At 50.5% G+C, this 72,089-nt stretch overlaps 1 protein-coding gene and 1 pseudogene across 1 annotated transcript; both read right to left on the minus strand.

Moving 5' to 3' along the window:
- Nucleotides 1–11,724: 11,724 nt before the first annotated feature.
- LOC103633848 (protein MIZU-KUSSEI 1-like) lies at nucleotides 11,725–32,537 on the minus strand (annotated as a pseudogene).
- Nucleotides 32,538–50,841: 18,304 nt separating this feature from the next.
- LOC100273730 (uncharacterized) lies at nucleotides 50,842–53,641 on the minus strand. Its single transcript, NM_001347697.1, has 3 exons — nucleotides 53,185–53,641; nucleotides 51,930–52,081; nucleotides 50,842–51,158 (listed from the first exon to the last, which is right to left on the minus strand). The coding sequence occupies exons 1-3, from the start codon at nucleotides 53,380–53,382 to the stop codon at nucleotides 51,020–51,022; spliced, it is 489 nt and encodes a 162-aa protein (NP_001334626.1). The 5' UTR covers nucleotides 53,383–53,641; the 3' UTR covers nucleotides 50,842–51,019.
- Between the last annotated feature and the right edge of the window lie 18,448 nt (nucleotides 53,642–72,089).

Consider the following 72,089-nt stretch of genomic DNA (forward strand, 5'->3'; position numbering starts at 1 on the left):
CTCGGCCGCCGAGGGTGAGGCCCTGCGCGTCGAGATAGAGCAGAACGGGGTCACACCAAACCTAAACTGACAGACCCCGTACCTGGAATATCTCCTCCGAGAGGAGCTGCCCCTCGACAAGGCCGAAGCTCGGCGACTGGCTCGGCGTGCCAAGTCGTTCGTTTTACTGGGTGATGAAAAAGAGCTGTATCACCGTAGCCCCTCGGACATTCTCCAACGATGCATATCCGTCGCCCAAGGACAAGAGCTGCTACAAGAAATACACTCGGGGGCTTGCGGTCACCATGCAGCACCTCGGGCCCTCGTGGGAAACGCTTTCCGACAAGGTTTCTACTGGCCGACGCCACTAGGATTGTACGCTCCCGCCGAGGGTGTCAATTCTACGCAAGACAGACGCACCTGCCCGCTCAGGCCCTCCAGACGATACCTATCACTTGGTCGTTCGTCGTGTGGGGCCTGGACCTCGTCGGTCCCTTGCAGAAGGCACCCGGGGGCTTCACGCACCTGCTGGTCGCCATCGACAAATTCTTGAAGTGGATCGAGGTCTGACCCTTAACCAGCATCGGGTCCGAGCAGGCGGTGACGTTCTTCACAAATATCATCCACCGATTTGGGGTCCCAAACTCCATCATCACCGACAATGGCACACAGTTCACTGGGAAAAAGTTCCTAGACTTCTGCGAAGGCCACCACATCCGAGTGGACTGGGCCGCCGTAGCTCACCCGATGACAAACGGGCAGGTGGAGCGCGCCAATGGCATGATTTTGCAGGGACTAAAGCCGAGGATCTACAACGACCTCAACAAGTTTGGCAAGCGGTGGATAAAAGAACTGCTCTTGGTGGTTTGGAGTCTGAGGACGACGCCGAGCCGGGCCACGGGCTTCTCGTCGTTTTTCCTAGTCTATGGGGCCGAGGCCATCTTACCCGCGGACTTGGAATACGGTTCCCCGAGGACAAAGGCTTACGACGACCGAAGCAACCAGGCCAGCCAAGAAGATTCACTGGACCAGCTGGAAGACGCTCGTGACGTAGCCTTACTACACTCAGCGCGGTATCAGCAGTCTCTACGACGCTACCACGCCTGAAGGATTCGGCCCTGAGGCTTCCAAGTGGGAGATTTGGTGCTTCGACTACGACAAGACGCCCGAGGGCGCCACAAGCTTACTCCTCCCTGGGAAGGGCCGTTCGTCATCGCCAAAGTTTTGAAGCCCGGGACATACAAGCTGGCCAACGATCAAGGCGAGGTCTACAACAACGCTTGGAACATCGAACAACTACATCGCTTTTACCCTTAAAGTGTTTCAAGTCGTTCATGTACGTCGATCCCTTTACATGCATAAATAAAAAGTTTAACCTTCAAGGGAGGATCGGCCTTGCCTCAGCAAAAACCGAACCTCCCTCGGGGGCTAGAAGGGGGGAACCCCCTCTGCGTCAAAAACTTTCCTCGGAAAAGTTTTCCACCAAAACGACTTTCGTGCCTTTCGACTATGTCGATAACGGAGTCCTAAAAATGAGCTAGAGAAACCTTGAACGACAAGGCCGACCGAGCCGAGGGACTCCTACGCCTCCAGGATACGAATACCTCACTCATCACCTTCCGTGAAAAGTAACTCATGCTCGGATAAGCGATTCTGCTACCGAACAAGTCCTAACGCTCAAAACAAGAGGAAAGAAAACGCAGCTTTATACTCTGACACTAAAAATGTTTAGGCCTCAGCGGCCGCAAGAAACATTCACATACTTAAAACAAACTTTTCCCCACAGGCTCAGGTGTTGGCAAGGGGAGGAGCAGCACCCTCGGCATCATCCCCGCCCTCGGCGGAATCTGGCCCGGCCTCGGACTGCAACACAGGCGGAAGGACCTCCACCTCGAAGAAGGAAGCCAACGCCGCGCTTAGGCCCTCAGCAGCCGCGTCAAGCCTTTGGACCTCGGATAGGGCGGCCTCCTCTTCGTCGGGTAAGCAATACCCCTCGCTGACCCACTCCAAACCCACGTCGTAGTGGGAAGCAAGGACGGCGAATGCCCGCCTAACGCTGAGGTGCAGCGCCCCGCGGAGTCTGCTGCGCACGTGGCCGCCCAAGGCCCACAGGTGACTCTGGGGGGAGCTGCCCGAGGGAACATCATCGAGGCTGAAGGTTCGGCAGAAGGCCGAGATAGCCTCGAACATGGCCACGCGGTCGACCTCCTTCTGCTCAGCCGCCTGGGCAAGCACCTCGCAGTTCTTGACGGACTCGTTAAGAGCCGTCTCGAACCCTGAAGATAGCCGAACAATATCCTTCAGACGTGAGGAGGAGAATGAAGACAAAAACAAAATCACAAAGCAGACAAAACATACCTTCGACCCGGGCACACTGCTGTGAGGTCATGGCTTGGGTGGACCGGCCAGACCCGATGGTCACGGCCAGGCCCTCCGCAAGGGTCCCGGCCCAAGCGGTCGCCTCGGGTCTAGAAGGGGAGGGAACTCCCTTTGTGTCAAAACTTTCCTCGGAAAGGTTTCTCTACCAAAATGACTTTCGTGCCTTTCGACTATATCGGTAACGGAATCCTAAACACGAGCGAGGGGACCTTGAACGGCAAGGTCGACCAAGCCAAGGGACTCCTACGCGTCCGGGATACGGATACCTCACTCATCACCTTCCGTGAAAAGTAACTCGTGCTCGGATAAGTGATTCTGCTACCGACGAACAAGTCCTAATGCTTGAAATAAGAGGAAAGAAGCATGACTTTATACTCAAAAACCCAAATGTTCAGGCCTCAGCAACCACAGAGAACAAACACTCATACTCAGGGTAACTATGCTACCTAGACTTAGACGTCGGCAGCACCCTCGGCGGTTTTCCCGACCTGCGGCAGATGTCTTAGTACTTGAAGATGTTACATTTTGCCCTCAGGAAAATACCGTTACATTCCCTTACAAACGGGACTCCAGCTCCATTCCCGTAGGAATGAACTACCTCCACACCAGAGGGGCTGCGAGATAACAAACTCCAAGCGGCTCGCTGGTGACCACTGCACCAGCAGCGACAATGACCTCCGCCTCGGGCGGCTAGACAGCAGCAGCTATTGCCTCAGGGCAAACGCTACTGTGAAAAGGCCCCCGTCCCCCCACATGGGGGGCAAGAACAAGCCATTAAAGCCAAAGAGCCGGAGGTCCGGCCGCAGGTGGCACTGACGGTCTCGTCGGCAGAGGCAACCCCCTTTAAAGTGGGAGGCCTCACCTGTGGTGGCCACCACCTCAGCACCGACGACAGCGGCCACCTGCGCACCAACGCTGCACCGGCGAATGGCGGCCGCCCCAGCGCGCACAAGGAGGTCCTCACTCCCATCCTCGCCACAGGAGTGAGGACAAGACAATCCAAGAACACGAACGCCGCCCCTGCGGCGTACGACGTGTTGTGCGACCCCCCGGTGCGGCCGACAGCGCGGGAAGGGCCATGGACGTGGCCGACCTACGCACGGCGCGACCGTCGCCCGTGCGGTGGACGGACAACCACACCCCGACCAGGCAACAGGTGGCAGTTTGCCTCCTCCGTAAGGCTGGTGGACGTCCTTCTCCCCCGAATGCTGAAGGAAGAAGCAGGTCGCCAGCCCATGCGGAAGGCAGGACACCGACTCGGCTTGCCCTCCTCCCCAGCACAGATGATGAACATCCTTGAAGCTGAGGGCAAGGGAGAGGCCACGGCTCGCTTTTCCCCACCACAAGGCTGGCGGCCATCATTCTGGGTGACCGCCGGCGGGGGACTACAGTAGGGCTGCATGATGAAAATCCTTGAAGCCGAGCGATGACTGAAGAGCACCAACCCCCACGAGGTCGCGCTCCTCCAACAGCAGCAAGAAGAAGGCAACACAGGTGCCCCCCATCTGGGGGCCCGGAAGGTGGGAAGACGCGATGAATGCGAAGAGTGCGAAGGCATGACTACTGCCCGGGGGATCGATCCCTTTTAAAGGCAGATCCCCTCAGTCGCACCCTCAAGCGTCACGGGCAAAGTCTCCGCCGACGTGCTCCAGGGTACCCACCCTACGACACGGGGGCTAGGTCCCACATGTCATACAAACTAACCCGAAACGCGAAGATGGCAAACCGCCGCACACGAAGCATGTAACCGCCCCGCGGTTATACACCCTTCCATCCTCGCCGAAACCAACGGTCGAAAAGGCGGACCGCCACGCAAGAAGCATGCAACCGCACCTCGGTTGTGCACGCTTTCAGCTTCGCTGCAACCGGTGGTCTAGCATGGAGGCCCGGGCCCACATGTCATGTAACCGGCACACCAGTTACTGCGTGCAAAGAAACCGCACCGCCACTTGCGCCAATGCCGCGTCTTCTCGGGACTACAGAACCAGTGCAACGACTCGAGGCAACCCATCGCATGACCCAACAGTGCCAATTAAGTGCGACGGTCACGGGTCAGCCAGCTATGGGGATAGACACGACGGTTGATATGACCATAGGCGGACCGACAGTAATTGCAGTCACAGACGGACGGAAGCAGCGGTCCAACCACCAACCAGGCCTTGGTCACGCCTACAGGCTCACATCCTCCTCCGAGGCGGCAGGGGAGCCCTCTCCTACAACATCTACAGCATAAAGACGACGCACCCGTGTTCCATTCCTCTAACGACTCGCGCACGCGCAACAGATGCCCCGCGAATCGCCCGTCCCGTCGCATTATGTCACACCCAGATTTTAGGGGTCCAAAACCCGGGCGCAAACATAATCACCAGGTGTGCTGGGACCAAGTCTCACACATATGATGATTCATGGCACATGATCGAATGTCACAACTTTACAATATAATAGGAGTTCTATACAAAATAAATAAATAATTACATTATAAGGGGACAACGGTCCAGCAACCCAAAGTTGACTGGGAGACGACGACCTAGACCTCTCACGAACTCATCGCAGCATCCTCCAAGCGCCTCATCCTGCGGTACCTGTTCTTGACCTGTGGGGGGGGTGTGAGACAGCAAGAGTGAGCTCACATACGTTCATCGCTCAACAAGTTGTGGGGAATAATGTGCATGAACTCGCCAAAGGTGGGAGCTCACGTGAAGTTTAAGGCTTACCAAAGAGGATGGTTAGAGCTTGAGCATTGCTTTTAAAGTTGGTCAAAATTTTATTAGCAATTACTAAGTATAAGTAAATACCAGCCCAATTAAGTAGTAGAACAAAAGTAACAACCTCACCTGCGATGCAATGCATATGACAAATTGAGTTTAAGTTCCATAATTTAATCATCAGAGAGTCCTGAGCTGCTCATGACCGTGAGCTCGGCTAGTATACCAGTTTTACACTCTGCAGAGGTGGTACCCTTTACCCACAAGTCATGTTACCCATCTGCCAAGGGATCACGACTTCCCATACACCTCTACCGAGGAGGCGAGGCAGGGTAACACTACGAGGCCTTTACAAAGTTCCACTAGCTTCAGAAAACCCGCTACAGTTTATAAGAAGCTCCAATGCAGGGTTCTTGCCTGACCGCCATTGCAGCAAAATCAAGCAAGGACCTCCCTACACTGACCACTCCCCTACTGCTCTTGCCCCTTTCGGGTAAGGTAGTCCTCCACTAGCTTTCCTAATTAATCAGCCAAGGGCTTCCATAAACCCTTGTGGTGGCACGTGTTTCTCAAGTTAAGCTCTATGTTCCAATTAACATTAATGATCTTGACATGAACATAAATAGAGTAACAAAATAATTGGAACATATATATGATAAATAATTATCCCAAATCCATGTAAAGCAATAGCAAACTACCCAAGTGATTCAGGGGTAAACAAGGTAATGAGATAAACAATCTAGGGTAACCTATTGGGTCCCATCAAAATTAACTTATGCAAAGCATTATGATTAATTAGAACATGAGTAGGTAAAAAGAAGTGATCAAGGGCACAACTTGCCTGGCACTTGAGAAGGTACCAACTTGCTCTTCAGATGAATCGTGGCCTCGCGCTAGTCGTAGCATTACAAACAAACAGTGTATAGGCAAAATTAACATTACACCAAACATAAGAACAAACTGAATAATCTACGCGTCGTAACGAGATCGTAGAAACAAGAACCACTAAATTCGGAGCTATGGTTACCGAGTTATGAATTTCCTAAGATTTTATGTATTTGATATAAGATTAATTAGAAAATAAATTTTTATGGTGATATTCATGTCAAAACAGAAGTACTACGTGATAAACAATAATATTAAAAAATTATAGGAATTGAAATGGACTAATTTGGACTTCATATGAATTTTCTATGGATTAAACAAATTCTAGCCAATATTTTTACATTAAAAATCAATTTCTAAATTTATTTATTGAATTACTCGGGTCTCTGGTTCGAGTGCATAAAACTGAAAAGTAGAGGGGCCACAGCGCAAGAAATACTAGACTCAGTGAACACTCGCCCGAGGACCGCGAGTTTATACTTAATAAATCCAGGGGCTTTTATATAAGATGGGCGGCCGAAAAGGTATCGTAAGTCCTGAGTCGCCCGATCAAGCGTGAACGGCCTGGATTAAATCCACTACCCAGCGAACCGGTATGCAATCTAAGCCTTTCGATCTAACTTGGACGTTTCAGATTTAAATAACGTAATCCCACTCACGTCCGATCGATCGGAATCGAACGACCCACGCCACATCCGACCGGACCGGTATTCTGTTTCTAATCGCCGCCGTCCAATCGAGGATCAATGACCAACGCTCGTCTTCACCACTTGACGGCATGCTGGCGGCCACCATGGACTGACGGCGGAGCACCCACCCCTCCGGTGATCCACTACCGATGCCCTAGAGCTTCCGAACTAAAATTAATAGGTTCTATCGCAACCTGGAAAGAAATGGGAGTCGGGCCACTGCCTTACCCGCACTGGAAGGTAGCAGAGGTCACTGACCATGGCGCAGGGCGGACCGAAGGGTTGGTTGAAGCTCGACGGCGAATTCCCAGTCGCCCACACCCTTGTCTGTGCAGCGGTGACCACACACGCGAGCGGCATTCCCGAATAAGCAAGCAGCCCACATGCTTGAGGCGCGACCCCGTCAAACGCGCCAATCTCACCTCGGCGGATCCCGAGCTCCTAACCCCCTAACCAGGCGACCCCTACGGCGGCGCCGCCCTGGATTCGCGACGACGCCATCACCGGTGCACATCATCTTCGCCCTCACGCGCCAATACACCCCGAAGAGGCTTCCTACGCGTTGCAGATAATGATTCAAGCATAAGGGGAGGACTTACAGGGGAAGAACTGCGCCCCCGAGGTCTGACCACGGTACGTGTGACGTTGCTCCTCCGTGAGCAATTCCACCGGCGCCGCGGCATGATCCCGACCAAGCGCAGTTCCACGAACTTCGACCCGCACTGGCGATCATCAATCGCAAGGACGCGCACACCAATCGACGGTGGTAATAGTGTCGAACCAGATTCCCCCTGGCGTAATGGCGGCGTGGCGCAGATCTTTGGGTGGCTTAGAGGGAAGAAGGAAGTGCGGCAGTTGAGGTTTTTATGTCCATGGAGTCCGAGCGCGAGCGGGGGATGGTAGGCGAGTATCCAGGGTACTCAGTTGAACTGGCCAAGGTCAGCTGCGGAGAAGTCGGCGGCCGTTGAGGAGGATGAAACTGATAGGATTGCCCCACTCGACAGCGGGTGGAGAGGGATCGCGCGGTGACGAGTGGATCGGCCCCCTCCCCAGGCCCGCTTGGAAATGGGACGTGCGCGGGGACGGCGACAGGTGAGCGGCCCCCGATGCAGTCACGCGTGGTGTTGAAGGACAGTCGCGACGAGTAGGGCCCACCAGTCAGTACGCGCCGCGCAGCAGAGGTGTGAAGGACATGGTGGGCCACGCGGGATAGGCGGAATGGGAATGGGCCGATGCGAGGTAGTTGGGCCAGTAATGAGAAGTTGGCCCACGACAAGTGAAGCCCTTTTCTTTTTATTTATTTCATTTTCTTCCTAAATTTCAAACTCTAGTATTTGAATTCAAATTTGTTTGTGATTTCAAACCCAGGTTAAATTCCCAAATAAAGTTCCAGTAGGAAGAATTATAAGCACTCATATATATTTTTCTTTGCATATTATTTTCCTTGTTATTTACTCATGGAAGGAATAAATGGTTTCATTAAAATTCTTTTTCCCATTTTCTGTTTATAATTCGCGGTCAAATTTAAGTTATGACTCCTTAATTTCGATAAAATGTATTGCAACAAAATCATCGTATGTGATGCACGCTTCTTTATTTACCTATGGGTTTCTTGACTAGTTTAATACTATTAATTGAACATGAGGGTGGGGGAAGAGCCCAATAGCTTTTCAAAGGTCTTCAAAAAAATTTCAAAACCTTATCATAAATGTATTTATTATTATTTTATTATTATTTTCTCTTCTTTTACCAATTTTAGGGCTTTACACATTAACTTCCTGGCAGGGCAAGCGACACCTCTGGCAGGCGAAGCAGGCGCCGTTTCGTCTCCATCATGATGACCGCCTCAAAAAAGGTGCGCCACATTGTTTAAATTTATATCCTGTTTTCCTTTCCCTCTCTCTCTCTTGCCACAGGGATCAGGAAAGGTGATATTTCGAAAGGATCCTTCTCAGCGAAGGAAACGGGCCCCGAGCCCTCCTACTGATCAGGGGTTCGAAGGTTGCGCCCTGCGGGGTTCGGCAACTGCCCCAGAGCACTCGGGTCCAAGCCCTTTACTGATCAGGGGATCGAAGGCTGGCCCCTCAGAAGGGTTCGACAGCCGCCCCAGAGCATGCAGAGTGAGGGATGACCCTAGGTACGTCCATTACATGGCCGAGGCTCGGGCTACGCTCCCGAGGTACCCTAAGACATTTCCGAGACAAGCGGGAACGATTTGTAATGGAATCCCACCGGAGGGAGGCACCGAGCCCTTGGACCCTATCAAATGGGTCCGGGTCTAGCGAATCACCTGCAGGTACTTTTGGAGCGCGCCTCTGGGCCACTAGCCGACCCTTATCGAATGGGGCTCGGGCGTCCACTCGGATTACCCGCTAGCAACTCACTGGAAACACCATGTTCAGCGCCCACCGAGGGTAACATGGCGCGTTCCCCCCTCCTCCTTGCGGAAAGACGACGAAGGGGCGTACAATAAAAGCCGAGACGGCCCTCGATCGTCCTCTCGCTCTGTGCAGAGGCTCGGAGGCTGCTCTCGCACCAGGCTACGACCAAATTGTTGACCACGTCGACAGACCAGCTTAAAAACTCGGAGCCTGACCATGCGCCCGAGCTGCGGCCAGGCCGCATGAGGGAACAACAAGGCCAACCGAGGAATCACAAAAAGAATTAAGACCTCAGAGGAGTCAAACCACTCCTCCGAGGCCTCGGGGGCTACACCCGACGGGTGCGCTCGCGCGCACTTATCAGAACAAAATATAACCGAGAAAGGTTGGTCCCCTTGCAATAAATCCGGCAGAACCTCCAAGCGAGTGCCTACACTCCCTTCGAGGCTCGGGGGCTACTGTTGGGTACCGTAATTAGGGGTACCCCCAATGCTCCTAAGCATGGCTGAAATGCGTCTTCAGAACGAACCATAAAGACTGATAAGCACGGTTCAAGTCAAGGCCTCGTCTACGAAAAAGACGCGATCTTGTCTCGCCCGAGCCTAGCCTCGGGCGAGAACAGTAGTCCCGGACGGATTCACGCCTCGCCCGAGGGCCTCCTCAAGCAGTGGGCGCACCCCCGGCTCGCCCGAGGTCAAGCTCGGGCAAACTTTGTTATACAGCAACCTAGGCCATATCGCCTTACCATCGACCGTATCGCATGCGCATTTAATGCGGGGATCACCTGACATCTTATCCTGACACACGCGCCTCAGTTGGCAAGGTCGAAATGACCGCAGTCACTTCGCCCCCTTTACTGACCCTTCTGACAGGAAAACAACACTATTCACCCCGTTCCGACTACTATGCCAACCACCAGGGTAAAGCTAACGACAGTAAGTCACGACCTCCCCCAAGTTCGGCCTCGGGCGCAACAGGGAGCTCCGCCTCGGCCTCGGGAGAAGGTCTCCGCCTCGCCCGACCCCAGGCCTCGGCCTCAGCCTCGGCCTCGGGAGAAGGTCTCCGCCTCGCCCGACCTCGGGCCTCGGCCTCATCCTCGGCCTCGGGAGGAGTCACAACCTCGCCCGACCTCATCCTCGATCTCAGGAGAAATCTCCGCCTCACCTGACCTCGGCCTCAGACCGACTGCGCCACAGGGGATACATCATTACCCTACCCCTAGCTAGCTGCCTCAGGCTACGAAGGAACAAGACCGGTGTCCCATCTAGATTACTTCGGCCACAGGTAATGATGGTTCCCTGCATGCGTCCATGACGTCGATTGTTCTCAACTCCCTACGAAGGCAAAGAAACGTCAGCAGGACCCCGGGCCGCATCGTCAGCTACGCTTCTACAGGGCTCTAGCACTTCTCCGCCGGCCACATTAGCACATAGCTACACCCCCATGTACAGCTGGACCATCTCCTTGTATCTATAAAAGGGGATGTCCAGGGCCTTCCCAGGGGCAGGCGGAGAAGAGGAGGGCGGAGGCGAAGGAGGCCAACTCAGACGGCTCACTCCAAGGCCAAATCCTCTCTCTCTCGCGACGCTTGTAACCCCTACTACGAGCACCCCGGTGCAAGATAATATAAGCCTCATCCTCCTCTTGTGTTTCATCTTGCATCAACCCATCTGGGCTGGGACACGCAACATCAAATTCACTGGTTGGTTGAGGGTCCTCGCGGGTCCAAAACACCGACAGTTAGCCTTTTTTACTTTTCCCTTTTTTTGTGGCACGACATCACACATTTCTCGCATGCGTTACTAGACATTTTTCCTTTTTTGCCTCACCGCAACACACATTTCACTTTTTGCATGCATGCTGCTTGGTTTTGTTTTGTATGCACAAATACTCAGTAATTTTATAGTAATCACTCAGTAATAGATGCAGTCAGTAATATTGTAGTCATCAGTCAGTAATTTTATTACCGTCGAAGCGTTGGTTTATTACCGACGAAGCGTTGATTTATTACCGAAGACACGTTCGGTTATACTGACGAAGTGTTGTATTATTACCGACGAAGCCTTAGATAAACGAAGAGTTGGATTGTTACCGATAAATCTGAACAACCGACAAAATGAATGCATGCAAAAAAGAAAAATGTACATGCAGTTATATGCAGTTATTTGATCTCTCAAAAAAGAAAGAATTAATGCGCATTGAGGACATGCATGGGATGGACGACTTGGTCGGATACACGAATCAGTGATAAATAGCGCTAGACTATATATCTACTATTTCTTAAGAAGATAACGTAGACGTCCACTACTCCACGGTGCACGTTCTGCCCTCCTGGCCTTGGCTCTGTCTCGCAGGGCACGAGGGGTGACGGACCTGCCACCACGCCCAAATTGCGGACACATTCAATAGAGGTTTTCCGTTCGATGCCTGCAGCTGCAGCGCCGTCACCACCTGCTGCCTTCCCCTGCTGTGCCCTACTCCTGCCTTCCATAATCCCACGCGCCTCCTGCTCCTGCCTTCCACAATCACGCGCGCTTCCTGCTCCTACCTTTCGGCGCGCGTGTTGCTCCGTTTGCTCCTCCTGCCTTCCAACACGCGTGCTGCTCCGCCTGCCCTAATCGCTCTCGCTCCCGTGGCAGACGTGGCCCTCTCTCATCGACAGCTTTATGCTCCGCCTGCCCTAATCACGGATCCACTCCGCCCTTGTCATGGGAGCCCTGTTTCGCTTCGCATGTACATGACGTCGCCCTCGCCGCCGCAGCAGCCGGCGGCGGGGATGACTTCGGCGCCCATGTGAAAGGGAATTAGGCTTACACCTATTTCTTAATTGATTTTGGTGGTTGAATTGCCCAACACAAATAATTGGACTAACTAGTTTGCTCTAGTCTATAAGTTCTACAGGTGCCAAAGGATCACAATAAGCCAATAAAAAGACCAAGAAAAGGGTTCAAACAGAGAGAACAAGGGACAACCGAAGTGCTCCCTGGTCTGGCGCACCGGACTGTCCGGTGTGCCACCGGACAGTGTCCGGTGCACCAGGAGACTCCAAGCTGACTACTCGCCTTCGGGAATTCTCAGAGGCGCTTCGCTATAATTCACCGGACTGTCCGGTGCCCCAAGGGAGAGCGACTCTGAACTCGCCAGCTTCGGGAATCCACTCCGCTAAAATTCACCAGACTGTCCGGTGAGTCACCGGACAGTGTCCGGTGCACACCAGACTGTCCGGTGAGCCAGCGGAGCAACGACTACTTCGCGCGCAACGGTCGACTACAACGCATTAAATGCGCGCCTGCGCGCGCAGAGGACAGAGCACACGCGGGTGGCACACCGGACAGTCTACAGGACTTGTCCGGTGCACCACCGGGCAGCCAGGCGGGCCCACAAGCCAGAGCTCCAACGGTCGAACCCCAACGGTCTGCTGACGTGGCTGGCGCACCGGACAGTGTCCGGTGCGCCATGCGACTGCAGCCTTCCAACGTCCACTTTGTGGTGGTTGGGGCTATAAATACCCCAACCACCCCACATTCATTGGCATCCAAGTTTCTACACTTCTACACTTTATAAGAGCTATAGCATTCAATACTAGACACACCAAAGTGATCAAATCCTCTCCCAATTCCACACAAAACCTTAGTGATTAGTGAGAGAGATTTGTTGTGTTCATTTGAGCTCTTGCGCTTGGATTGCTTCTTTTTCTCATTCTTTCTTGCGATCATCTCAATTGTAATCAAGGCAAGAGACACCAACTGTGTGGTGGTCCTTGCGGGAAGTTTGATTCCCAATTGATTGAGAAGAGAAGCTCACTCGGTCCGAGGGACCGTTTGAGAGAGGCAAAGGGTTGAAAGAGACCCGGTCTTTGTGACCACCTCAACGGGGAGTAGGTTTGCGAGAACCGAACCTCAGTAAAACAAATCCTTGGGTCATACTCTTTATTCGCTCACGATTTGTTTTGCGCCCTCTCTCTATGACTCGATTATATTTCTAACGCTAACCCGGCTTGTAGTTGTGATTAAGTTGTTAAATTTTAGATTTGCCCTATTCACCCCCCCTCTAGGCGACTTTCAATTGGTATCGGAGCCCGGTGCTTCATTAGAGTCTAACCGCTCGAAGTGATGTCGGTAGATCACGCCAAGAAAGAGATGGGGACCGGCGAGAAGCCCATTACAAGCCACGGGAAGGCTCCATCGGGAGAGTCCTACAACAAAGGGAAGGGGAAGGGAAAGGAACCCCCCTCACACAAGTCGCATCGGAGTGGCGATAAGAAAAAGAAGATGAGGAAGGTGGTCTACTACGAGACCGACACTTCATCACCATCGACCTCCGTCTCCGACGCGCCGTCCGTAACTTCTAAGCGTCAAGAGCGCAAGAAGTATAGTAAGATCCCCTTACGCTACTCTCGCATTTCTAGACATAATCCATTACTTTCCGTTCCATTAGGCAAACCGCCAACCTTTGACGGTGAAGATTATGCTAGGTGGAGTGATATGATGAGATATCACCTAACCTCACTCCACAAAAGTATATGGAATATTGTTGAGTTTGGAGTACAGGTACCATCCGTAGGGGATGAGGATTACGATGAGGACGAGGTGGCCCAAATCGAGCACTTCAACTCTCAAGCCACAACTATACTCCTCGCCTCTCTAAGTCGAGAGGAGTATAATAAGGTGCAAGGGTTGAAGAGTGCAAAGGAGATTTGGGACGTACTAAAAACCGCGCACGAAGGAGATGAGTTGACCAAGATCACCAAGAGGGAGACGATCGAGGGGGAGCTCGGTCGCTTCCGGCTACGCCAAGGGGAAGAGCCGCAAGAAATGTACAACCGGCTCAAGACCTTGGTAAACCAAGTGCGCAACCTCGGGAGTAAGAAATGGGATGACCATGAGATGGTTAAGGTTATTCTTAGATCACTTATTTTCCTTAACCCTACACAAGTTCAATTAATTCGTGGTAATCCTAGATATACTCAAATGTCTCCCGAGGAAGTAATAGGTAATTTTGTGAGCTTTGAGTTCATGATCAAAGGCTCAAAGAAAATCAACGAGCTTGATGGCCCCTCCACGTCCGAAGCACAACCGGTCGCATTCAAAGCGACGGAGGAAAAGAAGGAGGAGTCTACATCAAGTAAAACACCCATCGACGCCTCCAAGCTCGCCAACGAGGAAATGGCGCTCATCATCAAGAGCTTCCGCCAAATCCTCAAGCAAAGGAGGGGGAAGGATTACAAATCCCGCTCCAAGAAAGTTTGCTACAAGTGTGGTAAGCCCAGTCATTTTATTGCAAAATGTCCATTATCTAGTGATAGTGACAGGGGCGACGACAAGAAGGGGAGAAGAAAGGAGAAGAAGAGGTACTACAAGAAGAAGGGCGGCGATGCCCATGTTTGCCGGAATGGGACTTCGACGAGAGCTCCACCGACTCCTCCTCCGACGAGGACGCTGCAAACATCGCCGTCACCAAGGGTCTTCTCTTCCCTAATGTTGGCCACAAGTGCCTCATGGCAAAGGACGGCAAAAAGAAGAAGGTTAAATCCAAATCCTCCATTAAATATGAGTCCTCTAGTGATGATAATGCTAGTGATGAGGAGGATAATTTGCGTACCCTTTTTGCCAACCTAAACATGCAACAAAAAGAAAAATTAAATGAATTAATTAGTGCCATCCATGAAAAGGATGAACTCTTGGACACCCAAGAGGACTTCCTAATCAAGGAAAACAAAAAGCATGTTAAGGTTAAAAATGCTTACGCTCTAGAAGTTGAAAAATGTGAAAAATTAACTAGTGAGCTAAGCATATCACATGATTTAATTGCCAACCTTAGAAATGAGAATGCTAGATTAATTGCTAAGGTTGATTCAAATGCTTGTGATATTTCAATTCCCAATCTTAGAAATGATAATGTTGATTCGCTCGCTAAGATTGAAGAATTAAACATTTCTCTTGCTAGCCTTAGGATTGAAAATGAAAAATTGCTTGCTAAGGCTAAAGAATTAGATGTTTGCAATGCTTCCATTTCCGACCTTAGAAGTAAAAATGATATATTACATGCTAAGGTTGTAGAATTAAAATCTTGCAAACCCTCTACATCTACCGTCGAACATACTTCCATTTGTACTAGATGTAGAGACATTAATGTTGATGCTATCCATGATCACCTAGCTTTAATTAAGAAACAAAATGATTACATAGCTCAACTTAATGCTAAAATTGCCGAGCATGACTTAGAAAACGAAAAATTTAAATTTGCTAGAAGCATGCTCTATAGTGCGAGACGCCCTGGCATAAAGGATGGCTTTGGCTTCCAAAAGGGAGACAATGTCAAACTTAATGCCCCTCCTAAAAGATTGTCTAATTTTGTTAAGGGCAAGGCTCCCATGCCTCAGGATAACGAGGGTTACATTTTGTACCCTGCCGGTTATCCCGAGAGCAAAATTAGGAGAATTCATTCTAGGAAGTCTCACTCTGGCCCTAATCATGCTTTTATGTATAAGGGTGAGACATCTAGCTCTAGGCAATCAACCCATGCAAAATTGCCTAAGAAGAAAACTCCTAATGCATCAAATGATTCTAACATGTCATTTAAAACTTTTGATGCATCCTATGTTTTAACTAACAAATCCGGCAAGTTAGTTGCCAAGTATGTTGGGGGCAAGCACAAGGGATCAAAGACTTGTGTTTGGGTACCCAAAGTTCTTGTATCTAATGTCAAAGGACCCAAAACCATTTGGGTACCTAAAGTCAAGAACTAAATTTGTTTTGTAGGTTTATGCATCCGGGGGCTCAAGTTGGATCATCGATAGCGGGTGCACAAACCACATGACCGGGGAGAAGAAAATGTTCTTCTCCTACGAGAAAAACGAAGATCCCCAACAAGCCATCACATTCGGGGATGGAAATCAAGGTTTGGTCAAAGGATTGGGTAAAATTGCTATATCACCTGACCATTCCATTTCCAATGTTTTTCTTGTAGATTCTCTAGATTACAACTTGCTTTCCGTTTCTCAATTATGCAAAATGGGCTACAACTGTCTTTTCACAGATGTGGGTATTACTGTCTTTAGAAGAAGTGATGATTCAATAGAATTTAAGGGAGTGTTAGAGGGTCAGCTATACTTAGTAGATTTTGATAGAGCTGAACTTGACACTTGCTTAATTGCTAAGACTAACATGGGCTGGCTCTAGCATCGCCGACTAGCACATGTTGGAATGAAGAATCTTCATAAGCTTCTAAAGGGAGAACACATTTTGGGACTAACAAATGTTCATTTTGAGAAAGACAGGATTTGTAGCGCATGTCAGGCAGGAAAGCAAGTTGGGACTCATCATCCACACAAGAACATTATGACAACTGACAGGCCACTCGAGCTCCTACACATGGATCTATTCGGCCCGATAGCTTATATAAGCATCGGCGGGAGTAAGTACTGTCTAGTTATTGTGGATGATTATTCTCGCTTCACTTGGGTATTCTTTTTGCAGGAAAAATCTCATACCCAGGAAACCTTAAAAGGATTCTTGAGACGGGCTCAAAATGAGTTCGGCTTAAGGATCAAGAAAATCAGAAGCGACAACGGGACAGAGTTCAAGAACTCTCAAATTGAAGGCTTCCTTGAGGAGGAGGGCATCAAGCATGAGTTCTCCTCTCCCTACACGCCACAACAAAATGGTGTAGTGGAGAGGAAGAATAGAACTCTATTGGACATGGCAAGAACCATGCTTGATGAGTACAAGACTTTGGATCGGTTTTGGGCCGAGGCAGTCAACACCGCCTGCTACGCCATCAACCGGTTGTATCTACACCAAATCCTCAAGAAGACATCATACGAACTCCTAACCGGTAAAAAGCCCAATATTTCATATTTTAGAGTCTTTGGTAGCAAATAATTTATTCTTGTTAAAAGGGGTAGAAAATCTAAATTTGCTCCTAAGACTGTAGAAGGCTTTTTACTAGGATATGATTCAAACACAAGGGCATATAGAGTCTTTAACAAGTCCTCAGGACTAGTTGAAGTTTCTTGTGATGTTGTGTTTGATTAGTCTAACGGCTCTCAAGTAGAGCAAGTTGATCTTGATGAGATAGGTGATGAAGAGGCTCCGTGCGTCGCGCTAAGGAACATGTCCATTGGGGATGTGTGTCCTAAGGAATCCGAAGAGCCTCCAAATGCATAAGATCAACCATCCTCCTCCACGCAAGCATCTCCACCAACTCAAAATGAGGATGAGGCTCAAGTTGATGAAGGAGAAGATCAAAAGGATGAGCCACGTCAAGATGACGGCATTGATCAATGGGGAGATGCAAATGATCAAGACAAGGAGGATGACGAACCGAGACTGCCACACCCAAGAGTCCACCAAGCAATCCAACGAGATCACCCTGTCGACACCATCCTCGGCGACATCCATAAGGGGGTAACCACTAGATCTCGTGTTGCACATTTTTGTGAGCATTACTCTTTTGTCTCCTCTATTGAGCCACACAGGGTAGAGGAAGCACTCCAAGATTCGGATTGGGTGGTGGCGATGCAAGAGAAGCTCAACAACTTCACTAGGAACGAGGTATGGCATTTGGTTCCACGTCCTAATCAAAATGTTGTAGGAATCAAGTGGGTCTTCTGCAACAAGGAAGATGAGCATGGTGTGGTGACAAGGAACAAAGCCCGACTTGTGGCCAAAGGATATTCACAAGTCGAAGGTTTGGATTTCGGTGAAACCTATGCACCCGTAGCTAGGCTTGAATCAATTCACATATTACTTGCCTATGCTACTTACCATGGCTTTAAGCTTTATCAAATGGACGTGAAAAGTGCCTTCCTCAACGGACCAATCAAGGAAGAGGTCTATGTTGAGCACCTCCCGGCTTTGAAGATAGTGAGTACCCTAACCATGTGTATAAACTCTCTAAGGCGCTTTATGGGCTCAAGCAAGCCCCAAGAGCATGGTATGAATGCCTAAGAGATTTTCTTATCACTAATGGCTTCAAAGTCGGAAAGGCTGATCCTACTTTGTTCACTAAAACTCTTGACAATGATTTGTTTGTATGCCAAATCTATGCTGATGATATTATATTTGGGTCTACTAACGAATCTACATGTGAGGAATTTAGTAGGATCATGACACAGAAATTCGAGATGTCAATGATGGGGGAGTTGAAGTACTTCTTAGGCTTTCAAGTGAAGCAACTCCAAGAGGGCACCTTCATCAGCCAAACGAAGTATATTCAAGACATTCTAAACAAGTTTGGGATGAAGGATGCCAAACCCATCAAGACACCCATGGGAACCAATGGGCATCTTGACCTCGACACGGGAAGTAAATCCGTCGATCAAAAGGTATACCGGTCGATGATAGGCTCTTTACTCTACTTATGTGCATCTCGACCGGACATAATGCTTTCCGTATGCATGTGTGCAAGATTCCAAGACGACCCTAAGGAAGCTCACCTTACGGCCGTAAAACGAATCTTGAGATATTTAGTTTATACTCCTAAGTTTGGGCTTTGGTACTGTTGGGGACTTGTTCTCAAATGCTATGAATTAAGAACAAGGCAACATAAAATGTTAAATATTGATGCCCTTCGTCCGCTGAAGCATTATCTCCCCAAGGATTTAATGAGCTTCGGACGAAGGCCGTAAGCAAAATATCATGAAGGTCATACCTTCGTGATCAGACTTGAAAAACAATATGAAATGAAATATAAAACACGAAACATTATAGAGAGACATACCAAAAATAAATAACATTATTCACATATTTTATTATATTATCCTAAATATCAAAACATAATATTTAGGTACATTTATACCTTCGTCTTGACAGAAAGCAATAATTCTGGCGTAATGTGCCAGTGATTACAAGATTGCATGAACAGTACAGGGGTACTGTTCACCTATTTATAGGCACAGAGCGCAGCCTGTGAGGAATTACAATTATGCCCCTCATAAGGGATTACAACAGCGACTCAAACATTTATGGACTAAAGGGTCATTCTACTTTTATGTCGGTTTGTAAATTCCGAAGCTTCATGAAGAGGAACCTTCGGTCATCACATGCGGACAGCTTCAGCCGAAGCTGTTTCTTCCTACCAGACCTTCGGCGACGAAGCATAGTCCCAACAGTAGCCCCTTCGCGGTGCTAGATCGTTTTTCGTAACGAGCTTGATCTGTGAAAAAAGTATCTTAGGCTCCGGGAAGCCGAAGGTCCAAAAAACACCTTCCCTGAGCTCGTTGTCGAGAAACGATTCAGTTTCCGAGCGCGTAACGGTCCCACCTTGCAGAGTTACTATTTGGTCTCTGTGGTCCACCGGGCAGCGGGTGCAAGCAGCTGTTCGCCTGGTGTAAAAATCCTGGCGATTCACCTTCTTACCTGCATCGCTATATAAACAGACGGGTAGGTGTTGCCAGGAAGCTTGAGGTTGACTCGCCGAAGCTACAGAAACTGCAGGGTGGTTGCCTACATATTCTGGGATATAAGGTGAATGATACGAAGCAGTGTGCATGATCTGCTTCGGCTGACCCTGTTGTGCTGCAGCTTCGGCTATCTCCTTTTGCTTCTGGATGGTAACATGGCACATCCTGGTGGTATGGCCCTTGTTTTCACCACAGAACAAGCAAAATGTTCTCCTTGGTTGATCTCCAAATCTTCCGCCGAAGCCCCTGGCGCCTCTGCCTCTTGGAGCTGGCGGCCGGAAGGAGCTTTGCTGTTGCCCCGAAGCCTGTGAAGAGCCCTGTGGCCTTTGCTGCTGACTCCCCTTATCATCATTTTGAGTAGAGTTATGAATTGACCTGACGTGCCTCGGATAAAATCTTCCTCCGAAGCCCCTGGTCATTTCGGAAAACCTGAAAGCCTCCTCCCTTCTTTGACGAAAATCATTGTCGGCATGAATATACTCGTCCATCTTCTAGAGCAACTTCTCCAAAGTTTGAGGAGGCTTCCTAGCAAAGTACTGAGCTGAAGGTCCTGGCCGGAGTCCCTTGATCATGGCCTCAATGACAATTTCGTTGGGCACTGTTGGTGCCTGTGCCCTCAAACGCAAGAACCTCCGGACATACGCCTGAAGGTATTCTTCGTGGTCCTGGGTGCACTGGAATAGAGCTTGAGCAGTGACCGGCTTCGTCTGAAACCCTTGGAAGCTGGTTAACAACATGTCCTTCAGCTTTTGCCATGAAGTGATCGTTCCTGGTCGAAGGGAGGAATACCAGGTTTGAGCAACACTCCTGACAGCCATAACAAAAGATTTTGCCATGACTGCAGTATTGCCACCATACGAAGATACTGTTGCCTCGTAGCTCATCAAAAACTGCTTCGGGTCTGAATGGCCGTCGAATATGGGAAGCTGGGGTGGCTTGTAGGACGGAGGCCAAGGTGTAGCCTGCAGCTCAGCAGACAGAGGAGAAGCATCATCAAAAGCAAAATTTCCATGGTGGAAATTCTCATACCAGTCATCTTCGTTGAAGAAATCCTCCTGATGAAGATCTTTGTGCTGAGGCCTTCGTTTCTGCTCATCCTGAGTAAGATGGCGAACTTCTTCAGAGGCTTCGTCTATCTGCCTTTGCAGTTCAGCTAGCCTGGCCATCTTTTCCTTCTTCCTCTGCACCTGTTGATGAAGCATCTCCATTTCTCTAATTTCTTGGTCTAGCTCATCCTCTTGCGGTGTCGGGCTGACAGCCTTCCTCTTCTGGCTTCGGGCCTCCCGAAGGGAGAGAGTCTCCTGATTGGGGTCCAGCGGTTGCAGAGCTGCAACCCCAGTTGCTGAAGCTTTCTTCGGCGCCATAGCGAAGGTTTGTGAGTGGAAGTGAGTTTACCGGAGGTGGGCGCCAATGTTGGGGACTTGTTCTCAAATGCTATGAATTAAGAACAAGGCAACACAAAAAATATTAAACGTTAAAACCCTTCGTCCTTCGAAGCATTATTTCCCTTGAGGATATAATGATTTTCGGACGAAGGTTATGAAGGACATACCTTCATAAACACAACACAACATATAATAATGAAGAGGAAGACATATGAAATGTAAAGGATAACGTAAACAATTATATGTTATTATTAACTCATTTCTATATTGTTACTATGGAAAAATAGAAATGATATCAAATTACAAATGTACCTTCGGCTTAAAAGAAGGTAATAGTACAAGCGTGACGCAAAAGCAAATGCCAAGTCAGCGTGAACAGTACGGGGGCACTGTTCACCTATTTATAGGCACGGGACATAGCTCATATAAAATTACATCCATGCCCTTTACATTTGGTAGTAATTCTATAGTAATCCACCGAGGTCTGAATAGCCTTTTCATCTTTAAGTCGGTTTCCTTTTCTGCTATCACGCCGAAGCTTTCCTGCTCACAGCTTCGGCGCTGTGTCGACCTTCGTATTCTTTGGGCTTCTCCTACTGTGGTACCGATTCGAGTCCGAAGATACCTGTTCATACATTATACTCCAGAAACATCATTAAATCATGTTTTTGAGGACCTTCGGAAGCCGAAGGTCCCCAACAGTAGCCCCTCGCAATATTAATTTGTTAGAATAATAAATTAAATTGGGACATGGACGAAGGCCTTAAGCCGAAGGTTCGAAAAAACATATCGGAAAACCACGAAATTTCCTGTAATCAGCTACCGAAGCAAATGGCCGGCAGGCTGGAAGTCAGAATGGTTTTATGTGAAAGTTGACGAAGACAAAGAGAAGTTGGTACAAAGCCCTCTTGAATTGATCTTCGGAGAAACAAGACCGCGATGCCGAATGTCATTAGAAGGTCCCACTTGGGCTGCACTGGCTGAGTTTAAAATTATTTCAGAGCATATCGGCACGAGAGACCTGGTTCAAGAGTTCTTGGCCTTTAGGGTTTTTCCTACTTTAAAAGAATGGGAAATGCCGAAGCTAAAGGGGAGAAGAAAGAAGGAGAACTTGTACGGTTACCTTACTATTACAAGTTTAAGAAATACTTTAAGACACCTTGCCAAGAGTGGCTGGACACAATTGAAATAATGTGCAATGAAATACTCGGTAACTACTCCAAAAAAGAAGATCAGTTGATGACTGCGGCCTTCGGTACCCGTCCGAAGCGAAGACTGAATCGAGTGCTGGACGCCTTGGGTTTTGAATACCCTGACTACGAACAACTGAATAAAGGTGTCGAAGGCCGGAAAAGGAAAAGGGTAGCCGAAGCTTTAAATGAAGATGAGAAAGAACCACCAAAAGAGAAGAAAATTCCGAAGAAGAAAAAAGTATCATCTCCGAAGCGAAAAGTATCCGACGAAGAAGAGACTCCTGCATCACGCTCTGCCACTGACGTGGAAGAGATTTTGAAGGTAATGACTGAATCCCTGCCTGTGAAGCTAAGTCCATTAGGGCCTCGACTGACGAAGTTTTTTCAGAAGGAAAAGGAGCCCGAAAAAACGAAGGAAACAACTAAAACAAAGAGACAAAGAATCATCGCAGTGACAGAAGTCATTGACAAGACACCACCGAGGGCCTCAGCTCGGAAGGTACCAACGGTTGAGGAAATAACAAATATTGAAGTCGCACCTTCGGAGATTGCGGCTACCGAAGCTATCCCAACCGAAGATTTGAACTTGGAAACCACAATCGAACATATCGACAAAATACTGACAGAAGAAGTTACGACTACCGGCGAGGAGACCATGGCCGCAGTGTCTGGGAAAGAAAAAGAAATCTCTGACGAAACTTCAGAGGACGAAGCCTTCATGTTTCAAAATTTAGTTGGACAAGAACTGTCAAAAACCGAAATAGAAGAGCTCAAAGAATATGCCAAATCTTGCGGATATAGACCAGGAGCACTCCTCTTCGGGGGTATTGACGATGAAAAATTAGACTGTATCCGGGATCAAACTGGAGCTAAGATTATCGGTACTCTATCAAAGAGCATCGATTTTCCGAAGCTAGAAACGGATATTAGCCGCTACCGACGACAACATATCGTTGGTAGTTTATTTTATTCCAATTTCAAGGTGAACTACTTTTCCCTTGACTTTTATTGTTTTTAATAACGAAGACATTTCTAACGAAGGTTGTTTATGTGCAGAGTATGCTGTTGAGTAAAGCTTTGAAAATGCAGCAGGATCTGGAAGACAAAAAACACGAGGTTATAATTGAAAATTTAGAGAGCAAATTAAAAGAGCAATCAGCTACCATTGAAAAGAAAAACTTCGAGCTTCAGACAACTGAAGGCTTATTGGCAGAAGCCGAAGCTAAAATAGCAGAATTGAATACGAAGCTTCTCTGCCAATCTGAACAGTTTGAACAAGAAAAGCAAGAACTTAATGTGAAACTTGAAGCCGAAGTCCAACAAAATTCAGATTTGAAAAAATTATTGGCAAGCCTTCAAGACAAATGTTTGAAGTTTAGCAATAATTGTATTCAACGACTGAGAAAAATCTTCCACTCAGTCGGGGCTAGCAGTGGGAAGTTCACCCCGTCAACTGAAGATTTACCAAAGACCTTCGAACATATTGAGGGTGAAATTGATGAGCTTGACGAAGTTATAGCCGGGCACGGTGACTTCTGTGCCTGGGTAGCTTCTCGGGGCACTGCTGCAGCTTTTCTGAAAGCTGGCTGCGACCATGGAAAAATTGTTAATAGGCCCAATTTCACTCTATCACCATCAATTTTAGATGATATTCCTGACCTCGCCCGAAGCATTTCTAATAGATTTGTAAAGATGATATGGACAAAAGGCGGGCGAGAAAAGGCTGGAGACGAAGCTCGGAGTCATCTTGAACCAGTAAGAAATCATACCTTGTGCTTACCTTTTCCTTCAAACTTGGTTTTGACTCTCAACAACTTAATTCATGTAGGATGACGAAGCCGAGACCGATGCTTAGAGTATGACGCCAAAGCTGAGGCCCCATGAAGATCAATAGGAGTAGACTGTAGAAAAACTCAAGAAACTTTTGAAATAACTTTTGTAAATATGGCTAAACAGTTCTTAATGAATTGTGTTCATACCTTGTAATATGCTCTTACCCTTCCATTAATGTATGAGGTGCTTTGATGTGGACGAAATTATCTTTTTGAGACGAAGGCGAAAAAACACCTTCCCTTCTTTTCGTACACAGCGAAGCATAAAAAACAGCTTTTTCTTTTTGCCGAAGCAACCACTTATGCTATGACGATGGTTATCCTACATATGTCTGGATGAATGTTTATGAATGCAAATGTTATGATGTAATGTGGTGTGCAAATGAATGTCCAAACACATATCCGAAGCCATAATCACAACTGTTATTTCCTTAGAAACAATCACATATCAGCGCTGACTTTTCGCTGTAAGCCTCCCTTAGGAGCTTCTTCGCCTTTTACTTCAGCGGAATCAGCGTTGACTTTTCGCTGTAAGCCTCCCTTAGGAGCTTCTTCGCCTTTTACTTTCGGCGGTATCAGCGTTGACTTTTCGCTGTAAGCTCTGCATTCCCTTTGGAACGACTTTGGAGCAGAAAACTTACACTGCGCTCCCTTTGGAGCGACTTCTTTAGTAGCTTCGTCGTGCTCCGCATCCCCTTAGGGACGGCTTTCGAGCTTCTTCCCTGTTTCTTTTCGGCACTCGATGGTGCGTTCTCAGTTTTTACATTTACATCTTTGGGGGTTTTTGTTCTTATAGAGCTAAAAAAGGAAATTACATGTGATGGCCCTATTAAAAACCTTTCTCCCCCTTCAGAAAGGAAAAGGGTGCCATGAAAGAAAAATAAAAAATATAAAAAATTACATCGAGTTATACATAATATCACCGAAGCTCATCCGCATTCCAAGATCTAGGAATGTCGTTGCCGTCCATATCCTTCAATCTGTATGAACCGGGTCTTGACGAAGATACTACCAAAAAAGGTCCCTCCCATTTCAACTGCAACTTGCCCACTATATCTGGGTTAGCCACTCTCCAAAGCACCAAATGTCCTGGCTCAATATTCTTTAGCCGAACCTTTCTATCACGCCATTTGATTGTTTCGGCTTGATATTTATTGATGTTCTCCACAGCTTGAAGCCTGATCCCTTCTATAGCATCTTTTTCCACAGAATGATCAGCTTCAGAATCTGATTCTGCCGAAGCTACTACTCTTATTGATCCAGTTTTAGCTTCCTCCAGAGTTATTGCTTCGTCACCAAACAATAATTTGAATGGAGTAAAGCCTGTTGACCTTGATGTTGTCGTGTTGTGGCTCCATACCACTTTGATTAATTGATCTGGCCACTTCCCCCTGGGTTGATTGAAGATTAACTTCATTATTCCTGTCATTATGATGCCATTGGCTCTTTCAACAAGTCCATTTGACTCCGGATGCCTGACTGATGCAAAATGGATCTTCGTGCCAATTTGATCACAGAATTCTCTGAAAGCTTCGGAGTCGAACTGTGTTCCATTATCTACAGTGATGGCCTTTGGTACTCCGAAACGACAAACAATATTCTGCCAGAAAAACTTTTGAATGGTGGCCGAAGTTATTGTGGCTAAAGGCTTTGCCTCAATCCATTTAGAAAAATATTCCACAGCCACTACAACATATCTTAAGTTTCCTTGAGCCGGTGGTAACAGACCTAACAAGTCAAGGCCCCACCTTTGCAATGGCCAGATGGGTTGTATCAGCTGAGTTAGAGACGAAGGTTGTTTTTGATCTCTTGCACATTTCTGACAACCTTCGCACTTTTGAACTAATTCCGCTGCATCCGAAGCTGCCTTCGGCCAATAAAACCCTTGACGGAAAACTTTTCCAAGTAACGGCCTAGATCCAATGTGAGATCCACACAGGCCTGCATGTATTTCTTTCATCAATTCTATGCCTTCGGCTCTAGATAAACACTTGAGTAGTGGAGCACAAACTCCATGCTTGTACAACTCCCCTTCTATCATGACATATGGACGAGCTCTTGCCTCTATCCTCCTGTTATAAGTTTCGTCATCTGAAAGGAAATTACCCTGAAGGTAAGAGATGATCTCAGTTCTCCAGTCTTCACTATAAACAGGAGATATATTGAGGACTGCTCTTTCAAGAAGTTCCACTGAAGGTGCTTTTATTGTTTCGAAGAACACATCCGAAGGTAAGGGCAGCCCTTGTGCTGCTGACTTAGCTAGCAAATCAGCATGCTCATTTTGTCCTCGAGGGATATTTTTGACAGAAAATCCCTCGAAGGAAGCTTCAATCCTTCGGACCGTGTCTAGATATTTTTCAAGCTTCGGATCTTTAGCTTTACAGCTCTTGTCAATATGACCCGAAACAACCTGGGAATCAGTTTTAAGAATGGCCCTTCTGATTCCCATTGCTTTTAACTTCCGAAGGCCCAAAAGCAGGGCTTCGTACTCAGTAATATTGTTTGTACAACTAAAACCGAGTCTTGCCGCATAACAAGTTTTAACTTTGGATGGTGAGACCAACACAACGGCGGCTCCTGCTCCGAAGGTTCCCCAAGACCCATCGCAAAACACTGTCCATACTTCGGCATCTTTATTTGTTTCTTCATCCTGAGCCCCTGGCGTCTAGTCAGCAATGAAATCTGCCAACGCTTGAGACTGGATCGAAGACCTATGCACATAATCAATGCAAAATTCATTGAGCTTTGCAGCCCATTTTCCAATCCGTCCAGTAGCTTCTTTATTTCTCATAATATCCTTCAACGGTTGCGAAGAAGGAACAACAATATTGTATGCTTGAAGGTAATGCCGAAGCTTCCTGGATGCCATCAAAACAACATATAACACCTTCTCCAATTCTGTATAGTTTTTCTTCGATAAACTAAGAACCTCAGATACAAAATATACTGGGACCTGCTTCTTGACTTGGCCATCAAGCTTCTCCTGGACAAGTGCTGCACTTACCGCTGAGTGCGAAGCTGCCACATATAATAACAAAGGAGCCCCTGGTGTTGGTGGAGTTAGTGTTGTTAAATCTATCAAATATTGCTTCAGTTCCTCGAAGGCTTTTTGTTGACTTGGTCCCCATTGAAAGACTTTGGCTGATTTCAGCACCTCGAAGAATGGTAAATTTCTCTTTGCTGATCTGGATATGAATCTATTGAGAGATGCCAGCCTCCCTGTCAGTCTTTGGGCCCCCTTTCTTGTATTTGGTGGCTCCATTCGAAGTATAGCTTCAATTTTACTTGGATTAGCTTCAATTCCCTTTGTTGAAACCAAGCATCCAAGAAATTTCCCCTTCTTCACTCCGAAGACACATTTTTCTGGATTCAGCTTTAGACCAGCTTGTCTAAAACTGGCGAAGGTCTCCTGCAAATCAGCAATGTGATTTTCTTGTTTCGTGCTTTTTACAATGATATCATCAACATAAGTTAGCACATTTCTGCCTATCTGAGACTGAAGAACCTTCGCAGTCATTCGGCTGAAACTTCCTCCAGCGTTCTTGAGCCCCTCAGGCATCCGAAGGTAACAATATGTTCCACTGGGGGTTATGAAACTGGTCTTCGGCTCATCCTCCTTCTTCATCCAAATTTGATGATAGCCTGAATAACAATCTAGAAGACTCATAAGCTCTGACGAAGCTGCTGCATCAACTAAGGAGTCTATCCTTGGCAATGGTAATTCGTCCTTCGGACAAGCCTTGTTGAGATCTGTAAAATCGATACACATTCGCCATTTGCCATTGGCCTTTTTTACCATGACAGTGTTAGCTAGCCATTCTGGGTACTTTACTTCTCTGATAACTCCTGCACTGAAGAGTCTTTTGACTTCGTTCCGAGCTCCTTCGGCCTTGTCCTCAGACATTTTCCGAAGCCTCTGCTTTCTGGGTCTAAAGGATGGGTCAACATTGAGCGAGTGTTCAATAACATCCCTGTTAACACCGCAAAGATCATTGGCTGACCATGCAAAAACATCTTTGTTGTTGAACAAAAACCTTATCAAGGTTTTCTCCTGCTCTTCGGATAATTGGGAGCCCAACAGCACCTTCTGCTCTGCTATGTCCTCACATAAGAGCATGGGCTTCGGCTGATCTGCCGAAGCTGCTTTCTCCCTTCTGAATTTGTACTGTTCACAAGTTTCAGCTCCATCTATATTATGGATTGCTTTTGAGTCAGTCCAGTTTCCCTTGGCCCTTCTGGCAGCTTCCTGACTTCCATGAATAGCAATGGGTCCTTGATCCGAAGGTATCTTCATGCAAAGGTAAGCAGGATGAAGAATTGCTTCGAAAGCATTGAGGGTGCCACGACCAATAATTGCATTGTAAGGGTATTCCATGTCAACAATGTCAAACACAACTTGCTCAGTTCTGGTGTTGTTGATGAATCCGAAGGTCACTGGCATGGTGATTTTGCCCAGTGCTACAATCTGTCTTCCTCCGAAGCCACAGAGAGGGTGCGTAGCATCATGAATCTTATCTTCTGGCTCTTGCATCTGTCTGAAGGCCTTAGCAAATATAATATCAGCTGCACTGCCTGTATCAACCAAAACATTATGGACCAGAAACCCCTTGATAACGCAAGAAATAACCATAGCATCGTTATGAGGAAAATCCTTGAGCTGAAGGTCCTCTTGGGAGAAGGTGATTGGAATGTGGGACCATCTTGACTTGATGAAGGGTCCCTGCACTCCAACATGTTGTACCCTTCTCTGTGCCTCTTTCTTCTGCTTTTTGTTGGCTGGTTCTGAGCACGAACCACCTGTTATCGGGAGCACTAGCTTCGGGGCCGAAGCAGCTCCAGCTTGATCGTTAATCGAAGCCATCAGCTCAAAAAGTGGAAGTGAGTTGACCGGAGGTGGGCGCCAATGTTGGGGACTTGTTCTCAAATGCTATGAATTAAGAACAAGGCAACATAAAATGTTAAATATTGATGCCCTTCGTCCGCTGAAGCATTATCTCCCCAAGGATTTAATGAGCTTCGGACGAAGGCCGTAAGCAAAATATCACGAAGGTCATACCTTCGTGATCAGACTTGAAAAACAATATGAAATGAAATATAAAACACGAAACATTATAGAGAGACATACCAAAAATAAATAACATTATTCACATATTTTATTATATTATCCTAAATATCAAAACATAATATTTAGGTACATTTATACCTTCGTCTTGACAGAAAGCAATAATTCCGGCGTAATGTGCCAGTGATTACAAGATTGCATGAACAGTACAGGGGTACTGTTCACCTATTTATAGGCACAGGGCGCAGCCTGTGAGGAATTACAATTATGCCCCTCATAAGGGATTACAACAGCGACTCAAACATTTATGGACTAAAGGGTCATTCTACTTTTATGTCGGTTTGTAAATTCCGAAGCTTCATGAAGAGGAACCTTCGGTCATCACATGCGGACAGCTTCAGCCGAAGCTGTTTCTTCCTACCAGACCTTCGGCGACGAAGCATAGTCCCAACAGGTACCTTCGGGGATCCACATTTGATTTAATTGGTTATTCGTATGCCGATTGGGCGGGGTGTAAAATCAATAGAAAGAGCACATCGGGGACTTGCCAGTTCTTGGGAAGATCCTTGGTGTCTTGGGCTTCAAAGAAGCAAAATTCCGTAGCTCTTTCTACCGCTGAAGCCGAGTATATTGCCGCAGGTCATTGTTGCGCACAATTGCTTTGGATGAGGCAAACCCTTAGGGACTATGGTTACAAATTAACCAAAGTTCCTCTTCTATGTGATAATGAGAGTGCAATCCGCATGACGAATAATCCCATTGAACATAGCCGCACTAAACACATAGCCATTCGGTATCATTTCTTAAGGGATCACCAACAAAAGGGGGATATCAAGATTGCATATATTAACACTAAGGAACAATTAGCCGATATCTTTACCAAGCCACTAGATGAACAAACTTTTAACAAACTTAGGCATGAGCTAAATATTCTTGATTCTAGGAATTTCTTTTGATATTTTGCACTCATAGCTCATTAATATACCTTTGATCATGTCTCTTTTATATGCCATGACTCATATTTTGTTTGCCAAAGGGGAGAAAGTAACCAAAGGGCTTATATCTCACTCTAAGTATCCGTTTTTGGCGATTCATGCCAAAGGGGGAGAAAATATTAGCCCAAAGCAAAAGGACTGCACCACCACCTAATTTTAAAACTAATGATTTTCAAATTGTTATCTTATTGTGTTCAAAAGGGGGAGAAAGTAGTATTCTCAAAATTGATATCTTAAAACCCTCTTGAACACTAAGAGGATGATTTTATTGAGGGGGAGTTTTGTTTAGTCAAAGGAAAAGCATTTGAAACAGGGGGAGAAAGTTTCAAATCTTAAAAATGCTTCTCGAAATCTTATTCATTTACCTTTGACTATTTGCAAAAGGACTTTGAAAAGGATTTACAAAAATAATTTGCAAAAACAAAACATGTGGTGCAAGCGTGGTCCAAAATGTTAAAAATAAAGAAACAATCCATGCATATCCTATGAGAATTTCTATTGGCTAAATTCTAAGTAACCTTTGCACTTACAATTATGCAAACTAGTTCAATTATGCACTTCCATACTTGCTTTAGTTTGTGTTGGCATCAATCACCAAAAAGGGGGAGATTGAAAGGGAATTAGGCTTACACCTATTTCCTAATTGATTTTGGTGGTTGAATTGCCCAACACAAATAATTGGACTAACTAGTTTGCTCTAGTCTATAAGTTCTACAGGTGCCAAAGGATCACAATAAGCCAATAAAAAGACCAAGAAAAGGGTTCAAACAGAGAGAGCAAGCGACAACCGAAGTGCTCCCTGGTCTGACGCACCGAACTATCCGGTGTGCCACCGGACAGTGTCCGGTGCACCAGGAGACTCCAAGCTGAACTACTCGCATTCGGGAATTCTCAGAGGCGCTTCACTATAATTCACCGGACTGTCCGGTGCACCACCGGACAGTGTCCGGTGCCCCAAGGGAGAGCGACTCTGAACTCGCTAGCTTTGGGAATCCACTCCGCTAAAATTCACCGGACTGTCCGGTGAGCCAGCGGAGCAACGACTACTTCGCGCGCAACGGTCGACTGCAACGCATTAAATGTGCGCCTGCGCACGTAGAGGACAGAGCACGCGCGGGTGGCACACCGGACAGTCTACAGGACTTGTCCGGTGCACCACCGGACAGCCAGGCGGGCCCACAAGCCAGAGCTCCAACGGTCGAACCCCAACGGTCTGCTGACGTGGCTGGCGCACCGGACAGTGTCCGGTGGCGCACCGGACTGTCCGGTGCGCCATGCGTCTGCAGCCTTCCAGCGGCCACTTTGTGGTGGTTGGGGCTATAAATACCCCAACCACCCCACATTCATTGGCATCCAAGTTTCTACACTTTACAAGAGCTATAGCATTCAATACTAGACACACCAAAGTGATCAAATCCTCTCCCAATTCCACACAAAACCTTAGTGATTAGTGAGAGAGATTTGTTGTGTTCATTTGAGCTCTTGCGCTTGGATTGCTTCTTTTTCTCATTCTTTCTTGCGATCATCTCAATTGTAATCAAGGCAAGAGACACCAATTGTGTGGTGGTCCTTGCGGGAAGTTTGATTCCCAATTGATTGAGAAGAGAAGCTCACTCGGTCCGAGGGACCGTTTGAGAGAGGGAAAGGGTTGAAAGAGACCCGGTCTTTGTGACCACCTCAACGGGGAGTAGGTTTGCGAGAACCGAACCTCGGTAAAACAAATCCTTAGGTCACACTCTTTATTCGCTCACGATTTGTTCTGCATCCTCTCTCTCGGACTCGATTATATTTCTAACGCTAACCCGGCTTGCAGTTGTGATTAAGTTGTTAAATTTCAGATTCGCCCTATTCACCCCCCTCTAGGCGACTTTCACCATGGACACGGGCTCGAGCGCGCGGAGCATGCGCCAGTCCGCGGCGCCGCACTCGCGCCGCACCGCGTACCCGCAGCTCTTGCCATTGTAGTAGGCGCGCCACACCGTCTCCTCCACCAGCCTCATGCCGGTGCCCGGGGACGGCAGCGCGGCGGCGGGTGACCCCCTGGCGCGGTCGCACTCCAGCGCGATGCGCACCAGGCTCGAGGCCATCTCCCGCACCAGCACCTCCGTGGGCGCCGCCAGCTCCAGCAGCAGCGCCGGGTACGCGAGCGGGTCCACCTGGAACGCCAGGTGCACATGGCCGCACAGGTGGCCGTAGAGCGTGCCGGTGAGCCGCGCGTCCATGCCCACCTGTCGGTGCCGCCCGGCCACGGCGTTGGCCAGCGTGGAGCGCAGGCACGACACGGCAGTCCGGACCTTCATCCTCCTCCTCTGCCCCGCCGCCGTCGCTTTCTGCTGCTGGGCCGATGGCGCCGGCTTCAACGGAGGGGACACGAAACCATCGGAGTGGAAGGACGATCAGGCGGAGGAGAAGGCCATGGTCGTCTCGTCGTCGTCCTCAGCCTCCGAGCTCTTCATGTACTCCTTGTCCCCGAACGTCGCGGCGCCGTGGCTCTTGCTGTTGCCGAGGACGGGCCACTTGAAGTGGCTCCTGGAGAAGGAGAGCGAGTCGTGCGTGTTCCTCGCCGCGATGGTTCTCATGGTGCGTGACTTTGCTTCCTTGTCCTTCTACTTCGAGCTAGCTCAAGCTTTCCTGAAGCAAGCGAAACGAAGCAGAGAAATGCTGCAATACAATGCAGCACAATGGACCCTGTGCTTTGCTTGGCTGGAGCTGGAGGGCTGCTGCGTGCTTGTGCTGGGCTGTGTGCGCGAGGTTATATCCAAGGCTAAGCTGAACTGTAGGAGGGCACCAAAGCACAGTCCACGGCGGTAGGTCTTTTGTACTGGGGAGGAGGCTGGTGAGCAGAACCCACCAGAACTGGAGCAAACAGGACAGAGGTGGAAGATGAGAGAGAGAAAGACAGAGAGCAAGGAGTGTCGTTTCTTTTTCTTTGTTCTCCTTGCCTGACCTTGTGCTGCTGTATCTGAAGGCCCTGGGCCGGTGGACCCTGCAGGTCTGGCCCTTGTTTCTTTTTTTGAAGGAACTGGCACTTGTTTCTTGTGAGGAAATTGAAAGTCACCTAGAGGGGGGTGAATAGGCAAATCTGAAATTTATAAACTTTACACACCACACAAGTCGGCGTTAGCGTTAGAAACAAAAGCGAGTCCGAAAGAGATGGTGAAAACAAATCACAAGCAAATGAAGAGTGTGACACGGTGATTTGTTTTACCGAGGTTCGGTTCTTGCAAACCTACTCCCCATTGAGGTGGTCACAAAGACCAGGTCTCTTTCAACCCTTTCCCTCTCTCAAATGGTCACCTAGACCGAGTGAGCTTTTCTCCTCAATCAATTGGGACACTTAGTCCCCACAAGGACCACCACACAATTGTTGTCTCTTGCTTTGATTACAAAGATGTTGAGAACAAGAAATGGGAAGAAGAAAAGCGATCCAAGCGCAAGAGTCAAAGAACACGGGCAAAACTCTCTCTTCTAGTCACTAATTGCTTTGAGTGGAATTGGGACTTGGAGAGGCTTTGATTCAATCTAATTGTGTCTTGTATTGAATGCACTAGCTCTTGTATTGAATGTGTTGGCTGAAAAACTTGGATCCTTGAAGTGTGGTGGTTGGGGGTATTTATAGCCCCAACCACTAAAGTGGCCGTTGGGGAGGCTGTCTGTCGACGAGCGCACCGGACAGTCCGGTGCGCCACCGGACACTGTCCGGTGCGCTAGCCATGTCACACAACCTTTAGGGTTCGACCGTTGGAGCTCTGACAGGTGGGGCCACCGGACAGGTACTGTTCACTGTCCGGTGCGCCTTCTGGCACCTGCTCTGACTTCTGCGCGCGCAGTCCGCACTGTTCACTATTACTGTACATTTTTGCAGTCGACCGTTGGCGCTATAGCCATTGCTCCGCATGGCACACCGGACAGTCCGGTGCTACACCGGACAGTCCGGTGAATTATAGCGGAGTGGCTCCCCAAATTCCCGAAGCTGAGCAGTTCAGAGTGGATCTCCCTGGTGCACCGGACACAGTCCGGTGGCACACCGGACAGTCCGGTGCGCTAGACCAAGGCAGCCTTTGGTTGGTTTTGCTACTTTTTATTTGAACCCTTTCTTGGACTTTTTATTGGTTTGTGTTGAACCTTTGGCACATGTAGAACTTATAATCTAGAGCAAACTAGTTAGTCCAATTATTTGTGTTGGGCAATTCAACCACCAAAATCATTTAGGAAAAGGTGTGACCCTATTTCCCTTTCAATCTCCCCCTTTTTGGTGATTGATGCCAACACAAACCAAAGCAAATATATAAGTGCAGAATTGAACTAGTTTGCATAAGGTAAGTGCAAAGGTTGCTTGGAATTAAACCAATTTATACATTCATAGGATATGCATGGATTGCTTTAAATCTTTTAACATTTTGGACCACGCTTGCACCACTTGTTTTGTTTTTGCAAACTCTTTTGGAAATTCTTTTCAAAGTCTTTTTGCAAATAGTCAAAGGTAAATGAATGAAGTTTCGAGAAGCATTTTCAAGATTTGAAATTTTCTCCCCCTGTTTCAAATGCTTTTTCTTTGACTAAACAAAACTCCCCCTTAATGAAATTCTCCTCTTAGTGTTCAAGAGGGGTTTAGATATTAATTTTGAAGGAGGTTATACCAATTTGAAATTATATCAAAAATAAGATACCAATTGAAAAACCTCTTTAATACAAATTGAAAGAACATTTTTGAAATTGGTGGTGGTGCGGTTCTTTTGCTTTGGGCTAATACTTTCTCCCCCTTTGGCATGAATCGCCAAAAACGGATACTTTGTGAGTGAAATATGAGCCCGTTTTCAAACTCTCTCCCCCTTTGGTAAATAATATATGAGTGAAGAATTATACCAAAGTGAAGAGCGATGCAGAGTGACGGCGAAGGGTACATAATACGGTGGAGTGGAGTGGAAGCCTTGTCTTCGCCGAAGACTCCATTTTCCTTTCAATCTATGACTTAGCATGAAATGCACTTGAAAACCACATTAGTCATAGCACACATGAAAGAGATATGATCAAAGGTATATAATTGAGCTATGTGTGCAAAGGATCAATCAAAGTTCCTAGAATCAAGAATGTTTAGCTCATTCCTAAGTTTGGTAAAGGTTTTCTCATCTAGTGGCTTGGTAAAGATATCGGCTAATTGTTCTTTGGTGCTAACATAAGCAATCTCGATATCCCCCCTTTGTTGGTGATCCCTCAAAAAGTGATACCGAATGACTATGTGCTTAGTGCGGCTGTGCTCAACGGGATTATCCGCCATGCGGATTGCACTCTCATTATCACATATGAGAGGAACTTTGGTTAATTTGTAACCATAGTCCCTAAGGGTTTGCCTCATCCAAAGCAATTGCCCGCAACAATGGCCTGCGGCAATATACTCGGCTTCGGCGGCAGAAAGGGCTACTTAATTTTGTTTCTTTGAAGCCCAAGACACCAGGGATCTTCCCAAGAACTGACAAGTCCCTGATGTGCTTTTTCTATCAATTTTACACCCTGCCCAATCAGCATCGGAATAGCCTATTAAATCAAAAGTGGATCCCTTAGGGTACCAAAGGCCAAACTTAGGTGTATGAACTAAATATCTTAAGATTCTTTTCACGGTCCTAAGGTGAACTTCCTTAGGATCGACTTGGAATCTTGCACACATGCATACGGAAAGCATAATATCCTGTTGAGATGCACATAAATAGAGTAAAGATCCTATCATCGACCGGTATACCTTTTGATCTATGGAATTACCTCCCATGTCGAGGTCGAGATGCCCATTGGTTCCCATGGGTGTCTTGATGGGCTTGGCATCCTTCATCCTAAACTTGGCGAGTATGTCTTGAATGTACTTTGTTTGGCTGATGAAGGTGCCCTCTTGGAGTTGTTTGACTTGAAATCCTAAGAAATACTTCGACTCCCCCATTGTAGGATCTAGGACACCGGCTAGAGGGGGGTGAATAGACGGTTTTGACTAAAATCAAAACACTAGGGAAATTTAATCAATATAACAAGAGGTATAAATTCTCTAGTGATAACAAGTAAACAATCTATGAGAATCAACTAGGGAGATTGAATACTTGAAGAACAATGTGCAAAATAGTAATCACTTGCACGACAATAAGTAATGCAAGAAAGTAAAGACACCGAATTTTATCCCGTGGTATCGGTGATTTGCCGATCACCCCTAATCCATGTTAAGGTGGACTTCAAGCTCTCACTTGCTCCTCTATCAAGACACGGCTTGATCTTTGAGCCAAGTGGATAAGAAATCACTCAATACCTCGATTCCACTAATGTCACCTTTGCCGCTCCGGCAAGATAGGCGCGAACCCCTCACAATCAACACTGTGGTTTCTCCACAATCTTCTTGGAGAGCTCGACGGAGACAATCACCCGAGCCGTCTAGGAGGCGACAACCTCCAAGAGTAACAAGCCGATGACGCTTGCTCGGTGTACCACCTAGTGCCTCAAGAATACCGATGGATGCAAATGCACTAGGATCACTCAATCTCTCACTAGAATGCAATCTCAAGCAAAGAGTGTGAGAGAGTGAGTTGGAGGATCACAATTGAGCTCAATGTATGCAAGAAAATAGCCAAGAGAGGCCTCACACACGAGCTACCCTTCTATTTATAGTCCTCCACTAAATTCCAACCTTTATGAGCAAAAAGCACTTGTTCTGCGCACACGTGGACGGTCCACGCCCTAGGGCCGGACAGTCCGCCGTACACATAATGACTATATTCCCCGTTTGAAATCTGTCAGAGCTGTCAAAAAAGTTAGGTCTAGACAGTCCGCCCACCTTGGCCAGACCGTCCGTGACCTGGCAACTTGAAGCACCCGGACCTCTGACCAAGAGCAGTTAACACAGGCGGACCGTCCGCCTACAAGACCGGACGGTCCAAGACCTGGAGACAGTACTGTCCGGTCTTATCATCTGGACAGTCCGTAGTACAAATCCCAAAAACCACACAGTCCCTGCCCAAACCATATTTGGCGCCTGCGGACTTTCCGCCCATCAAGGCCGGACGGTCCGCACTATAATTCAGGGACTGTGCCGAAAGCAGCCTCCTCTGGTCAGGACTGCGGATGGTCCGGCCCCAAGGCCCGGACGGTCCGTAGTGCAAATGAACAGGTCCTGTCTGAAGTGGTCAGACTTCAGACCCCACTGGTGGATCGCGGATGGTCCGCCCTCAAGACCCGGACGGTCCGCGCATCCAAGACTTTGCACTTTTTCAAACAAGCTTTTGAAAGGATTTTTAGCTCATGAAATTTGAAGCGTTGTTAGTCCTCATGCAAATACAACCACTAGATGCTCTATGAGGCACTAAGTTTTACACAGATCAAAGTCATTGACCCCTCTTAATAGTACGACTATCTAACCTATTAATCCAGTCAAGTATCTTCTCTAAACTCCTGAAGACCGGCAAAAACAAAACCTATGTTATACCTTTGCCTTCACTTGATCCACAACCAATGCTTATGAATCTCCAAGATTTCCTGTTCTATGTGGTCCAACCCTGCATTCTTATTTTTCCAAGAACCGTTAGTCCACAAACAATTGTTATTAATTACCAAAACATCACTAAGGGGCCTAGATGATTCACACCCATTATTGACATCTCAAATTTTTGAATCATGATCCTACTAAACTCTTCACATGTAGATTTGTTAGTAGACCCAAATATGATGTCATCAACATAAATTTGGCATACAAACAAATCATTTGCAATAGTTTTAGTAAAGAGAGTAGGATCAACTTTTCCGACTTTGAAGCCATTAGTGATAAGAAAATCTCTTAGGCATTCATACCATGCTCTTGGGGCTTGTTTGAGCCCATAAAATGCCTTAGAGAGTTTATACACATGGTTAGGGTACTCACTATCTTCAAAGCTGGGAGGTTGCTCAACATAGACCTCTTCCTTGATTGGTCCATTGAGGAAGGCACTTTTCACGTCCATTTGGTAAAGCTTAAAGCCATGGTAAGTAGCATAGGCAAGTAATATACGAATTGACTCAAGCCTAGCTACGGGTGCATAGGTTTCACCGAAATCCAAACCTTCGACTTGTGAATATCCCTTGGCCACAAGTCGGGCTTTGTTCCTTGTCACCACACCATGCTCATCTTGCTTGTTGCGGAAGACCCACTTGGTTCCTACAACATTTTGATTAGGACATGGAACAAGATGTCATACCTCATTCCTCATGAAGCTGTTGAGTTTCTCTTGCATTGCCAACACCCAATCTGAATCCCTTAATGCATCTTCCACCCTGTATGGCTCAATAGAAGACACAAAAGAGTAATGTTCACAAAAATGAGCGTCACGAGATCGAGTGGTTACCCCCTTATGAATATCACCGAGAATGGAGTTCATGGGGTGATCTCGTTGTATCGCTTGGTGGACTGTTGGGTGTGGCGGTCTTGGACCCTCATCATCTTCCTTGTCTTGACCATTGGCATCTCCCCCTTGATCATTGTCCTCCTCTTGAGGTGGCTCTTCTTGATCTTCATTTTCATCATCTTGAGCTTGATCCTCATCTTGGGTTGGTGGAGATGCTTGATTTGAAGATGATGGTTGATCTTGTGCTTGTGGAGGCTCTTCGGATTCCTTAGGACACACATCCCCAATGGACATGTTCCTTAGAGCGACGCATGGAGCCTCTTCATCATCTAGCTCATCAAGATCAACTTGCTCCACTTGGGAGCCATTAGTCTCATCAAACACAATGTCACAAGAGACTTCAACTAGTCCAGTGGACTTGTTAAAGACTCTATATGTTCTTGTGTTTGAGTCATAACCAAGTAAAAAGCCTTCTACAGCCTTAGGAGCAAATATAGATTTTCTACCTCTTTTAACAAGAATAAAACATTTGCTACCAAAGACTCTAAAATATGAAACATTGGGCTTTTTACCGGTTAGGAGTTCATATGATGTCTTCTTGAGGATTCGGTGAAGGTAGAGACGGTTGATGGCGTAGCAAGCGGTGTTGATTGCTTCCGCCCAAAACCGGTCCGAAGTCTTGTACTCATCAAGCATGGTCCTCGCCATGTCAAGTAGAGTTCTATTCTTCCTCTCCACTACACCATTTTGTTGAGGCGTGTAGGGAGAAGAGAACTCATGCTTGATGCCCTCGTCCTCAAGAAAGCCTTCTATTTGTGAGTTCTTGAACTCCGTCCCATTGTCGCTTCTAATCTTTTTGATCCTCAATCCAAACTCATTTTGAGCTCGTCTCAAGAATCCCTTTAAAGTCTCTTGGGTTTGTGATTTTTCCTGCAAAAAGAACACCCAAGTGAAGCGAGAATAATCATCCACAATAACTAGATAGTACTTACTCTCGCCGATGCTTATGTAAGCTATCGGGCCGAATAGATCCATGTGGAGTAGCTCAAGTGGCTTGTCGATCGTCATGATGTTCTTGTGTGGATGATGAACACAACTTGCTTCCTTGCTTGACATGCGCTACAAATCCTGTCTTTCTCAAAATGAACATTTGTTAGTCCCAAAATGTGCTCTCCCTTAAGAAGCTTATGAAGATTCTTCATCCCAACGTGGGCTAGTCGGCGATGCCAGAGCCAACCCATGTTAGTCTTAGCAATTAAGCAAGTGTCGAGTTCAGCTCTATTAAAATCAACCAAGTATAGCTGACCCTCTAACACTCCCTTAAATGCTACTGAATCATCACTTCTTCTAAAGACAGTAACACCTATATCCGTAAAAAGACAGTTGTAACCCATTTTGCATAATTGAGAAACAGAAAGCAAATTGTAATCTAAAGAATCTACAAGAAAAACATTGGAAATAGAATGGTCAGGTGATATAGCAATTTTACCAAGTCCTTTGACCAAACCTTGATTTCCATCCCTGAATGTGATAGCTCTTTGGGGATCATGGTTTTTCTCATAGGAGGAGAACATCCTTTTCTCCCCAGTCATGTGGTTTGTGCACCCGCTATCAATTATCCAACTTGAGCCCCCAGATGCATAAACCTACAAAACAAGTTTAGGCCTTGTTCTTAGGTACCCAAATGGTCTTGGGTCCTTTGACATTAGAAACAAGCACCTTGGGTACCCAAACACAAGTCTTTGAGCCCTTGTGTTTGGCCCCAACATATTTGGCAACTACTTTGCCTGATTTGTTAGTTAAAACATATGAAGCATCAAAAGTCTTAAATGAAATAATAGGCTTATTTGATGCAATAGGAGTTTTCTTTTTAGACAATTTAACATGAGTGGATTGCCTAGAACTAGAAGCCTCACTCTTATACATAAAAGCATGATGAGAGCCAGAGTGAGACTTCCTGGAATGAATTCTCCTAATTTTGTGCTCGGGATAACCAGCAGGATATAAAATGTAACCCTCGTTATCCTAAGCCATGGGAGCTTTGCCCTTAACAAAGTTAGATAATTTCTTAGGGGCATTAAGCTTGACATTGTCTCCGTGTTGGAAGCCAATGCCATCCTTAATGTCAGGGCGTCTCCCACTATAGAGCATGCTTCTAGCAAATTTAAAATTTTCATTTTCTAAGTCATGCTCATTAATTTTAGCACTAAGTTGAGCTATGTGATCATTTTGTTGTTTAATTAAAGCTAGGTGATCATGAATAGCATCAACATTAATGTCTCTACATCTAGTACAAATAGTAACATGCTCAATGGTAGATGTAGAGGGTTTGCAAACATTTAATTCATCAATCTTAGAATGTAACATGGCATTTTCATTTCTAAGATTGGAAACAATATCATTGCAAACATTTAAATTCTTAGCCTTAGCAATTAATTTATCATTCTCAGTTTTAAGGCTAGAAATTGATTCATTTAATTTGTCAATCTTGACAAGTAAACTAGCATTATCATTTTTAAGATTGGCAAAAGAATCATCACAAACATTTAACTTCTCAACCTTAGCAATTAATTTAGCATTCTCAAATCTAAGGTTGGAAATAGTGTCATGGCAAGTGCTTAGCTCACTAGTCAATTTTTCACATTTTTCTACTTCCTGAGCATAAGCATTTTTAACCTTAACATGCTTCTTGTTTTCCTTAATAAGGAAGTCCTCTTGGCTATCCAAGAGTTCATCCTTCTCATGAATAGCACCTATCAATTCATTTAATTTTTTCCTTTTGTTGCATGTTTAGGTTGGCAAAAAGGGCAAGCAAGTTATCTTCATCATCACTAGAGTTATCCTCATCACTAGATGTTGCATATTTAGTGGAGGCTCTAGATTTTACCTTCTTTTTGCCGTCCTTTTCCATGAGGCACTTGTGGCCGACGTTGGGGAAGAGGAGACCCTTGTTGACGGTGATGTTTGCGACGTCCTCGTCGGAGGAGTCGGTGGAGCTCTCGTCGGAGTCCCACTCCCGGCATACATAGGCATCGCCACCCTTCTTCTTGTAGTATTTCTTCTTTTCTCATCTCTTTCCCTTCTTGTCGTCGCCCCTGTCACTATCACTAGATAATGGACATTTAGCAATAAAATGATCGGGCTTACCACACTTGTAGCAAACTTTCTTGGAGCGGGGCTTGTAGTCTTTCCCCCTCCTTTGCTTGATGATTTGGCGAAAGCTTTTGATGATTAGCGCCATCTCCTCGTTGTCGAGCTTGGAGGCGTCGATGGGGAGCCTACTTGATGTAGACTCTTCTTTCTTTTCCTCCATCGCTTTGAATGCAACTGGTTGCACCTCGGGTGTAGAGGTGGTGCCTCGCTCGATGATTTGTTTGGAGCCTTTGATCATTAGTTCAAAGCTCACAAACTTTCCTATAACCTCCTCAGGAGACATTAGTTTGTATCTAAGATCACCACGAATTAATTGTACTTGAGTAGGATTAAGAAAAACAAGTGATCTTAGAATAACCTTGACCATTTCATGGTCATCCCATTTTGTGCTCCTGAGGTTGCGCACTTGGTTCACCAAGGTCTTGAGCCAATTGTACATGGCTTGTGGCTCCTCCCCTTGGTTGAGCATGAATCGACCGAGCTCCCCCTCGATCGTCTCCCGCTTGGTGATCTTGTTCACCTCATCTCCTTCGTGCGCGGTCTTGAGCACGTCCCAAATTTCTTTGGCACTCTTCAACCCTTGCACCTTATTATACTCCTCCCGACTTAGAGAGGCGAGGAGTATAGTAGTGGCTTCGGAGTTGAAGTGCCGGATTTGGGCTACCTCGTCCGAGTCATAGCCTTCATCCCCCACGGATGGTTCCTGCTCTCCAAATTCAACAATGTCCCAAATGCTAGCGTGGAGTGAGCTTAGATGGTGCCTCATTTTCTCACTTCACATACAATAATCTTCACCGTCAAAAACTGGTGGTTTGCCTAGTGGGACAGAAAGTAAAGGAGTGCGTTTGGAAATGTGAGGATAGCGTAAGGGGATCTTACTAAACTTTTTGCGCTCATGGCGCTTCGAAGTGATGGACGGCGTGTCGGAGCCGGAGGTGGAAGGCGACGAAGAATCGGTCTCGTAGTAGACCACTTTCTTCATTTTCTTCTTCTTGTCGCCACTCCGGTGTGACTTGACGTGGGGAGATGATTCCTCCCTCTTCTTGTTGCCGGACTCCCCTGATGGAGCTTTCCCGTGGCTTGTGGTGGGCTTCTCGCCGGTCACCATCTTCTTCTTGGCGTGAGCTCCCGACATCACTTCGAGCGGTTAGGCTCTAATGAAGTACCAGGCTCTGATACCAATTGAAAGTCGCCTAGAGGGGGATGAATAGGAAAATCTGAAATTTATAAACTTTAAGCACCACTACAAGTCGAGGTTAGCGTTAGAAATAAAAGTGAGTCCGAAAGAGAGGGTGAAAACAAATCACAAGAAAATGAAGAGTGTGACACGGTGATTTGTTTTACCGAGGTTCGGTTCTTGCAAACCTACTCCCCGTTGAGGTGGTCACAAAGACCGGGTCTCTTTCAACCCTTTCCCTCTCTCAAACGGTCACCTAGACTGAGTGAGCTTTTCTCCTCAATCAATTGGGACACTTAGTCCCCACAAGGACCACCACACAATTGGTGTCTCTTGCTTTGATTACAAAGATGTTGAGAACAAGAAATGGGAAGAAGAAAAGTGATCAAGCGCAAGAGCTCAAAGAACACGGGTAAAACTCTCTCTTCTAGTCACTAATTGCTTTGAGTGGAATTGGGACTTGGAGAGGCTTTGATTCAATCTAATTGTGTCTTGTATTGAATGCACTAGCTCTTGTATTGAATGTGTTGGCTGAAAAACTTGGATCCTTGAAGTGTGCTGGTTGGGGGTATTTATAGCCCCAACCACCAAAGTGGCCGTTGGGGAGGCTGTCTGTCGACAGGCGCACCAGACAGTCCGGTGCGCCACTGGACACTGTCCGGTGCGCCAGCCACGTCACCCAATCGTTAGGGTTCGACCGTTGGAGCTCTGACAGGTGGGGCCACTGGACAGTCCGGTGGTGCACCGGACAGGTACTGTTCACTGTCCGGTGCGCCTTCTGGCGCCTGCTCTGACTTCTACGCGCGTAGTCCGCACTGTTCACTATTACTGTACACTTTTGCAGTCGACCGTTGGCGCTGTAGTCGTTGCTCCGCATGGCACACCGGACAGTACGGTGCTACACCGGACAGTCCGGTGAATTATAGCGGAGTGACTCCCCAAATTCCCGAAGCTGAGCAGTTCAGAGTGGATCTCCCTGGTGCACCAGACACTGTCCGGTGGCACCCCGGACAGTCCGGTGCGCCAGACCTGGGCAGCCTTCGGTTGGTTTTGCTCCTTTTTATTTGAACCCTTTATTGGACTTTTTATTGGTTTGTATTCAACCTTTGGCACCTGTAGAACTTATAATCTAGAGCAAACTAGTTAGTCCAATTATTTGTGTTAGGCGATTCAACCACCAAAATCATTTAGGAAAAGGTGTGATCCTATTTCCCTTTCAGAAATGGTAGACATGAACTGAGATTATGGCAGCGGGGGGCAGGGTTGAGAGATTTATGGTTTGATTAGATAATCGGTGGGGCCTTGAGATTGCGTGTGGATGCGGGACAGAGAGTGACAAGAGAGGCCATGCTTAATCTCTGCTGCCAGTGACATGACTAGGAGTGACAAGAGAGGCCATGCTTGTTTAGAGCAGACCACTACTTGGGACTTGGTAGCTGACATCGAGAAGCTTAGGGAGCATCTTGGCATCCCTGAATGGCAGGCAATTATCTTCTTTTTCAACAACACTGATTATTCTTTTTCAACAACACTGATTACTCACTCTTCAGTGCTGGAACTCAATGCTGCCAGACAATGTAGGTGTTTGGTGGTTCATGGGGAAGCACCTTGGCACTTGCCTACAGCCAGGAGCACCCTGATAAGGTGATGTATTCTGTTAGGCAACTTTTTTGTCTGATGTATTCTAGATAGTAGTAGTTCTGATTAAAAGTGAGTTATTCCTTTGATACGAGCTACAAATGATCTACCATAACTTTTCTACTTGCCTAAATGATTTCTCTATCTTTGTAAAACAGGCTCAAGTAACTTGTCTCTGTTTGATCATTATGCTCCAGGATCCTTCAACTTGACATCACAGCTATCGTTGAGGAGGTAACCAACTTTTCTAGACTGCATTGGGATTGTTTTTGTACCAAACTGCAATGTGTGCTTATCTTTGTGCTTCATGAAATGGTGTATCTATTACGTTCTTGTTCAGTTAGTACGTCTCAGATCTCTTAAAATGGTGATGTTAGTGTCTTGTGAGTAGGTGGAGATGTTCGTGGGTCATGGATGGTGATCTATGCTTTTCTTTTAAATTATCTCAAGCATAACCATACAAAAGATGTTCCAGAGTCTGCCACAAGAAAGTATACATGCTTTTCTGTTAAGTAATGATTAATGAAATGCTTTTCTATGATGAGCATAGAACTATGGATTATTCTAGGCTAAACAATGACATATTCGTGTACAAGTGTCCCCCGTTGCAACGCACGGACATATACCTAGTATATATAATAATAAGGACCTCCAATTTAAATCTTGTTCTGTACCGACACTGCATAGGTAGAAGAAATATTGTTGAGACTACTAAGGTATTAATACATAATAGCGGTCATTTCCATCAACTGCCTACTACTTCCAACAAGAGGAATAAAACCCTTAATATTGAGGAATAAAGTCTTTAATATACTCGGTAAGACTTACTCCATCTGTTTTGGCTAAGCCAGAGATGAAGATTCACAATATATTAATTTTTTGGGTGTAAAAGAGGGGTATATACTTTTAAATATTTAAGGATGCCTATGCACTAGAAAGCTCAATAATAACAACTGGAAAATTATTGAAGATAAGTTTGAGAAGAAGCTAATTAGTTGAAAAGAAAGAAAAACTTATGTCAATAGATGGTTGTTTGGTGTTAATCAATTCTATCCTTACCAGCTTAGCTACGTTTATGTTGTGCTTTTTTTAAGGTCCCAGGGAATTTGGAACGGTAAAGTGACCTAAATAACTTGGAAGAGAGGGAGCATGCAATAAGCAAAGGGGCTAAGACAAAAATATGAACTTAACTGATTTCTTGGTTCAATCGAACCAGTGTGATGTACGGAAATACGTACACACGGCGTCACAGGGCACGCGACGTGCGGCGCGCGGCTGAGCGCGCAGGACGCCTGATCCAGCAGGCAGCGCCTGATCCAGCAGGCAGCCAGGCCTAGCGGCTAGATCTGGAAAGAATAAAAGTGATTGATGGCCTTCCTATTAGTCCGGGCTAGATTTAGAAGGAATAGGAGTGATTAGTGATTGATGGCTTTCCTTTATTAGTCCGGGCTAGATTTAGAAGGGAATAAGAGTGATTAGTGGCTTCCTTTAGTAGCCCTGGCCTATGGCCTTATATACCCCCTGTAAGCACCCATGATGAGGACAAGAAAGTTTTATCTCAGTCTCCTACCTCTCTCTAATCGGCAACAGGGGGCATAACCCGTTGACGAAGACCGCCGTTCCCGGGGGCATAACCCGGTCAGCAACACGGACGACGGCTACGACCTTCGGAGCCGCGGTCCTCCTACCCTCGGGCCCGACACCCTTGACAACCTGGTATCAGGAAGTCGGCGATCCCCAACCACCACCCCCAGCCCTTCAGCCACTGCAGCCGCACCACCACCACCAGCCCCCACCTCCCCGTCCACCGCTACGTCCAGGTTCATCACCATGGGTGACGACGCTCAACCCTCCATGGCCGACGTCATGCAGATGCTCCAGACCCTGTCCACCAACATGTCCAAGATGCAGTCCGACATGGTTATCATGCAGGAGAAGGTCGCCTCCGCGACCGACTACGGCGGCCACCAAGATGGGCAGCCCCGCACGGATCACCCACCGAAGTTCCAGAGGATGGAGTTCCCGCGCTATGACGGCAAGTCCGACCCGCTGATCTTCATCAACAAGTGTGAGTCGTACTTTCGACATCAACGCACCATGCCGGAGGAAAAGGTATGGATGGCATCTTACAACATGGACGACGTGGCCCAGCTGTGGTTCCTCCAACTCCAGGAGGATGAGGGCACGCCGCCCTGGGGTCGCTTCAAGGAACTCCTCAACCTCCGGTTCGGACCAGCGCTGAGATCGGCGCCGCTGTTCGAGCTGACGGAGTGTCGACGCACGGGATCGGTGGAAGAATATTCCAACCGCTTCCAGGCCCTTCTTTCGCGTGCTGGCCGGCTGCAGGAAAGCCAGCGCGTACAACTGTACACAGGGGGGCTGCTGCCACCGCTGAGCCATCAGGTCCGCCTTCACGCGCCGGAGTCCCTGGCCACAGCCATGAGCCTGGCCAGGATGCTGGAACTGGTGGAGCTAGACCGGCTCAGCCCCCTACTCGGTCGGGCGGCCCCGCGCGCGGCCCTGCCCGCTCTACCTACGGGGCCAGCGCTGCCAGCGGCCGGCGCGCCTCCGGTGCTTCCCGTACCGGTTCCCCCAGCACAGCAGCTGGCCCTCCCGACGCCTCCTCCACGCGGCGCGGCTGGGGCTGCCAAGCGCCTTACAACGGAGGAGCAGGCGGAACGTCGTCGTCTTGGCTTGTGTTACAACTGTAATGAGCCGTACTCCCGCAGGCACAATCGGGTGTGTCGCCGCGTCTTCTACATTGACGGCTTCGAGCTAGAGGACGCTGCCCAGGAGGCTGACGCCGTCGACACCTCCGCACCATTATTCTCCCTTCGCGCTGTGGCTGGTATGCCCATTTGTGACTCCATGCAGGTGCACATGCAAGTGGGCGCCGTGACGCTGACCGCACTCCTGGACACTGGCTCCACACATAACTTCATCGCCGAGGCCGCAGCGTCACGCACGGGGCTTGCTGTCCAGACCAGCCCACGCCTCACGGCCACCGTGGCAAATGGCGAGCGCATCGCCTGCCCGGGTGTTTTCCGTCAGGCCCCGATCACCATCGCAGGCGAGGATTTTTGCGTCGACCTCTATGTGATGCCACTGGCCAGCTACGACGTCGTCCTCGGCACCCAGTGGATGGTCACGCTAGGCAAGATGGTGTGGGACTTCACCACGCGCACCGTGGCCTTCACACGCCATGGCCGCCCCGTCTGCTGGGAGGACGTGGCCGCCCGGCGCACACCACGCCTCGACAGCATCACGGCGCCCGAAGCCTTGCTGGAGGAGCTGCTGACCACGTTCGATGGCCTCTTCGCCGAGCCTCGGGACTGCCACCGCCGCGGGCGCGTGACCACAACATCACACTCAAGTCGGGCACACTGCCGGTAGCGGTCCGGCCGTACCGTTACCCGGCGGCCCACAAAGATGAGTTGGAGCGACAATGTGCAGCAATGATCGCACAAGGCATCGTGCGTCGCAGCGACTCCGCGTTCTCATCCCCGGTCCTCCTCGTCAAGAAGCCGGACGGATCGTGGCGTTTCTGCGTCGACTACCGGGCGCTTAACGCGCTCACGATCAAGGACGCATTCCCTATCCCAGTCGTCGACGAGCTGCTGGACGAGCTCCACGGGGCGTGCTTCTTCACCAAACTCGACTTGCGCTCCGGGTACCACCAGGTCCGCATGCGGCCGACTGACGTGCACAAGACGGCGTTCTGCACACATGACGGCCTCTACGAGTTCCTGGTCATGGCGTTTGGGCTGTGCAACGCTCCCGCCACGTTCCAAGCCATGATGAACGATGTCCTGCGCCCCTTCCTCCGCCGCTTCGTGCTGGTACTTTTTGACGACATTTTGATTTACAGCCGCACATGGGCGGACCACCTTCGTCACCTGCGTGCTGTCTTCGGCACGCTTCAGCTGCACCAGCTCTTCGTCAAGCGCTCTAAGTGCGCTTTCGCGGCCTCCTCCGTCGCGTGCCTGGGACATGTCGTCTCGGTGGCCGGAGTCGCCATGGACCCCGCCAAGGTGCAGGCGGTGCGAGGTTGGCAGCAGCCGCGGTCGGCCCGCGCGGTTCGCGGTTTCCTCGATCTTGCCGGGTACTACCGGAAATTCGTGCACAACTATGGCACAATCGCCGCGCCGCTGACCGCCCTGCTCAAGAAGGACGGGTTCCTGTGGTCAGACGAGACGACGGCTGCCTTCGTCGCTCTGAAGGAGGTGGTCACGTCGGCCCCGGTACTCGCCATGCTGGACTTCTCCAAGACGTTCGTCGTCGAATGTGACGCTTCGTCCCACGGCTTCGGGGCGGTGCTGGTCCAGGACAGCCACCCTGTGGCCTTCTTCAGTCGGCCCGTGGCGCCTCATCACCGCGCCCTAGCCGCCTATGAGCGGGAGCTGATCGACCTAGTCCAGGCAATCCGCCATTGGAGGCCCTACCTTTGGGGGCACCGTTTCGAAGTCAAGACCGATCACTACAGCCTCAAGTACTTGCTGGATCAGAGGCTGTCCACCATACCACAACACCACTGGGTGGGCAAACTTCTCGGCTTCGACTTCTCCGTCGAGTACAAGCCGGGACATACCAATGCCGTCGCGAACGCGCTCTCACGCCGCGACACATCGGAGGAGGGCTTGGTGCTGGCCTTGTCCGGACCACGCTTCGACTTCATAGATCGGCTCCGTCAGGCACACACCGTCGACCCCACGCTCGCGGCCCTCCAGCACGACATCAGCAGCGGCGCCAGGTCACGGCCCTAGGCGCTAACCGACGACCTCGTCCACTATGCGGGCCGGCTGTACATTCCGCCCGCCTCCCCGCTGCTCCAGGAGATCTTGGTGGCGGTCCACGAGGAAGGCCATGAGGGCGTACAACGCACCCTGCACCGACTCCGGCGCGACTTCCATTTCTCTCACATGAAACGTGTGGTGCAGGATCTGATTCGTGGCTGTGCAGTCTGCCAACGCAACAAGCCCGACCATCAGCACCCGGCCGGCTTGCTGTTGCCCCTGCCGGTGCCGCAAGGGGTATGGACGGACATCGCCATGGATTTCGTCGAAGCGCTGCCTCGCGTCCGCGGCAAGACCGTCATCTTCACGGTGATAGACCGCTTCAGCAAGTATGCACATTTCGTTCCCCTGGCGCACCCGTACACGGCCGAGTCTGTGGCGCAGGCATTCTTCACCGACATTGTCCGTCTCCACGGCATTCCCCAGTCGATCGTCTCTGGCTGGGACTCGGTGTTCACCTCCAACTTCTGGAGCGAGCTGATGCGCTTGAGCGGTACCAAGCTACAGATGACCACGACATTTCATCCCCAGTCAGACGGCCAGTCCGAATCGGCGAACAAGGTCATCATCATGTATCTCAGGTGCTTGACGGGAGATCGACCCCGCGACTGGTTGCGCTGGCTCCCATGGGCGGAATATATCTTCAACACTGCTTTCCAGTCGTCCCTGCACGACACGTCGTTCCGCGTCGTCTATGGCCGCGACCCTCCCTCACTTCGCTCCTACGAGCAGGGGGCAACGCGGGTGCCTGCGGTGGCCAGGACTTGGGAGGAGCGCGCGGAGTTCCTGGCAGATATCCGTCACCGGCTGGAGCAGGCCCAGGATGTCCAGAAACATCATTATGATCGTCTACATCGTGACATCGACATGCAGGTCGGCGAGTGGGTGCTGCTTCGTCTACGCCAGCGCCCGACGGCCTCCATGCCCGACTCGTCGGCTGGCAAGCTGAAGCTGCGGTTCTACGGCCCTTACCGCGTCGTCGAGCGCATCAACGCCGTGGCTGTCCGCCTGGCCCTGCCTCCTCAAGCTCGCCTCCACGACGTCTTCCACGTGGGGCTTCTCAAGAAGTTCCACGGCGCGCCTCCGCAAGAGCCTCCAGCTCTACCTCCGATTCGCCACGGCGCAGTTATTCCAGAGCCAGAGCAAGCAGTCAAGATGTGGCTGCTCAGGGGAGTTCAGCAGGTCCTCATTCGCTGGCGGGGAGCCTCTCCGGCATCGGCTACCTGGGAGGATGTGGACACGTTCCGCGCTTCATACCCACTCTTTCAGCTCGAGGACGAGCTGCCTCTCGAGGAGGGGAGAGATGTGATGTACGGAAATACGTACACACGGCGTCACAGGGCACACGACGTGCGGCGCGCGGCTGAGCGCGCAGGACGCCTGATCCAGCAGGCAGCCAGGCCTAGCGGCTAGATCTGGAAAGAATAAAAGTGATTGATGGCCTTCCTATTAGTCCGGGCTAGATTTAGAAGGAATAGGAGTGATTAGTGATTGATGGCTTTCCTTTATTAGTCCGGGCTAGATTTAGAAGGGAATAAGAGTGATTAGTGGCTTCCTTTAGTAGCCCTGGCCTATGGCCTTATATACCCCTGTAAGCACCCATGATGAGGATAAGTTTTATCTCAGTCTCCTACCTCTCTCTAATCGGCAACAGGGGGCATAACCCGTTGACGAAGACCACCGTTCCTGGGGGCATAACCCGGTCGACAACACGGACGACGGCTACGACCTTCGGAGCCGCGGTCCTCCTACCCACTTCCTTATTTCTTATCCACATGCTGGTGGTTGTTTACCGGAGTTACCGTTTCCCCTTCCAGTGAAACTCAAAAGAAAGCAGCAACGGCAACAACACAGGCCAGTCCGCTGGCAAAGCTTCTATGGTAGAGTAACATTTACAGTTCTTCCTAAACCTGTACATATATTACAGACAGTTGTGTCAAGTTTGAGAAACACACTGCTTGTTCTGTTTAGCTCTTCATCACATCATGGCATCGCATCCATGTACTTCCTGCAGTGGTCCTCAGATGTCTCCATTGATTCCAAATATGCGGACCTTGTGCATGTTTGGCAATTTTGCCACAACTAGCACAAAAACTGCCATTGTATTGAGGAAAAACATCGGCTGCTTGTAGTCAGTCAAGTGCGATGCGATCAGATACCTGGAAGAACGCGCTTTAGAATATATGCCACTCAATATGACAATATCAACTTGGTTTCAAAAATACAATGACTTTGTTAACTGCATAAATTTTTTTTAACAATGACTAACTTCAAGCCAAGCATCATAGTTTTAAATTTGTCAAAAATGCTAAGATGCTGTGCTTAGGAAAGAAAGCGTAATAAAATGTCTAGATTCAACTGCCCTTGTGGCACTGGCAGATAGTAACTGATTAATCATCAGCCGAACTCTGCACTGCTCATGAAAATCCTAGTTCTCGTTTTAACTTTTGGATCACAAGCAACAAATGAGTCCTTGAGGGCACAGCAGCAGCAAAGTGTAGATGGATAATGGCTGGAAGAGAAATTTCCTAATATCAAGGGTTGGCTAGATAACTTAGCTGAAAGGTTTTACAAACCTTTTTATTTTGTTCTTGTCTACAAACTCCTTTTATAATGCATCATTAACATCATTTAACATAATTTTAACTATCCAAAAATCATAGCATCAGTACAAGTGTATAAGTATGCTCTAGCATGTTTTGTGCTTTCTTAATAGGCAGACACATGAACAACCCAAGTTCAGAAAGGTAGTCTGATGAGCAAGCAAGTACATCCTGTCACAAATGATACACAAAAAATTGTTGATTAAGAATGAAGTGGAATATGATTGCACAAGCAAATACTGCCTGAACTGATTAGTATAAATTTCCTTTGCAGAACCTAAAGAGCAATTTGATGTGTGAACTGCATGAGGATGAGATGGAACTTACAGCACCACAGGTACCACAGTCAAAAACTTTCTGTTCCGAGTAAGCTGCTGACCATTGTCAATTTGCTCCCACCATGTCAATCTGCTGTAGATGCCTTGGTCATCAGCAGCAAAAGGGGTTCCTTTCTTCCAATGGAAGAAGTGGTAAGTGATCTGAAAATAGATTCAAGTGTGTCAACTGAAATTCAATTGGCAAGGAACATGAATAGCAAGGAGTTGACGTCTTTCACTTAAGTCCTCCTACCCATTTGACCCATGTGTTTCTTAACTGTGTGTGAGACAGAAATCGGATGAATCCATGCCATCACTTGGGTTAAAAATAATGTGATATTGCAGATGGCATGAAATGCATCTTCGAGTCAAAGGGACAAATTTTATCGAGCACATCCCTGACCCAGAAGGACACATAATATCTTTACCCCAGGATGAGAATTGTCAAATATAATTTACAAGGCACATATTTCAGGCCACCATGACATGCCGCAAGTCCAAATATTGATTACGGAACAATACATAAGTCTGCAGATCACAATGCATAGCCTGTCCTGGACCTTTAATACGAACAATTCTTGTTACAGAAACCTAAATAAAATTCTATCGACTAGCTATTCTTCATAGTAGTATAGTACACATAAATGGACCTTTCAATAGTCAATATCTAATAAAAATCTGCTCTGAAACAAAGAAATGGTCCGGGCCAAGAATGGGGTGCTTGTTTTGACTTTTATGCAAGGGAAATCGTTCCACACACAAATGGGGAACAAAATTAAGATAAGCTAACAGAATAGAACATCCAGCCAAGACAGCTTATACTACTAATATTTTATCTCGAAAATATTTCTTCTATGGCTTTCCTATATTCCTAGCAATCCATGGGCACAGGCTGAGGAAATATTTTAATTCAGATGAACTGTCACCTAATCCTACACATATTCCGCCTTTGCCTCATGGCAAAGAACATAATCTTTTTGGCTAAACACGTACACGCAAGGCGAAAATCAAACAGTCCTGCTGGAGCGTGAATGGCCACAAACACTTGGGGAGCAGAAATAATAAACACCGAAGGAGCTAATTAGTAAATCCAACTACCAGTACAACCAAATCTTGGGATACAGTTGACGGAAGCAACCCAGTTTGAGGACGAAAGGGACGAGACATGCGCAAAATCAGAAGTCGATCGCGCGAGCAACCGCTCGTAAGCAAACCCCAGTAGAAAGGGCGAGGGACTGGGGACGGAATAGAGGGTGGGAACTCACGGCGAAGTGCGCGAGGTTTACGACCGTCCAGGCTGCTCCGGGGGAGCAACCAGAGACGGAGAGGACGAGGAGCCAAGCGAAGAAGAGCAGGAGGATGTAGGTGGTCCAGACGCCCGGGTACATGAACCACTCTGTGTTCTTGTTCACGTCCACCGGCGGCGCCGCTTCGACGTAGTAGGGCTCCCCTCTCCGCCCCATCCCTGGACAGGCCTGGTCGTGCCGACGGCGCTGGATCTCGGGGTTACTTTCCGCGGTGGTGCGTGCGGTAGGTGCACGTGAACGGGAGGATGGCCAGGGCGCGATGGTGTCGTGCTGCGGTGCTGGGCGTGTGAGTGACGATGGCCGGCGCCGTGGAGTGAGAGATGACAACGGTTGCCGTCTGGCGGTCTGGGTTTGTTGATTGGCACTTGGGCTTGCTCTGGGTGCGTGCTGCTAATTGCGGAGATGCGTTGGGTTCGCTCGACCTCGACGCTCGTGATACTGCTATCTCATCTGCCTGATCCAACGAGGAAATATCTCAACCCTTCCAGATTGTTCCACGAGGGTGTATTAGCTGACCCTGGCCTCCTTTGCCATACATAATTTTGTGTGTGTTTTTATGCGAAAATAAACTATTTTTTTGAAAATTATGTATACTTTCTTTAAAACTCCTGTATTTCAAAGTGAAGCTAAACTAAACTAAGACAAAATTCTCTATTTAGGTCTAGTTTGGGAACTCCATTTTATTAAGGAAATTTCATTTTCGCTTGAGAAAATGAACTAATTTTTCTTAAAAAATAAAAATCTCTTGAAAAAAATAAGGTCGTCAAACTAGCCATTAACATTGGAAACCTGTGTTTCTTTATTTGACATGAAAACTCTAATCTTATTTAACACCAGTTTTATCTTTCGTCTTTACTGCCAACAATTTTGTTTGCTTTTGCTGTTAAGGCTATTTCTGATGCATGTTGCCCTACTCATTTAATATATGACATGTAGAATAGAAAGCTTATGTGACATGTGAATAAAGAGGAAACACAATAATATAGTATCTTGAGGGAGATATCACTCATGCACGAGATCATAATCATTAAAACATGAACCATCTAAATGGTCCACAGTTCATACTCTTGTACACATCTGCTAGCATTTAATTGTCTTGTGGGACTATAAAACAACACGTGATACTATTGTCAGGTACTTGAGAACCGGTTGCCCGAAGAAGGCCTAAAAGGCCTCCCAAAGATGGACCGCTAACCGACCGGCCCACCGGACGAGTAACTCGGCGGGGTGGATCTGCCGACCAACCCGTCCACCGAACAACCCGGCGAGGCGAGACGGCCGACCAACTCGCTCGCCAAGCAACACTACCGAGCAACCCTGTCGGGGACCATAATTAGGGGTACCCCCAAGACTCCTAATCTCAGCTGGTAACCCCCATCAGCACAAAGCTGCAAAAGCCTGATGGGTGCGATTAAGTCAAGGCTCGGTCCACTCAAGGGACACGATCTCGCCTCGCCCGAGCCCAGCCTCGGGCAAGGGCAGCCGACCCCGGAGGATTCACGTCTCGCCCGAGGCCCCGCTCAAGCAACGGACACACCTTCGGCTCGCCCGAGGCCCAGTCTTCGCCAAGAAGCAACCTTGGCCAGATTGCCACACCGACCGACCGCACCGCAGAAGCATTTAATGCGAGGATGGCCTGACACCTTATCCTGACGCGCGCCCTCCAGTCGACAGAGCCGAAGTGACTGTAGTCACTTCATCGCTCCACTGACCGGCCTGACAAGAGGACAGCGTCGCCTGCGCCGCTCCGACTGCTGTGCCACTCGACAGAGTGAGGCTGACAGCAGCCAAGTCCGGCCTCGGGCGCCATAGGAAGCTCCGCCTCGCCCGACCTCAGGGCTCGGATTCGGCCTCGGCCCCGGAAGACGACGAACTCTGCCTCGCCCGACCTCAGGGCTCGGACTCGGCCTCGGCCCCGGAAGACGGCGAACTCCGCCTCGCCCGACCCCAGGGCTCGGACTCGGCCTCGGCCCCGGAAGACGGCGAACTCCGCCTCGCCCGACCCAGGGCTCGGACTCGGCCTCGGCCCCGGAAGACGACGAACTCCGCCTCGCCCGACCCCAGGGCTCGGCCTCGGCCTCGGCCCCGGAAGACGACGGTCTCCGCCTCGCCCAACCCAGGGCTCGGGCTCGACCTCGACCTCGGAGGAGCCTCCGCCTCGCCCGACCTAGGGTTCGGGCCGACCACGTCATAGGGGGGGGGCCATCATTACCCTACCCCTAGCTAGCTCAAGCTACGGGGAACAAGACCGGCGTCCCATCTGGCTCGCCCCGGTAAACAAATAGTGATGGCGCCCCGCGTGCTCCATGACGACGGCGGCTCTCAGCCCCTTACGGAAGCAAGGAGACGTCAGCAAGGACTCGACAGCCCCGACAGCTGTCCTTCCGCCAGGCTCCAGCGCTCCTCCGACGGCCACAACATCTCATGAACAGGGTGCCAAAACCTCTCCGGCTGCCATGACAGCATGTACTTAGGGCGCTAGCTCCTCTCTGCTAGACACGTTAGCACACCGCTACACCTCCCATTGTACACCTGGGCCCTCTCCTTACGCCTATAAAAGGAAGGCCCGGGGCACTCCTACAGAGGGTTGGCCGCGCGGGGAGGACGGGGCGGCGCGTGCGGGCCTCTCGCTCCCTCCCACGCGGACGCTTGTAACCCCCTACTGCAAGCGCACCCGACCTGGGCGCGGGACAAACACGAAGGCCGCGGGTTTCCCCTTTTACGCCTGTCTCCCTCTGGTTTCCCCCCTTCGCGCTCCGTCTCGCGCCGACCCATCTAGGCTGGGGCACGCGGCGACAATTTACTCGTCGGTCCAGGGACCCCCCGGGGTCGAAACGCCGACAGTTGGCGCGTCAGGTAGGGGCCTGCTGCGTGTTGACGAACAGCTTCCCGTCAAGCTCCAGATGGGTAGTCTCCAGCAACCTTTTCATCCCGGGACGGTGCTCCGTTTCGGGAGTCTTGAGTTCATGTCCCTCGACGGCAGCTACGACATGATACTCCTTCCCCCGCCGCGCGACAGCGACAATGGCGGCCGACAACCCGCTCGCCGGTGGCGGAATCGACGACGTCTTCCCCACGTGGCGGAAGAGCAACATTCGGGTTTGTCCCGTCGCCTCCCCCGCCGACGGAGGAGGAGGCGGGGCAACCAAGGCCAAGCAGGAGGCGGCACCTCGTCGGCTGTCGAGCGAGTCGACGGCGCCGGCGCCCCAACGGGGGACACGTCGGGCATCGACCTTGCGTCTGAGACGAAGACGAGCGTCGTCTCCCCGCAACAAGCCAACTCCAAGCGGACGGACGACGCCAGCACGCTCGCAAAGGACTTGCTGGGCGTCACCCTCGTACCAGAGACGACGGTGCAGTCTGCCCCTGACGTGACTTCGTCACCACCCATCGACCAAGAGGTACCGACCGATTCCCATCTCGTGCCTTTTGGATTCAGCCTCGACCCACCAAGCGACTTCGCTTCGGTGGACGCTTTCATAGAGGCGTGTCCAAACCCTCCGGGGTACGGTATGCGGTCACCCTGGGACCGGCTGACAGCCGTCTCGACCTACGGGCCCTCGGGTTCCGAGGAAGATGACGAGCCCGACTTTTGTTGGGATTTCTCCGGACTTGGTAACCCCAGTGCCATGCGGGACTTCATGACTGCATGCGACTACTGCCTTTCCGATTGTTCCGACAGTAGCCGCAGCTTCGGCAACGAGGATTGCGACCCAAGTCGTGAATGTTTCCACGTCGATCTAGGGGGTCTCGGCGAAGGCAACCATCTTGGTATACCGGAAAATGGTGATCCCCCTAGGCCTGCGCCTCGCGTTGACATCCTTCATGAGCTAGCTATGGTCCCAGTCCCTGCGGGGGGTCAGGACTCACAGCTCGAGCAAATCCACGAGATGCAGGCCAGGCTCGACGAGGGAGCAGGAACACTTGAGCCGTTCCACCGGGACATCGGGCAGGAATGGGCAGGCCAACCTCCGGCCGGAGAAGCGCGTCATCTACCCCTGGGCATCCAGCACCGCATCACCGACGATGTTAGGGCAAGGCCGCCACTGGCTTCTAGTGGGGTCGGCCAAAACCTGGCTGCAGCGGCAATACTTCTCCGCGCGATGCCGGAGCCATCAACCACCGAGGGACGGCGTATCTAGGGAGAGCTCAAGAATCTCCTGGAGGATGCCGCGGTCCGACGTGCCGAAAGCTCTGCCTCCCAAAGGCAGGGGTACCCCTCGGAGCATCGCGCCGCGACTTCCCGATTCATGCGGGAAGCCTCGGTCCACACCGGGCGCACGCGCAACACAGCGCCTGCGGCCCCGGGTCGCCTCGGCAACGAGCACCATCACCGCAACCGTCGAGCCCACCTCGACGAGAAGGTGCGCCGAGGCTACCACCCCAGGCGTGGGGGATGCTACGACAGCGGGGAGGATCGGAGTCCCTCGCCCGAACCACCCGGTCCACAGGCTTTCAGCCGGGCCATACGACGGGTGCCGTTCCCGACCCGGTTCCGAACCCCGACTACTATCACAAAGTACTCAGGGGAGACGAGGCCGGAACTGTGGCTCGCGGACTACCGGCTGGCCTGCCACCTGGGTGGAACGGACGATGACCACCTCATCATCCGCAACCTCCCCCTGTTCCTCTTCGACACCGCTCGAGCCTGGCTGGAGCATTTGCCTCCGGGGCAGATCAACTGGGACGACCTGGTCCAAGCCTTCGCCGACAACTTCCAGGGCACGTACGTGCGCCCTAGGAACTCCTAAGATCTTCGAAGCTGCCGCCAGCAGCCGGGAGAGTCTCTCCGGGACTACATCCGACGATTCTCGAAGCAGCGCACCGAGCTGCCCAACGTCACCGACTCGGATGTCATCGGCGCGTTCCTCGCCGGCACCACCTGCCGCGACCTAGTGAGCAAGCTGGGTCGCAAGACCCCCACCAGGGCAAGTGAGCTGATGGACATCGCCACCAAGTTCGCCTCTGGCCAGGAGGCAGTTGAGGCCATCTTCCGGAAGGACAAGCAGCCCCAGGGCCACCAGCCGGAAGATGTCCCCGAGGCGTCCACTCAGCGCGGCACCAAGAAGAAGGGCAAGAAGAAGTCACAAGCGAAACGCGACGCCGCCGACGCGGACCTTGTCGCCGCCGCTGAGTACAAGAACCCTCAGAAACCTCCTGGAGGCGCCAATCTCTTCGACAAGATGCTCAAGGAGCCATGCCCCTATCATCAGGGGGCCGTCAAGCACACCCTTGAGGAGTGCGCCATGCTTCGGCGCCACTTTCACAAGGCCGGGCCACCTGCGGAAGGTGGCAGGGCCCACAACGACGATAAGAAGGAGGATCACAAGGCAGGGGAGTTCCCCGAGGTCCACGACTGCTTCATGATCTACGGTGGGCAAGTGGCGAATGCCTCGGCTCGGCACCGCAAGCAAGAGCGTCGGGAGGTCTGCTCGGTAAAGGTGACGGCGCCAGTCTACCTAGACTGGTCCGACAAGCCCATCACCTTCGACCAGGGCGACCATCCCGACCACGTGCCGAGCCTAGGGAAATACCCGCTCGTTGTCGACCCCGTCATCGGCAACGTCAGGCTCACCAAGGTACTCATGGATGGAGGCAGCAACCTCAACATCATCTACGCAGAGACCCTCGGGCTCCTGCGGATCGATCTGTCCTCGGTCCGGGCAGGCGTGGCGCCTTTTCATGGGATCATTCCCAGGAAGCGCGTCCAGCCCCTCGGACAACTCGATCTGCTCGTCTGCTTCGGGACTCCCTCCAACTTCAGAAGGGAAACCCTCACGTTCGAGGTGGTCGGGTTCCGAGGAACCTACCACGCAGTGCTGGGGAGGCCATGCTACGCCAAGTTCATGGTCGTCCCCAACTACACCTACCTCAAGCTCAAGATGCCGGGCCCCAACAGGGTCATCACCGTCGGCCCCACGTACCGACACACGTACGAATGCGACGTGGAGTGCGTGGAGTATGCCGAGGCCCTCGCCGAATCTGAGGCCCTCATCGCCGACCTGGAGAGCCTCTCCAAGGAGGCACCAGACGTGAAGCGCCATGCCGGCAACTTCGAGCCAGCAGAGACGGTTAAGTCCGTCCCTCTCGATCCCAGCAACGACGCCTCCAAGCAGATCTGGATCGGCTCCGAGCTCGACCCCAAATAGCAAGCAGTGCTCGTCGACTTTCTCCGCGCAAACGTCGACGTTTTCGTGTGGAGTCCCTCGGACATGACCGGCATACCGAGGGATGTCGCCGAGCACTCGCTGGATATCCGAGCCGGAGCCCGACCCGTGAAGCAGCCTCTGCGCCGATTCGACGAAGAAAGACACAGAGCCATAGGCGAGGAGATCCACAAGCTAATGGCGGCAGGGTTCATCAAAAAGGTATTCCATCCCGAATGGCTTACCAACCCTGTGCTTGTGAGAAAGAAAGGAGGGAAATGGTGGATGTGTGTAGACTACACTGGTCTAAACAAAGCATGTCCAAAAGTTCCCTACCCTCTGCCTCGCATCGATCAAATCGTGGATTCCACTGCTGGGTGCGAAACCCTGTCTTTCCTCGATGCCTACTTAGGGTATCACCAAATCAGGATGAAAGAGTCCGACCAGCTCGCGACTTCTTTCATCACACCTTTCGGCATGTACTGCTACGTTACTATGCCGTTTGGTTTGAGGAATGCGGGTGCGACATACCAAAGGTGCATGAACCACGTGTTCGGTGAACACATCGGTCAAACGGTCGAGGCTTACGTCGATGACATCGTAGTCAAGACGAGGAAAGCCTCCGACCTCCTTTCCGACCTTGAAACGACATTCCGGTGTCTCAAGGTGAAAGGCGTAAAACTCAATCCTGAGAAGTGCGTCTTCGGAGTCCCCCGAGGCATGCTCTTGGGGTTCATCGTCTCCGAGCGGGGCATCGAGGCCAACCCGGAGAAAATCGCGGCCATCACCAACATGGGGCCCATCAAGGACTTGAAAGGCATACAGAGGGTCATGGGATGCCTTGCGGCTCTGAGCCGCTTCGTCTCGCGCCTCGGCGAAAGAGGTCTACCCCTGTACCGCCTCTTAAGAAAGGCCGAGTGCTTCACTTGGACCCCCGAGGCTGAGGAAGCCCTCAGGAACCTGAAGGCGCTCCTCACGAACGCGCCCATCTTGGTGCCCCCCCGCTGTCGGAGAAGCCCTCTTGATCTACGTCGCCGCTACCACTCAGGTGGTCAACGCCGCGATCGTGGTTGAGAGACGAGAAGAGGGGCATGCATTGCCCGTCCAGAGGCCAGTCTACTTCATCAGTGAGGTACTGTCCGAGACCAAGATCCGCTACCCACAAATTCAGAAGCTGCTGTACGCGGTGATTCTGACGCGGCGGAAGTTGCGACACTACTTCGAGTCTCATCCGGTGACTGTGGTGTCATCCTTCCCCCTGGGGGAGATCATCCAGTGCTGAGAGGCCTCGGGTAGGATTGCAAAGTGGGCGGTGGAAATCATGGGCGAGACAATCTCGTTCGCCCCTCGGAAGGCCATCAAGTCCCAAGTCTTGGCGGACTTTGTGGCTGAATGGGTCGACACCCAGCTCCCAACAGCTCCGATCCAACCGGAACTCTGGACCATGTTTTTCGACGGGTCGCTGATGAAGACAGGGGCAGGCGCAGGCCTGCTCTTCATCTCGCCCCTCAGAAAGCACCTACGCTACGTGCTGCGCCTCCATTTCCCGGTGTCCAACAATGTGGCCGAGTACGAGGCTCTGGTCAACGAGTTGCGCATTGCCATCGAGCTAGGGGTCCGACGCCTCGACGCTCACGGTGACTCGCAGCTCGTCATTGACCAAGTCATGAAGAACTCCCACTGCCGCGACCCGAAGATGGAAGCCTACTGCGACGAGGTTCGGCGCCTGGAAGACAAGTTCTACGGGCTCGAGCTCAACCACGTCGCCCGACGATACAACGAGACTGCGGACGAGCTAGCTAAGATAGCCTCGGGGCGAACAACGGTTCCCCCAGACGTCTTCTCCCGAGACCTACATTAGCCCTCAATCAAGACCGACGACACGCTCGAGCCCAATGCACCCTCGGCTCAGCCCGAGGCACCCTCGGCCCCCGAGGGTGAGGCACTGCGCGTCGAGGAAGAGCGGAGCGGGGTCACACCTTACCAAAACTGGCAGACCTCGTACCTGCAATATCTCCACCGAGGAGAGCTGCCCCTCGACCGAGCCGAAGCTCGGTGATTGGCGCGGCGCGCTAAGTCGTTCGTCTTGCTGGGGGACGGGAAGGAGCTCTACCACCGCAACCCCTCAAGCATCCTCCAGCGATGCATATCCATCGCCGAAGGCTAGGAGCTCTTACAAGAAATACACTCGGGGGCTTGCGGTCATCACGCAGCGCCTCGAGCCCTTGTTGGAAACGCCTTCCGACAAGGTTTCTACTGGCCGACCGCGATGGCCGACGCCACTAGAATTGTCCGCGCCTGCCAAGGGTGTCAATTCTACGTGAGGCAGACCCACCTGCCCGCTCAGGCTCTGCAGACGATACCCATCACTTGGCCGTTTGCTGTGTGGGGGTCTGGACCTCGTCGGTCCCTTGCAGAAGGCACACAGGGGGCTACACGCACCTGCTTGTCGCCATCGACAAATTCTCCAAGTGGATCGAGGTCCGACCCCTAAACAGCATCAGGTCCGAACAGGCGGTTGCGTTCTTCACCAACATCGTCCATCGCTTTGGGGTCCCGAACTCCATCATCACCGCACCTAGTTCACCAACAGAAAGTTCCTGGACTTCTGCGAGGATCATCACATCCGGGTGGACTGGGCCGCCGTGGCCCACCCCATGACGAATGGGCAAGTAGAGCGTGCCAACGGCATGATTCTGCAAGGACTCAAGCCACGGATCTACAATGACCTCAACAAGTTCGGCAAGCGATGGATGAAGGAGCTCCCCTCGGTGGTTTGGAGTCTGAGGACAACGCCGAGCCGAGCCACGGGCTTCACACCGTTCTTTCTAGTCTATGGGGCCGAGGCCATCTTGCCCACAGACTTAGAATACGGTTCCCCGAGGGCGAGGGCCTACGACGACCAAAGCAATCGAGCTAACCGAGAAGACTCACTGGACCTGCTGGAAGAGGCTCTGGACATGGCCTTACTACACTCGACGCGGTATCAGCAGTCCCTGCGACGCTACCACGCCCGAGGGGTTCGGTCCCGAGACCTCCAGGTGGGCGACTTGGTGCTTTGGCTGCGACAAGACGCCCGAGGGCGGCACAAGCTCACGCCTCCCTGGGAAGGGCCGTTCGTCATCGCCAAGGTTCTGAAGCCCGGGACGTACAAGCTGGCCAACAGTCAAGGCAAGGTCTACAGCAACGCTTGGAACATCCGACAGCTACGTCGCTTCTACCCTTAAGATGCTTTCAAGTCGTTCGTACACCTCGTTCACACATAAAGTCTAACCATCAAGGAAGGGTCAGCCTTGCCTCGGCAAAGCCCGACCCTCCCTCGGGGGCTAGAAGGGGGGAACCCCCTCTGCGTCAAAATTTTCCTCGGAAAAGATCTTTTCTGCCAGAACGTCTTTCGTGCTTTTCGACTACTTCGAAAGTGGGATCCTGAAAACGACGGAGTACACGTAAGCAGCCAAGGCTGACCGAGCCGAGGGACTCCTACGCCTCCGGGATACGGATACCTCACTCGTCACCTTCTGCGATAAGTAACTCTCGCTCGGATAAGTGATTCCGCGGACCGAACAAGTCTTCACGCTCGAAAACTCTTCTGTCGAAGCGATTTTTCGGGCCTTCTCGACTATATCGATAGCAGAATCCTACGAACGAGAAAGAGTACACGTAAACGGCAAGGCCGACCGAGCCGAGGGACTCCTACGCCTCCGGGATACGGATACCTCACTCATCACCTTCCGTGAAAAGTAACTCTCGCTCGGACAAACGATTCTGTTACCGACAGATAAGTCTTGATATCCGAAACAAGAGGAAAGGAAACGCAGCTTTACAACACGACGATAATATGTTTGGGCCTCGGCGGCCGCAGAAAATATACGCACACTAGAAGATGAACTGATCCTGCAGGCTCAGATGTCGACGGAGGGGGAGCAGCAGCACCCTCGGCGTCAACTCCACCTTCGGCGAAGTCCGATCGAGCCTCGGACGGCAACACGGTCGGAGGATCTCCACTCCGAAGGACGACGTCAGCACTGCGCCCGGGCCATCGCCGCCAGGGTCTCCTCCAGGAATCCGGTCCGAGCAGACGGCTCGGCCGGCCGCCCCGAAGCCTCAGCCAGCTGTCCTCCGAGGACACCAGCCCGGCTCATGGCCTCGGCAACTCGACTCCGGCGCTGGTCCCGCAAGTGGACGGCCCGGCCAGGCTCCGGCCGACGAAGTCTTCTTTTCGAGCCAACTCTGCCTCTGTCCGTGCTGACACCGCTGCCTCCGGCTTCGGCTCATCGAAGAGCGGCCGAGGGTTCCTTTAACTAAGCAAGAGAAGCCTCAGGCGGCAAGGCCGACCGAGCCGAGGGACTCCTACGCCTCCGGGATACGGATACCTCACTCGTCACCTTCGCACGAGGCAACTCACACTTGGTTAAGCGGTTCAGTTAGCCGACAGGCGAGTCCTAGTGCTCGAAATGAGGAAAAAACACGGCTCCGTGCCGAAAATACATATATGTTCAGGCCCCGACAGCCGCAATGAACAAGACACTGGCACCCAAGGTGCCATTACAAACGGAACTCCGGTTCCACCTCCGCAGGTACGAACAACCCCCCACGATTGGAGGGCCTGCGGAGCAACAGAAGGCCGACGGATGGCTCGCCATCGCCCGCTCCAGCAGCAGCGACAATGACTTCTGCTCCGAGCGGCCGAACAGCAGCAGCGATGACCTCAGGGCGGATGCTGCTGCCATAAGGCTCTCACCCACGTCCCCACTCGAGGGGCGAGGACGAGCAGAAGGCCGTAGAGTTGGAGGTCAGTCCGCGGGCGGCACCGACTATCTCGTCGGCGGAGAAACCTCTTCCGGCTGCCGCGGCCGAAGGTGGCACCGGAAGCAGCGCCGAAGCCGCTCGGACCGAAGAGCCGGACACGCGGCAGCTGCTAGCGCCACGAACGGCGAACGCCCTTCCCCCCGATCGCTAAGGGAAGGAGCGGGCCGCTGCCCGCGCGGAGACCGACCCCAACTCGACGCACTCCCCTCCCTAGCACTGATGATGAACATCCTTGAAGCTGAGGGAGGGGCAGAGGCCGCAGCCCGGCTTGCTTCTCCCCACCTAGGAGCTGGTGGTCACCGTCTTGGGTGACCACCGGCGAGGGGATGCGGCCAGGCTGGCTGATGAAAATCCTTGAAGCCGAACGATGGCTGAAAGGTACCAACTTTCGTGAAGTGGTGTTCCTCCAACGACGACAAGGCGGAAGAACTGCGAGTGTTCCCCATCAGGGGGCTCGGAAGGTGGAAAGACGCGATGCATGAGGGGAGCGCAAAGACATGGTTGCCTTTCAAGGGGGTCACCCTCCTTTTAAAGGCAACTCGCCCCACTTGCGTTCTCAGCCGTCGCGGGCTGAGTCTTCTCCAACATGCTCCAAGGTCCTCCCCCTACGACACGAGGGTTGGGTCCCACGTGTCATGCAAGCTGGCCCAGGGCAGAGGAAGCCAAACCGCCGCGTGCAGTGCTCGCAACTGCCCAGCGGTTACGAGCATTCCTCCACTTTCGCCCAGACCAGCGGGTGAAAGGGCGAACCGCCATGCAGGCGGCATGCAACCGCACCAAGGTGGCGCACCCTTTCGACTTCGACGCGTCCAGCATGGAGGCCCAGGCCCACACGTCATGTAACCGGCGCGCCGGTTGCTACGTGCAAGAAACTGCACCGCCACTCGCGCCACTACTATGCCTCCTCGACTGCGGAACCAGTACCGCGACTCGAGGCAACCCTACGCATGACCCAACAGTGCCAACCAGGCACATCGGTCACGGGTCAGTCAGCCACGGGAGAAGGCGCGACGGTCGATATGGCCAGAAATGGGCCGACAGTAATGGCAGTGGCAGGCGGGTGGAAGCAGTGGTCAAGTCGTCAGCCAAGCTCACGTCCCCTCCTGGGACAGCGAGAGAACCCTCTCCCATGGTGTGAAGATGACGCGCCCGTGTTCCGTTCCTCAAACGGCTCGCGCACGTGCAACGGCTGCCCCGTGAACCACTCGTCCCGTCGCATAGCAGGACGGGCGGCACCTTTGGCGGGCGAAGCAGGCTACGCTTCACCTCCACCATAATGACCGCGTCAAAAAAGGTGCGCCACGTCATTCGATTTCGTATCCTTTTCCTCCTCCTCTTTCTCTCTCTTACCACAGGGGCCGGGAAAGGGGATACCCCGAAAGGGATCCTTCTTCGCGAAGGAAACAGGCCCCGAGCCCCCCTACTGATCAGAGGTTCAAAGGCTGGCCCCTCGGGAGGGTTCAACAGCCGCCTCAGAGCACTCGGGCTCCGCGCCCACTACTGGTCAGAGGTTCGAAGGCCGGCCCCTCAAAAGGGTTCAACGGCCGCCTTAGGCCACTTGGGCTCCGCGCCCACTACTGATCAGGGGTTCGTAGGCTGGCCCCCGAAGGGTTCGACAGCCGCCTCAGACGCAGAGCGAGGGATGACCCTGGGTACGTTCGATACATAACCAAGGCTCGGGCTACGCTCCCGAGGTACCCTAGGACATTTCTGAGACCAACGAGAATGATTTTGTAATGGAATCCCATCAGAGGGAGGCATTGAGCCCTCGGACCCCGTCAAAAGGGGACCGGGTCCGGCAAATCACCCGCAGGTACTTTTGGAGCGCACCTCCGGGCCACTAGCCGACCCCTAACGAATGGGGCACAGGCGTCCACTCGGATTACCCGTTAGCAGCTCACTGGAGACACCATGTTCGGCGCCCTCCAAGGGCAACATGGCGCTTTTCCCCCCCTCCTCCTTGCGGAAAGGCGACGCAGGGGTGTATGAAAAAAGCCGAGTCTGTCCTTGACCGTCCTCTCGCCCTGTGCGGAGGCTCGGGGGCTGCTCTCGCAAACCCGGCTCCGGCCAAACCGTTGACAGCGTCAACATACTAGCCCGAGAACTTGGGACTCGACTGTGCAACCGGGCTACGGCCAGTTCGCATGAGGGAACAACCAGACCGGCCGAAGCATCACGAAACACATTAAGACCTCGAAGGAGTCAAACCACTCCTCCGAGGCCTCGGGGGCTACACCCGGCGGGTGCGCTCGTGCGCACCCACCGGAACGAAACGCAACCGAGAAAGGCCGGTCCCCTTGCAAAAATGTGCGACAAAAGCCTCCAAGCGAGTATTAACACTCCCTTTGAGGCTCGGGGGCTACTGTCGGGGACCATAATTAGGGGTACCCCCAAGACTCCTAATCTCAGCTAGTAACCCCCATCAGCACAAAGCTGCAAAGGCCTGATGGGTGCGATTAAGACAAGGCTCGGTCCACTCAAGGGACACGATCTCGCCTCGCCCGAGCCCAGCCTCGGGCAAGGGCAGCCGACCCCGGAGGATTCACGTCTCGCCCGAGGCCCCCCTCAAGCAACGGACACACCTTCGGCTCGCCCGAGGCCCAGTCTTCGCCAAGAAGCAACCTTGGCTAGATCGCCACACCGACCGACCGCACCGCAGAAGCATTTAATGCGAGGATGGCTGACACCTTATCCTGACGCGCTCCCTCTAGTCGACAGAGCCGAAGTGACCGTAGTCACTTCGCCGCTCCACTGACCGGCCTGACAAGAGGACAGCGCCGCCTGCGCCGTTCCGACTGCTGTGCCACTCGACAGAGTGAGGCTGACAGCAGCCAAGTCTGGCCTCGGGCGCCATAGGAAGCTCCGCCTCGCCCGACCCCAGGGCTCGGACTCGGCCTCGGCCCCGGAAGACGACGAACTCCGCCTCGCCCGACCCCAGGGCTCGGACTCGGCCTCGGCCCCGAAAGACGGCGAACTCCGCCTCGCCCGACCCCAGGGCTCGGACTCGGCCTCGGCCCCAGAAGACGACGAACTCCGCCTCGCCCGACCCCAGGGCTCGGACTCGGCCTCGGCCCCGGAAAACGACGGTCTCCGCCTCGCCCAACCCAGGGCTCGGGCTCGACCTCGACCATGGAAGACAGACTCGACCTCGACCTCGGAGGAGCCTCCGCCTCGCCCGACCCAGGGCTCGGACCGACCACGTTCACAGGGGGGCCATCATTACCCTACCCCTAGCTAGCTCAGGCTACGGGGAACAAGACCGGCATCCCATCTGGCTCGCCCCGGTAAACAAATAGTGATGGCGCCCCGCGTGCTCCGTGACGACGGCGGCTCTCAGCCCCTTACGGAAGCAAGGAGACGTCAGCAAGGACTCGACAGCCCCGACAGCTGTCCTTCCGCCAGGCTCCAGCGCTCCTCCGACGGCCACGACATCTCATGAACAGGGTGCCAAAATCTCTCCGGCTGCCATGACGGCATGTACTTAGGGCGCTAGCTCCTCTCTGCTAGACACGTTAGCACACCGCTACACCTCCCATTGTACACCTGGGCCCTCTCCTTACGCCTATAAAAGGAAGGCCCGGGGCACTCGTACAGAGGGTTGGCCGCGTGGGGAGGACGGGACGGTGCGTGCGGGCCTCTCGCTCCCTCCCACGCGGATGCTTGTAACCCCCTACTACAAGCGCACCAGACCTGGGCGCGGGACAAACACGAAGGCCGCGGGTTTCCCCTTTTACGCCTGTCTCCCTCTGGTTTCCCCCCTTCGCGCTCTGTCTCGCGCCGACCCATCTGGGCTGGGGCACGCAGCGACAATTTACTCATCGGTCCAGGGACCCCCCCGGGTCGAAACGCCGACAAACCCATTGAGGTGGGATTGCCGACCAACTCACTCGTCGAGCAACCCAGCGAGGCGGAGCTGGCGATCAGCCTGCCTGCCGAGCAACCCGGCAAGGTGGGCCTACCGATCAACCTGTCTACTGAGTAGCCTAGCAAGACGACATCCGGCTCTCGGACGAACACCTCTACAGGGGGAAGAGCCGACCTAGCGCTATCAAGCCATGACAGTATGATGAGACAGATCATCACCAAGCCGTGTCCAGACCATGGGAGCAGTACCGAAGGGTCTCTATCAAGCACGACATCGAATACATATCCTCACTGACCAGTGGGACCGGTCAACCCCAGCCGCAGGGACCTCAACATCGGGGTCTCTACAGTGACCCATACACCATAGGGGTCGGGGCGATACGCCATACCAGGCGTACGCCTATGCATGATGAAAAGTGACGCTAAAGGGATGACAGAAGATGAAGATGTACTGAAGACATCCCTAAACCTCACCTCGAGCTGACTCAAGTGGACCCACCAAGCACCGCTACGTATATATCAGAATAGCTATAGGAACCCATACAACGAATGAACAAGTCTACCATTGGGCTATAAAAGGGCAATACCACCCCCATCTTCAAGGACATCAAATCCATCCACAACTGCACACAAGCACCCAACTGTAACACGCTCCAAGCAATACACGATCAGCACTACACTGGACTAAGGTTCTAGCCAGAACCAGTATAACCCCTGTCTTAAATCCATCCGCTAAGGTTCATGTGTAGTCCTCTAGGTTTCTACAATCCTACGACACCTTCCGTTCATACCGAGGATCCAGCGTCTGTACATGACAGAGGAATCCGCGAAACAGATGACATGGCACAAAAATGGAAAACGATACAATCCTGACAAAGCCAAATGGTGAAGCATGGAAACACTTTGATGACATTCACCGTGACAAAGCCAAAGAGGCTCGTAATGTACGTGTTGCGTTGGCCACAGATGGGTTCAATCCCTATGGAATGAGCGCTGCCCCGTACACATGTTGGCCCGTGTTTGTTATCCCAATCAATCTCCCCCCTGGTGTGTGCTTTCAAAGGCAGAATATATTCGTGTCGTTGATAATTCCCGGACACCCGGGGAACAAAAATGGGCGTGTACATGGAGCCTTTGATCGATGAATTGGTACGTGCCTGGGAGGAAGGGGTATGGACGTTTGACCGAGCTACGAAGACAAACTTCAGAATGCATGTTTGGTACCAGTACTCCATGCATGACTTACCGGCCTATGGGCTATTCTGTGCCTGGTGTGTTCACGGTAAGTTCCCATGCCCAGTTTGCAAGGAAGCTCTCAGGTTCATTTGGTTGAAAAAGGGTGGCAAATATTCGTCCTTCGATAAACATCGACAATTTCTTCCTGCTGACCATCCATTCCGCCTAGACATCAAGAACTTTACGAAAGGTGTCGTAGTGACAGACCACCCACCTGCAGCGATGACTGGTGCCGAAATTCGTCAACAGATAGATGGGCTCGTGGCCAATACAGAAGGTGGTTTTGTGGGATATGGTGAGCAGCATATGTGGACACATAAGTCTGGCTTGACTCGGCTCCCCTATTATGACGACCTGCTCCTTCCACACAACATTGACGTGATGCACACTGAAAAGAATGTTGTCGAGGCACTGTGGGCAACAATTATGGACATTCCTAATAAGTCAAAGGATAATGTGAATGCAAGAGTGGATCTGGCAGCGTTATGTGATAGACCAAAACTAGAGATGAAGCCGCCAAGTGGCGGAAAGACGTGGAGAAGGCCTAAGGCCGATTTCGTCCTAAGCAGGGCCCAGAGGAAGGAAGTACTTCAGTGGATCAAGATGTTGATGTTCCCTGATGGTTATGCATCTAACTTGAGTAGGGGGTGAACTTATCTACTATGCGAGTCTTAGGGATGAAGAGTCATGACTTCCACATATGGATTCAATGGATTCTTCCTGCGATGGTTCGAGGCTATGTCCCTGAGCATGTCTGGCTAGCGCTTTCAGAGTTGAGCTATTTCTTCTGTCAGCTTTGTGCAAAAGAGTTATCTCGGACCGTTGTTGCAGACTTGGAAAGATTGGCCCCCATGTTACTGTGTAAGCTTGAGAAGATATTTCCACCCGGCTTCTTCAATCCAATGCAGCATTTGATTCTTCATCTCCCCTATGAGGCACGAATGGGGGCCCCATGCAGGGACGTTGGTGCTATCCAATCGAGAGATGTCTAAAGACTATTCGAAAGAAATGTAGAAATAAATGCAAAATCGAGGCTTCCATTGCAGAGGCATACATTCTAGAGGAGGTCTCAAACTTCACAACAACTTATTATGGTGACAAACTGCCGAGCGTGCATAACCCACCCCCTCGTTACAATGATGGCGATAATGAATCGAACCTTAGCATATTTCGAGGCCAACTCGGAAGCGCAAGTGGCTCGACCACCAAGACCCTGACACATGAAGAGTGGCGGCATATCATGCTATACATATTGACCAACCTTGAAGAGGTGACGCCATACATGGAACAATTTCTTCATGAATTCTGGCGTCGATCAAGGGATCCCACTCCACAGGAATATGACGCTCTTCTTAGAAAGGGTGCGAGAAATGGGTTGCTCGATTTCATTTCCTGGTTCAAACGTAAGGTACGTGCTTAGTTTGTAAAAGAGATACGTCTTTGAACTCAATTTAGCGTCTTTTAACTTGCGAATACTTGCAGGGCCAAAGAGATCCGTCTATGAGTGCCGAGTTGAGACAAGTAGCCAACAGCTTTGCTTATAGGGTCAAGAAATATTCTGGGTATGACGTCAATGGATACCGTTTTCGCACAACACACTACGACAAAAGTCGGCCCAATCGGAAAACAACGTGTTCTGGAGTCTTTACGCCGGGCCTTGACAATGTCGATTATTTTGGACGAATTGAAGAAATATATGAGCTCAATTTTTATGGTTCCAAACCTCTTACTCCAGTGATATTCAAATGTCATTGGTTTGACCCTCAAGTGATGAGACGGACACATTCTAATCTTGGGATAGTTGAAATTCGACAAGATTCCACCTTAGCAGGAGACGATGTTTATATCGTGGCCCAACAGGCCACACAAGTGTATTATCTCCCATATGCGTGTCAAACGAAAGGACATCTTAAGGGTTGGGATGTTGTGTATAAGGTATCGCCGCACGGGAGGTTACCTGTTCCTAACGATGAAGATTACAACTTAGACCCGGACACATATGATGGAGAGTTCTTCCAAGAAGATGGGCTAGAAGGGCGATTTGAGATAGACTTAACTGAAGCTATCAGAATGGACGTAGATATTGAAATGGTTGTAGAAGAGGAGGATGATGAGGTGCAAAATGATAATGACTTAGGAATCCTGGAAGGCAATGATGAGGTTGCGTCTTCCGATGATGTTGAGATTGAAATGCTTGATAGTGATGATGAGAGTTATGATCCGGCTAACCCCGACACATATGAAGATTATTTTTAATCGATGTAATGCTATATGACTTTTTTATTTCGCACCTGTTTTTAAATACATCTTTTTATATGTGCTTATTTGTTTACTCTTAATTGCAAGTTGTTGGACAAATATGGTGGGCGGTTTCCTGAGGAGGAGGAGGGGGAGGAGGAGTAGGACGGCGGACGATGCAGAGCAGGCAGCGCAGCAGGACGAGGCAGAGCAGGCAGCGCAGCAGCAGGCGGCGCCTTAGGACGACGACGACCAGCAGCAGGACGACGACGACCAGCACCAGGACGCCTCAGGTTCAGGCGGCTCTAGTTCGAGGAGCATCTACCTGCGAGGCCCCGCGAGTCTCCCGCCGCGTCCCATACTTCGGGACAGACGGCCGCTGATTCGGCCGGAAGGGGAGAGGTATGTAACTTTATGTTCTTCATTCTTGTTCATATTATGTGTTCAAAATCATAATATAAACTAATACTTTTTATTTATCACTTGGACAGGTCTTGGACGGTTTTGGATTATGCTGGGGGTCATCGTCGCCCCCCCAACAACATCCTCGGCCTGCTGTGCAGGGAACAC

Source organism: Zea mays, chromosome 7 (genome assembly GCF_902167145.1).
Source record: "Zea mays cultivar B73 chromosome 7, Zm-B73-REFERENCE-NAM-5.0, whole genome shotgun sequence".
Classification (NCBI taxonomy): Eukaryota; Viridiplantae; Streptophyta; class Magnoliopsida; order Poales; family Poaceae; genus Zea; species Zea mays.

Coding starts and splice junctions, on each gene's coding strand:
- LOC100273730 (NM_001347697.1), bottom strand. CDS start 53,382: ATGGGGCGGAGAGGGGAGCCCTACTACGTCGAAGCGGCGCCGCCGGTG. Junction 52,082..53,184: donor TAAACCTCGCGCACTTCGCC/GTGAGTTCCCAC, acceptor ATCTATTTTCAG/ATCACTTACCACTTCTTCCA. Junction 51,159..51,929: donor ACTGTGGTACCTGTGGTGCT/GTAAGTTCCATC, acceptor GCGTTCTTCCAG/GTATCTGATCGCATCGCACT.